The sequence below is a fragment of the Strigops habroptila genome, chromosome 3 (genome assembly GCF_004027225.2).
Source record: "Strigops habroptila isolate Jane chromosome 3, bStrHab1.2.pri, whole genome shotgun sequence".
Classification (NCBI taxonomy): domain Eukaryota; kingdom Metazoa; phylum Chordata; class Aves; order Psittaciformes; family Psittacidae; genus Strigops; species Strigops habroptila.
The window spans coordinates 3978858-4050225 of record NC_044279.2 but is presented as its reverse complement, the minus strand read 5'-3'; the positions used below and the strand labels follow the sequence as shown (position 1 = coordinate 4050225).

Here is a 71368-nt window from a genome sequence, read left to right as displayed (position 1 = left end):
CCTCAGCATCCTCACAGGGAAGAACTTCTTCCTTTTATCTAACCAAAATCTCCCCTGTTTACGTTTGAACCCATCACCCCTAGTGCTATCACTCCAGTCCCTGATGAGGAGTGTCTCTCCAGCATCCTTATAGGCCCCCTGCAGATACTGGAAGTTTCCACTGAGATTTACTTGAAATCACAGCTCTTCTGTAGCTTTAAAGATTTTTATTTATTTATTTATTTTAATTCTCATGGTTTTCAGATTCACTGCCCCAAAATCTCACTTTTTCAGCCAGATTCCAATAGAACCACTTTTACCCTCATCACCTTCTCTTTCCAGGACAAGGTGATCACCTGCCCTTTGCAAGCGCTATCTGGGGCCGTGACGCAGCACCACCGGGAATCATGAGCCCCAGGACCTGCCGTGCCACAGGTAACACACGCTCACACCCACACGGAGGGTGAATTATGAGCTGTCACGAGAACAAGGCACAAGCCCATTGAGAACACAAGCGAAGCAATGCCTCTCCCATCAGTACAGGAACCCAGATTACAGAGCTGCAGAGATTCTTGCAGTGCTACACAGCCCTATGGCAGGAGACTTTTCAGCTGGTTTATCAGCAGGTCATATGAATTCAAGCTAAGTAATTGAGTCTACCTCATCCTTTAAAAAAGACTTCATAACATAAGCAAGATGTTATGAGAAACGCCCAAGTTCTGGTAAGGATATTTGTTTTTTCAGCCTGGATGTCTTTTTTTTTTATCCCTTTCTGGGTGTGTTTTTTAATCTTTTAATAACTCTGTCCAGAGTTATTTCTCTGTGAAAACTGCCACCCTGCTCATAAAAGGTAGAAATATTGCTCTCATGCAAACGCAAAGGGCCATTTTCTTAATATTTAGTTTTCTCTTGTTTTATGAAAGGGAGACTGGGGTTGAGGGATCAAAGCAGGCAGGCCCAAGTGGGGAAATCTTGCCTAGTGTTTGGATGGGAGATACTGGCTGATATTAAGCTTTCAGAGCAGGGAGTTTGCTGGCTTCTCCTCCAGGGCTGGTGCTGCACCAGGCAGATTTATTGACCAGGTCTGGCCATGGGTCAGGAGCACTCACTGTTCCCTCTGTCCCCACTAAGGTGATGCTGCTCTGCTTGCGGATGCAGGATGAAGCTCCTCACCCCAATGCTCACCACATTTCTTGAAGGCAATAAAAGCACCTCTTCAGTGCATGCTAAAAGAAACCTGCCCTCTGTTCTGAGCTCTCTCAGCTCTCCTGATTTATTCTCTCCAGTGCTTAATGTGGATAAAACCCCCTCAACACCAATAGCTTATCATACTGCAGATCCCCATGAATTGCTTTGTCCCTGGCAGTGTTCAAGGCCAGGTTGGACAGGGCTTGGAGCAACCTGCTCTAGTAGAAGGTGTCCCTGCCTGTGGCAGGGGGTTGGAACTGGATGAGCTTTAAGGTCCCTTCCAACACAAACCGGTCTGGGATTCTATGATATTCTGGACCATCACTGCTGGATGGATCAGTGATGATCAATAACAGTCAATGGGGACTGATCCTGCTTTCATGCTCATCATGTTCTTACACATTTGTTTCCCTTAATTTCAGGGATGGCATTGGATTGACCCTGCCTCATCCCACTCTTGTGCTCATCTTGTGCACTGTGGTCTGGAACCAGAGAGTGCAAACACATGCGTTATATTTATTTGTACAAAACAACATAAAAATGACTACACTACAGCCATGTAGCCCAGTATTACAGTTGACAGCAGTGACCTAAGGGAAAATATGACAAGATAAACACACAGCCACATTTTTCCTGAATGCTCTCCCAGTGCATTTCTCCAAATAACTTTCAAAACCCTGAAAGCAGCAAGACTCTGTCCGTGGCATGTTTGGTGATGGAAAATATGTCCCTGGCAATGGAGGATATGCGCAGATACACACAGCTTTGCTTTAAAAAGACTGAGTCAAAGTCTCTGCAGCCCGAGAGCAGCACTCTCCCAGCATAAGGGTGAAGGTTGCAGGGAAACAGGACAGCAACACACAGCACAGGAAACCCTTGGATGTTTAAACTATGCCTTTTCTATGGTCAGATGTGGGTTATCTGGGGATGATGGATGGAACCACTACTGCCAAATAAACAGGGTTTTGCCTGAGCTGCGCTATATGGAGCAACTCTAAAGCCAGCCCTGCATGGAGCAGCATAGGGTGAATCCAGCTGTTTGATGTGCTGGATAAGAAACTCTTTGTGTCCTCAAAAGTAGTCACATTCGTATTTTATGTCCTCAAGGGCAGATGTCGCTTTGCTGCTGGGTGTGTTGGTTATTTTAGTGTTTGGCTGCAGAAGAGAGGCTACAATGTGGCTGTGTCTCTTGGAAAAAGAAGCCTGAGTCTTTAAAGGCAACGGAATCATTTTGGAGTTTAAAGGGTGGAAAAAAGTCTTGAGGGAGGGTGAAAAAGGAACCTGCATAATGTGACATGATCAGTGATCAAATCTCTCTTCTTTAAACCTTAAAAACTACATTAAAATGACTGAAATTGTCAGGGCACTGTCTGAACAGCAATGCCAGGATTTGGTTCAGGTCCCACTGCAAAGGAAATATGAACACTGCTCGTTTGTGTAATGAATGTCTCATTCTCAGCCAAGCTGCTACTTGAACAGAGCCTGCCGTAACACACTAAATCCCCTCACACCACCTCACTGGGATGATCCTGCAAATGAACAATTTTTGCCTACCATGCAGCAGAAAAGCAAAGGATTCAATGGACATAATCAAAGCATCACTTCGAAGATCTTAGTAGGTCTGAAGTGTAGGTCAAGGAATAATCATAGAAGCAAAACTGCCTTGGCAGTGACTTGGTCCCTGGAGACTCATTAGTGTCCCTGAGGGTGCTTCCCTCTCTTTGGAGCCAGCAAAATTAGCTTGTAAATATCAAGAAGAACCTACTTCTTCTCACATTATTCCTGCGTTCGGGAGGTGTTTTTCTCCAGGGGATCAGGGATCAGCATCACCAGTTAGACAGTATTTCTGTTTGGTACCCGCCATCACTGTCACATGGATTTTGGTTCCGATTCAACTCATTCAAGAGCTGTTTTTCCCATATGGGGTCTCTCGTGGTTTTACTCAGCCACCAGCTCAGAGAGCCATTGCTGGTATAAAGAGTCCTACCTTTTCTCTGTAATGAAAACTCCTTATATCTTTATTTCCCCTATTTCTCCTAAGGAAAGCATTCACATCTCAGCTCCAGGCCCACTACCTGATTTGCTTGGTTCGCTGAACAACATCATCAGAGTAGAAGACAACCTCCATCAAGGGCTTTCTCCTAGTTAGGAATAAAACCTGCATGTTTGGGAAGGAGCAAAGATCACAAATGTGGCAAGGATCAGAGGTGTTTGTGGCCTGGAGGCAGGACTCCAAACACTTGTGTGGGTATCTACCTTCAGTTTTACTCCCACCTCTCTCCTTGGAGCTGACTGCCTTGAGCTAAAGGGCTGGTTTGAAACCCTCGTGGCTCACTCGGTTGGACATAGCAGGTGCTGAAGTTGTCTGTGTTTTGTTGTCCACAGTTGAAGTGCCTCAGGGACTCTCACCTATTCTCCATCTAAGGGGAATGGTTCTCCCTGTGGAATATCAGCCAACCCGGTGTGGATGTCCAGGACAACCCTTGCACTTGGTAGTTGTGTTTAGGCAAAAGAATCCCACCCCAACTATCCCCTTCAAGAATTAATCTCTCTGGAGACACCGTTGATTCCATTGGTTAGATCTCATCTGATGGGAACTTAAAGACCCATGTCACATCTAAAAGCTTTCATGTAGGAGTCTTTCTGTGCAAACCAGAGGTAACTACAACCGATTTCTGCCCCTTGCTCCTTTGTAGGCAGCAAAGTGGAAAGGTAAAACTAATGAAAGCAGGACACAGCTAATCTGACTTGGCATAGGATAAGAAGCCTTCAGTGACTATGACCCATTAACCCTAATCTCATAATTACCCTGTTATTGGTCAGGAAGTGAGCGCTGGTTAGCAGAGATTTGAACTGCAGCTCCAACATAATGTATGAATCATAAACCTAATTATCAACTCCTCCTCCCAGGCCTCAATAAGGCTGGAACTGCAGCAGGTACTGTTAATACCTCCCTCTCCTTTTGGATGGAAACAGCACACAATTGAATGAGAAAATGAGCCTTGTCTTTGTCTTGCACCGTGTTCTCCTTGCCGGCTGGTTAAGGGCAACATGGTCACAGAAGGATTTACATGACACAATGGCTTAAATGTCAGCCAAGAAGAGTCCAGCCTTGCTTTTTGGATGACACTAACTGAAAGAGAAGGCTCATGAACTGGTTCTCATTTATGTTGTCTCCTTTTCTTATGCAAAATAACCTATAGCCCTTGGAGAACCTCAGGCAGCCTTGTAGAAATAGAATCATAGAATCATAGAATGGTTTGGGTTGGGAAGGACCTTAAGATCATCCAGTTCCAACCCCCTGCCATGGGCAGGGACACCTCACACTAGACCATGTCACCCAAGGCTCTGTCCAGCCTGGCCTTGAACACTGCCAGGGATGGAGCATTTACCACTTCTTTGGGCAACCTGTGCCAGTGCCTTACCATAAATAACTTAACACCATCAGGCTGCAGGATCCACACTGGATGCACATCCCACGTTTGCTTTCTCCAGTCTTTCCCCTGTTTTGCAGGGCTGGAAGTCCTAATGACCCAGTATGGTTGATCCTTGAAGAGGTCTCCCACTGGAACTGAATTGCTCTAGATGGCAGGTTTGTTCCTCCTCAGGAGGACCATGGGCTTCATCCGTCAATGTGCCCAACTGGTGGGGTTCCTGTGGAGGTCTCAGGAAAGGGGGCCTGAATGGTTTTACAAGGGGAGGATTGCTTTGTTCCCAATGTGTTCTCACCAAGAGAGCTATTGGGAAGGAAAAGCCCCCTTCTGGAGCTCTGCTGGGCCCAAAGGAAAGTCAGGGAGGAACATCTTGATATTGCTGTACAATCACACTGGGGCTTTATCTCTCACAAGTTCACACAAGACTTCTTGTAGCAGACACAAGGTGCACAAGGTCCAGGTAAAGGCATCATCCTTCCATGTGTTGGTTATCTCCAGGGGAGGAGCTCTCTTCCTACCATCTTGAACTTCAGCTCCAGATTTCACAAAGCATGGGGATCTGAACCAACTTCATGGAGGTCAATGTAGATGAGCAGGGAGCTTTGGGCTTTGCAGCCTGTCACTTTTCAGCTCAGGTTGACAGTGCATTCACCAGGGTGGTGCCTGTGCCCAACCAACCTCATTTTCACCTGTAGAATCTTGTTCAGTGCTCAAGGGGAAGAGCCAGAGCAAACAGCCATTTCATCTCACATCACCATTCCTACTGGAGATTAAGCATTTCTAGTCAATGACTCTGATGAGTTGTGTGATTGAGGGTTCAAGAAAGACCTATTGTAAGCAGGGACTGCTTTTCCTCTTTCTGATTCTCCTGAGAATGTCACACTGACCATTTTACCACGGGGCACAGCATTTTGCAGTAACTGCTCACACCAGCACTCCCAGTGCTCTCCACAGTGCTCAACGTGCAGAACTGGTCTGGGGCAGTGACCAGTGCCTGAGTGCACTGGGCGTCACTTAGCAGGTGAATACACATGTGGAAATACCCCACTGCAGCTGCTGGGAAGGACCCTGTGGTGCTCCTCGCCGAAATAAAGTAGCTTTTTCTCTCTGTTATTAATTATTGTTGCAGCCAGAGGAAACTGCAGTGTGGGATTGGAGGAATTCATGGCTAAGGGTATCCCTAAATCAGTACTCCGGTAGTCCTTGATCCCATGCAATGAGCTCTCACATGCAGCCCAGACTGAACCCTTCCTCCTTGACCATAGAATCGTAGAATTATAGAATGGTTTGGGTTGGAAAGGACCTTAAGATCATCTAGTTCCAACCCACTGCCATGTGCAGGGACACCTCACCCTAGACCATGAGTCAGGACTGAGTACATTTTGCTTCTCATTTGTCAAATGGAGTTTTACTCTCTGGTTTTATTTCTGCAAATCTCCAGTGTGGATGGAAAAGTAAAAGGCAAAAATAAATAAATAAAGCCACCAAAAAAACAAGGAAAACCCCCCCAGTATTTTGCTATTAATGCCTCAAAGTGGAGAACAAAGATTTCCAACATTCTAGCAGCCACCCAAGTCAACTTCCACACCTGAATATTAATTCACTGAGAACGGTGTTATTGTGCCTTTTGTCTCTGAGAACTTCTTGAAATGAAATCCCAGTTTTTCCAACCCAAGCTGACAAATTATCTGCTTGCTTTAAAACTCCATTTTCAATTATTTTGAGCAACTTGTGACTGGAAAGGCTGTCCAGGGCGGTACAAAGTCCCCCCTCTAATGGGCAGATCACCCTGCACTGAGGATCAAATTCCACTGCTGCATGTGACATGCAGCTCTCTTTTGCCCTGACCTTGGGATCTTGCTATTTCACATGCCTGAAAGGCAGAATTTAAACTGATAGTAATTATATTCTTACCCTTACAATCTGTCTTTCATCCAAGGATTTTAACATGCCTCCTGGGAGGCATGTTAACTTGGCCTCCTGGCCAAGTTAAACATCACACCTCTCCCTGAGTTGTTTTTATTCACTATTGTTTAAAGCATCACCATGTTAGCATGCTCCAAACATCAGTGAGTGGTGAGAAAAATGGAAATTCCCTATGTTGGATGACTTTGTTCCATGTTTGTGACTCGTTGTTATTCCCTATGATTTCAATGTAATTCCTCACAGTGCTGCAAATGGCCACACCTTTGTAGGATCCATGTGTAAGTAGGGATGAAGAGGCAATCCTGCCTTGACTCATCACTGAAGCCAGGGTGAAAGACACATGGCAAACTTACTCAAAGTCATGTCCTGCAGGCTCTTTTGTTACTTTTATAGTTCTTCCACGCATGCACAAGAACCTGAAAGAAGAAAATAGAAAGGAAAATAAAAAGATAGATGGATGGATAGGTAGATACATAGATGATAGATAGATAGATAGATAGATAGATAGATAGATTGCTAAAGCACCACTGACAGCAAAGGATGAAGAGCGAGTGTAAGAGATGAACCTGTGGTGGATGAGAAGAGATTAAACATGTCCCCTTTCTCAAACAGGGGAAGTTTTAGCTGGTTTTAACTCATTGCTTGGAAATACTTACCTCCATAAGTCTGAAAATAGCAGTGTCTCTGGGAAGGTGGTCAGAAGCTGCAGTCTAACTCAAGCTGTGTTAAAGTAAAAGAGAAGCAACTTCTAAGTGGAGAAATGCCCTGTGGAAACCACCCATGGGTAGAGTCAACATGACAGGCACTCTTAGCTCAGATCAGGAGACTGCATCAGCTGAACTTGATTGCTGTGACTACTCAGTTGTGCAGTAAATTAAAGCTTATCAACATGTGAAGCTTCTAAGATCTCCATCACTGTGTATTTAGAAAAGGGCAAAGTAGCCCAAGCTTTTTTTCACCTAATTTTGGAGCATTTTCTACCAGGGGCATGGATGCCTTCATTCATGTTGGTTGCCATGAGCCAAATAAACATGCTATCACAGGCCCCTCCAGAGCACAGCATGGATGTGAGACCACAAATTGAAGCCACCAAGAGGAAAATTATAAGCAATTTTGCATTCCCTGGCACTCAAGGCTTCTGTAGTCATCTTACAGACAGTGAGGAAACCATCCTTTCTGCAGAGTGCTCAGTATTATTCTGTTTTATATATGGGTAATGTGAGCCACAGAGATGTTTAAGTGTCCTGGACGAGGTCTTAGAGGAGTTACAGTCACAGATTCAGGAACAGAGCTCAGGTATCTCCTTTCCAAATCCTGCTGATTGAGCACTGTAAAACATTTCTTGTCCCATCACCTCAGGTAGATTCCTTTGTGCTAAATCACTGGTAATAAAAAGCATATAATGATTAAGATAATTAACTCCTACATAAGCAAGATGATGCAGTTTACAAAGATCTCCAAGAACTCCTTATCACCATTTTGCACCTAGGTAAGTTGAAGCTCTGGGAAGTTAAAATCATTCAACCCCAGGCCTGTCCTTTTCAGTCATAGGTACATCCAGGATCAGAGACACCCTGTAAAGTTACCATGTACTCCTGAACCACAGCTCTCTGCATGCCAAGATGCAGGACTGTCAAAGGGAGATGTACACCAGGACACCAAAGGTGGGTGAGAACACGTGTTAGGCTTATCACATGCCTACAAGCCATCCCAGGAAGGCTGATTGCAACACGTCATCCCTCAGGAATTCAGCAGGTGATCAAACACTTTGGAGCCTGTCCAAAGAAGGGCAATGTAGCTGGTGAAGTGTCTAAAGAACAAGTTTTATAAGGAACGCCTGAGAGAACTGAGGTAGTTCAGCCTGGAGATAAGGGAGAACCTTATTGCTCTTTACAACTACCTGACAGGAGGATGGAGCCAGGAAGGGGCTGGTCTCTGCTCCCAAGGAACAAGGGATGGGACAAGAGGAAATGGCCTCAAGCTGCACCGGGGGAGGTTTAGGCGGAGCTGAGGAACAATTCCTTCCCCAAAGGGTGCTCAGGCATTGGAACAGGCTGCCCAGGGCAATGGTGCAGTCACCACCTCTGGAGTTATTTAAAAGACATGTAGATGTGGCACTTAAGGACATGGTTAGTCGTAGGCTTGGCAGTACTGGATTAACAATCAGACTTGATGATGTTTAAGGTCTTTTCCAACCTAAATGATTCTATGATTCTATCAGGGTCACATTTTGCATGTTGAATTTCCCAGCTGGAGACCTGGGTGATGCTCAGTAGGAATTTGGGTATGTTTGCACAGATGTTCCCTTCTCTTGCCATCCAGCATGACAGGAGGAAGAACACTCGCATATTAGCTAGAAGAGATGTTGCTAAGCATTTGGTGAAAATCATTGGTTTTAGGAGGTTATCTCTAATCAAGAGAAGTCTGTATTACTTGTGCTCTTTGTAGACATGGTCAATGGGACTGCCCTTCAGTAGAGGAGCAAAGCCAATGTTCTAACTGGAGTCTCATTCCTGCAGAAACCACACTGAGGTTTTTTGTTTGTTTTTCTTGGAAAAAGCATACAGGTTGCTATACACAGGACTCCTAATTTACCCAACCATCTGCAGCAGAAGGCTGGTGATGAATCAACACCAGCTGGAGCTTAGCAGGAGCATTTAGGTTGCAATTATGTAACGCTACTTTCTAAACCTTCCTTAATGGGAACCTCCCAATTGTTTCTAATATCTGCTGCTTTCCTGCTAAATCAGGCTGATCAAACCCTTACCAGAAGAACATGCAAGAGGTCCTGAGGTTGTATTTAATTCCCAGACCACACACACTCTTAGATGATTGTCACTGGCATTAAGCAAACTGGTTTTTAATAAGCTCTATCTCCTGTTTTCACTTTTTCCTCAAAAATCTCCCCTGCTTTTGGGTTTAAAGTTCCTCAAAAGCTGAAGCTTCTGCATAGCCTTTGGCTTCATCTAGAGAAGCAAAGTTGAACAGACTCAATTTTGGGTCTTCATTTTATAAAGTTCAGAGGTTCCTGAACAGGTAGAGAGAAGCATGTGTCTTTTGAAACATTATTACCACCTGAGAGAGAGGGAGGAACATGCCCCATAAAATGCCTTATAATTACACCAGCTCCTAAACAGCTGATGAGATGGTTTTGTGGCTGGCTGTCAAGGCTTTTCTCACATGGGTGAAATCCTGAGACACATTAGAGATGACTTGCTGTCCTGCTCCATAGGTTAGAGCTTTCCTAGGCCTAGAAGAGTTGTTTAACCTTGATGTTCTTCTACCTGGGAAGAGAACAAAGAACCAAGTTTTGCGCTTAATACAGGGGCTGTAGATTCAGTGCAACTTCACTGATTTCAGCTGATTTGCTTCAAGATGATTGAAATTAGAACTTGACATAGAATCACAGAGTCGACCAGGTTGGAAAAGATCTTGAAGATCATCCAGTCCAACCCTTACTCCACCAGTGCCAAGGCCACCACTAACCCATGGCACTGAGGGCCTCCTCCACACGATGTGTGAACACTTGCAGGGACGGTGACTCCAGCACTGCCCTGGGCAGCCTGTTCCAATGCCTGAGCACCCTTTGGGGAAGGAATTGTTCCTCAGCTCCATCTAAACCTGCCCTGGTGCAGCTTGAGGCCATTTCCTCTTGTCCCCTCCCTTGTTCTTTGGGAGCAGAGACCAGCCCCCTCCTGGCTCCATCCTGCTGTCAGGCAGTTGTAGAGAGTGAGAAGGTCCCCCCTGAGCCTTCTCTTCTCCAGGCTAAACCCCCCCAGGTCCCTCAGCCGTTCCTCACCACGCTTGTGCTCCAGGCCCTGCACCAGCTCCGTTGCCCTTCTCTGGACTCACTCCAACATAGAGACACATTGCTTCAGCCACAAGTTTCACCTAACATTCCTTTGATGCTTAACGTGAGAGACGTTTTGTATCTGATCAGGGGCAAGTCAATGAACTCATAATGATAACCACTTTATCTCGCTTCCCTCTGACCTTCACTGAATGGTCTACTTAACCTTCATTTTATAACTTTATGCTGACTGTGGAGAACATAGTATAGGCAGAAGCTGATCAGAAAGAACAGCATTGTAGCTCCCAGTTATTGTCTCTTGCCTGGCTTTTGCTTGTTGCCATATAACAGTCTTTTTCTTGACCTTTGCATGAATTTGTAAGGGAAATAACACCGTTTTCTGTCTCCAGACACTAGCATGACTTTTAACTTGCACTCAGTAACAGCAGGGCAATAGGTACGGCTACTAATTATCTCCATTTTATGAGCCTGAAAGTATCATCTAAACCCATTCCTGCAGCCATGACAAGGGAGCCAAGACTTAGCGTGGCAGTAGATGGCGCTGAAGACCTTGAAGCCTATCAAGGAGCCTTGGTCAACCCCCAACCACCTCGTAGGGCTTCCCAAACAGACGTCCCTCCCTCTGTTCCTCTCCTACAGAGAAACCACCACAGAGGAACACAGAGAGACCTCGTCACTGAAACCTGGGCCACTTTGGGATCAATGCAGAGAAGGAGTTGACTTATGCTAAGTTCAGAGATACTTTCAGCAGAAGTGGGATGGTGGTAAGAGGATCTGAAAGATAGTTAGATGGTCTAACTGAGCAGTAAGCTAAGGACTACAGTTTCTAGATAGCAGCCACATATAATGTCTTCTCAATAGACTTCATTACCAGTCTATTTAGAGGGTTGAGCACAGTCACAAGCAGCTGATGGCCTTCTTTCTCTGATCTCAGTAATCTCTCAAGAGGCAATTACATTTATAGCTTCAGAGGTGTGTCTCCAATTATAGAAGTGCTGCAGGTCAGCTCCAATACGCTGTCTTACACTGTTACCATGAGACCGCTTGGAACTTGTGACAGCCAGTGCCGAGATTTCAGGTCAGGAGCCATCATACCTCCTCTTATCTGGTAGAATACGCAGTATCTTGAATGGAACATGACATACCTGGCTGAAAAACCTACCTTGACCTCCCAGGCTTCCTTGATTGTTCGGATGGTTTCAGGAAAAAGGTGGAGGAAGGTACTCCTTTGGCCTGCTATGTGACTGGTGATGTACATGCGGTATGGCTGGAGGAGCACCATACCCTATGGTGGCTTTGCTCTGGGACTGCAAAGGTTTCTTTGCTGGAATATGCAAATTTATGCGATACAACAAGGGGTGATGGGTTCAAACTGAAACAGGGGAAGTTCAGGTTAGATATAAGGAAGAAGTTCTTTACTGTGAGGGTGGTGAGGCACTGGCACAGGTTGCCCAAAAAAGTGGTAAATGCTCCATCCCTGACAGTGTTCAGGGCCAGGTTGGACAGAGCCTTGGGCAACATGGTCTAGTGTGAGGCATCCTTGCCCAAATCCTGCCCGCGGCACGGGGTTGGAACTTGATGATCTTAAGGTCCTTTCCAACCCAAACCATTCTGTGATTCTATGATTCTGTGTCTATTTCACTGGTGGGTAAGTATGCCTGTGGAAGAAGAGCACATTTACAGGTGCCCACAGCAATAAGTAGTAGAAGGATGACTTCAAGTGAGCCTCAAGTTGTGCCAGGGGAGGTTTAGATTGGCTATTAGAAAAATATCTTCACCAAAAGGGTTGCCAAGCACTGAAACAGGCTGCCTAGGGAAGTGGTTGAGGCATCATCCCTGGAGGGATTTAAAAGACATGTAGATGAGGCCCTTAGGGACATGATTTAGTGGTGGACTTGGCAGTGTTGGGTTAAAGGTTGGACTTGATGACCTTAAAGATCTTTTCCAACCTAAACGATTCTATGGTTCTGTGTAGTATTAAACCACTCTCTGGTGTGACTAAGATGAGTTATGCCTTTTATCTTAAAAACACAGAAAGCAGAGCTGCCTGACCCCAGCTCTCTATGCAGTCAAAGAGTCAACAGCACATGGACACTTTGTCACTGATGTCTAGAGCTCCTGCTTTCTCGGGGAGCTGAGCATCACCTACCTTTCTCTTGCAGTCAAGCTGCAATGTAGACACTGAAACATATTGCAGGCACTGCAGTGAGACATCTCAGTAAAGTCTTGTGTTTACTTAGCAAATTGCTGTCACAAAGACTATAAACGTAGATTGTCACTGATAAGGATAAAATACATCGTTAGTTACCTGTGAGCACAGGGGCAGCCAGACCTGGTCCAGAACAAGAATCTCTGTATTGTTTTAATGCTTCTCCAAGTTACCAGTTCAAATTGTCACCAGGGCAATGGAAATCACCACAAGGATCACTTCTAGATGAAATCCCAGCTCCATAAAGTACTCAGATCAGCTGAGAAATCCCCTCCCTTTTACACTCTTCACGATACTGGAAAAAGCCTTCCCCTAGGGCTTTTTCCCCAACCTTTAGCAGCCCATCCATCCTTATTCATCACATCGCAGGTCATCATGACCATTTTAGGCAGGAAACCAAGCTTCTCGCTAAACACCCTTATCTAATCGCCATGGTCAATATTTCAAACTCACATGCCCTACAGACATTTCCCCTAATGCCCATAAAACTGGGACAGATCAAAGGGTAGTTATCACATGTTGTGTGTGCTCACCATTACCGAAAGTTTTTCTCCCAGGTGACACAGCTCCACATTTTACCTGCAACCTAATTCGGTCTGTCAGTGGGTGAAGCACTTTAGTGGTCATAGGGTCAAGCAGGATCTTTTCCTCTTTAGTCGTACAACGGCATTTCGTTCTCCTTTTGGTAGTTGCATCTAGGTGATCAAGATTGATGTGTGCATTGGATTTATACGGATTCAGCCAAATATATCAGGCATATGACTTTTAATTAAATGGTTCTGATGATATTTTACTCTGACTGTGTGCTAACTTAATTCATCCACATTCCTATGTAAGAACACACTGGGTTTAAGCACACCTGTATACCAGCATGTTCGTAACTAGACAGATGGATAAAAGATGTGTATGTGTGTATGCAAAGACTAAAATGGCATCATGTGCCACGTCTTCACTTCTCCAAACATTAGCCTTATGCATTATTAATGCCAAGGCATCCAGATTATCATTTCCAGCAAACACATATGCTACACACACATATTTATGTAAACATTTGGGAGTGCATGAATATAAATGGGTAGACAAATGTGCGGTACAGAAGAGTGTTTAGTTGGAAGTTCAAACCTAAATATCTTTGTGCATCTAGATATCAAATTGCTAGGAATTCTAGTGTATTTATAAAAAAACAAGCAGGAAGAATCTCTTTCCTCCCCTGCCTTAGCAGACAGAAGTGTGCCCAGATTGTGCTTAGGTGCACTGGGAAGGAAGGCACCTGACAGACAGCATGAATATGAGTGTGTGCCCTTGTGACAAAGAGAAACAAATATTTGGATGCTGAGTGATGAATAAATACTTGCCAGTGTTTATTCCACACCCCAGGGTGGGGCTGGCACTCAGGCTGATCAAGTGAGCCCTCTTTTGTATTTGTTTTGCCAGTGTCTGGGGGTTTTCCCATCCTTTCTCAGCCCACCGGTGGGGTTTGGCCTGGGAGGAAGGTGCTGTTGGACAAAGCTACTGGGTGAACAAGAAAAGCTACAGAGGTGGGGATGGGCTGATCAGGGAGGTTTAATGAGCAGTGTGGGGAAAGGGGAAGCATCTCTCTAAATACAGAGTGAGTCAAACTCACCTCTGGGGAAGGGAGAAGAAAACCTGGAGCAGAGAAGAGGCGTTGATGAGGCACCGACTGTATGTGCTCTCAGTCACATCCTCTGCTGTTTACTCAAGCTAGAAGGATGTGAGCAGAAGTAAAACCTGATTTAGGTCACATATGCCTTTCTCTTTGTGCAGTGCCAGAGTCAAAACATCCCTTGGGCAAGAGAAGGAGGAGACAAGGAGCCAGTGTGTTGTCTGGGAGATCAGATAGGACTTGATGTACAGTCCTAGACTAGTAACCGTGCCCTTTCTCCCAGCTCAGGCACTCCAAACAGAGGGTGGGTTTTGCATCTCTCTAAACCTCTAAACATTTCTTGTTTGTTTGTTTGTTTGTGTGTGGACTTCATGACAGGTTAGTTTGGCTGATCTGAGACTTGATTTTCATAATCAAGCAGCTTTGCATAACTAATGAACACCAGCATCTTCAGTAAAGCAAGCACTAGCTGACAAGGAATTTGCTAGATTAATACACCTCGACAGCGGGCATGGTTTGGTTCCTCATCTCCTCCCATCCCACCCACACTGCTTTCCCAGTGCACAGCCTCTGGGCTCTGCATAAAATGATCTGGATTATTAATTCAGCATGGCAAAGGCCTATCTGCAGCTCCACATCCTTGCAGGGCCATGTGCAATAATGGTTACATCTTGGTCAGCCTCTAGGTATTGCCCTCATGGTTTAATGGGCCTGTAATTTACTGACTTGAGGACCTGAGTTTCCACAGACACTGGTGTCTTTGGAGATGCCGGCAATGTCAGGGTGTTTGGTACCTCTTACCATCCATTTGCTGAGCCAGAAGAAGCTGTGCGGGGAGCCCCGTTGCAAGTAACCCAAAGTATCTCATGCAATATAGATGTGGGGCACTGGTAAGACCAAATCCAGGTCCTCAGACATACAGGGCCAAGAAAGCAGTTCTGTCAGACCATCAGTTTAAGTGAATTAACTGTAAGAAACCATCTCACCAGGAGATCACATGTAGAGACGGATCATAAGATCAGTGCTGCTGATTGCCTCTGTTGGGGCAACAGCAGAGAAGTAAAAGGAGACTTCAAGCCCTGTGACCAAGCAACGGGCGAGCTATCCAACATCTGCCAGGTGGTAAATTTAGCACGAGCTTTGCCTAAGCCGTGCAGCACACACTGGTTACTGAAAATACCTATCTATGATATGTGGTGACATTCTCCTCTTGTTTTCTCTCTTCCCCCATTCTCGCAGTTTGAGGCTGCTTCTCCCCTCCAAGCCAGCATCAGGCAAAGATGCAAATCTCAGTCACTTCTTCCACTCACCACATGTACGAGGACTGCATTTGCTGGCAGAAACTAACTACCCACAGCTTTAAATACCACTGTATTCAAAGCCTCTGTCTGCCCCAAGTTTCTCCTGCAAGGGAGGAGACAAACCTGCATGCTTTCTACAGGCTTTAACAGGAATGGATGGACAAAAGGCACCTGAAGTCAAACAGCCTCACTGCTTAGGACATCAGGCTTCCAACCTGGTGGAAAGTTAGGCAATGCAACAATTAAGCTCCAAACCTTTACCAGCAGCAGCACCTGCCAGTCAAGGCACAGGTTGTAAATCAAAGCATCAGCACTAATAAATTCAATGTTAAGAAGCTAAAGACATGGTAAACATCCAGTCTGGACACCAGTTACATGTTCTCCTGTGTTTTATGACTCCACTGGTCCATTGTCTGCCTCATTAGACGTCACCTCTGCTGCAATCCCCCAACCCCAACAGATCCTAAACTAGAAGGTAGTGACTGGAGTGAGGTGAGAGCACAAGGCTGATGTGCCCTGTGGGAAGGCTGTTTGATCAGGATTGCTTAATGCCAGTTCTCAGGATTGCAGAAAATCCATAACTGAGACCATGGGGGAAAAAGGGAGATGCTGGCATCAGAAAGGATGTGTTTCCACCTTGGCTTTCTTCTGGCAGATGTTTGAACGCAGAATGGGCTTCACATATAAACCTTGGGGTTTGATGTCTTCCTCATACAGGTTCATTGGTCACCCAAACTACTGGAGATCCAGGCAAGTATGTAACTCTTGCTAGAGGGTATAACAGAAATGCATCCCTACAGGGATCAGTGAAGGATGCTTGCGGATCGCACAAGATCAGAAATTAGGTGATTTACCACTTATTTTCCCAGGCCCTTCCTGGCCAAAGAAACCAAAGGCAGGGTTTGGGCTCCAACAGAGCAATACTGAATCCACTGTGAAGCCTGGATCCTTCTCTGACCCAATATACAGAGATGAGCATATGCCACTCCCAGGCACAATAGCAGTAATAGCAGCAAAGACAACACTAATAATAGTAATGATTCATATAATAATACAATTTTTCTATCCATCGAAGGGCAGACCTGCCTTGGGTTGATTTACACACCTACAGGCTCAGAGACAAACATAACAACCAACTTCCAGTGGTCCAATGCACCCCGTTGTGCCTTTTAGCTGGAGGCTGCTTTTGGAGAATGGAGGTTGCACGGCCATGGTGTGCATCACACTTACATGGCCCCCTCTCTGCTCCTTACCCAACTGCTTCCAATCTTATCCAGTTCATCCATCATGGAGGGACATTGGCCTCCTGACTACAAGCTGCTTCCCCCAGCTGTGTTCACAGACCCCTTTAGGTATAAACCACATTATCTTGCAGTCCACAGACTGCATCTGCAGTCAAGGTCTTGCTCAGTGTGCCTCAAATAAGGAGCTAAGTTGAGCACTCTGATGTATTTTAGGAGAGTCTCTTTGGTAAGGAGAACCCCCCCCCATCTGATATACATACCTAAGCTGGGCTGTGGGTATAGTGCAGCTGCACCCAGAGGAAGCCACAGAGATGCTGTGAGGACTGGAGTAGCTCTGCTCTCGAGTCAGGCTGAGAGACCTGGGCTGGGTCAGCCTGGAGAAGAGAAGGCTCCTGAAGGGGAGACCTTAGAGCAGCTCCAGTGCCTAAAGGGGCTCCAGGAAACCTGGAGAGGGGCTTTGGACAAGGGCCTGTAGGGACAAGGGGAATGGCTTTAACCTGCCAGAGGGGAGATTGAGATGAGCTTTTAGGCAGAAGTTCTTCCCTGTGAGGGTGCTGAGGCGCTGGCACAGGGTGCCCAGAGAAGCTGTGGCTGCCCCATCCCTGGCAGTGTTCAAGGCCAGGTTGGACACAGGGGCTTGGAGCAACCTGCTCTAGTGGAAGGTGTCCCTGCCCGTGGCAGGGGGTTGGAACTGGATGAGCTTTAAGGTCCCTTCCAACACAAACCAGTCTGTGATTCCCTGATACTATGACCCAGGAGGCATCCCTGAGCCATTCTGTCCCCATCAACCTCAGGTCCCAGTTAGTCCAGGCCAACACCACACCAAGGAATACACCAAAAATACCACTGACAATCGCAGCCCTGACTCCAGCCCTTGCCCTGACCCTGTTGGTTTGCAAATACAAACATAGCCTGACATGTCTCTGCAGAAAGCTTCAATTTTTGACAAACCAAAGCTTTCCCCTAGAAAAAAAAGCTCACCCACAAGAACCCTGCCTGGCTTTGCCTGTGTTCCCAGCCCTGCTTAAACACAGCTGATTTCTCTCAGTAGCCACAGCCCCCACCATGCTCCATGCCTGGTCAAATAAGCTCTACAGACAGCACAGCTATAAATAATCCCAGCCAGCCTAAGAAACTACTTCCTTGACAGTTTTATTCTCTTGCTAGCATGACCAATCCACAATGATTTAATTTGCTCTTCATGCACATTTGCTTTGGTCTCTTGGTTAATTACTTGAGCGATGATGCCACTGGATTTCCACTCTGGAATAGATCTGTTTTGCAGTTGAATGCTTCAGTGTTGTGCTTTGCCTCATGTGCCACAAGAGGAGGTGATGATAACCCAAAGTGGCGCTGCTGCAGCTAATGGGATCTATCTAAAACATATCTGGTTCAACAGAGAAGACCAGGCCTGATTCTGCAATAGCTATTAGTCCCGTTTCCTTCAGTGGGTTTATTCCTAAGACATTGCAGCAAATGTTTACTCATCCAGAGGTATCTTGACCTCTGGCATTTGTGTGCTGAAGCATGCAATGTGATTGTGAGGCAGCGTGGATCTCCCATGCAACCTGGCTTTGAACATCCTCTTATGAAACTGGACACAGATCACTTCCAGCAATGGGTCCTGCAGCTGCTTATCTCAAATCAGTGCTCCGAAACAATAGAGGGATGTGGCAGCTGCTTAATATTTCATCTGACCTTTGCACAGGGGCAAATGACACCCCTTTTGAAGCAGATGGCCAATTTACTTGTGCTCATTTGCACTCTAAATGCTGACTTCCTGGACAGTATTTATCTATTAGCTATTGCTTATATTTCTCTTTGCAGTGATGATTTAGCTTTAGGTAGTTCTGTGAGGAGCAGAGATTTGGACTCGATGATCCTTATGGGTCCCTTCCAACTTGAGATATTCTATGGTTCTATAATTCTATGACTTTGATCCATAACCTGCAAGAGATGCACAGACATGAGAACTCCTGTTATTCTACATGAATAGCCCACATCCCAATGAATGGCCCAAGTGAAGTCTTGCCTGCTCTTGGCAAACATCATGTTTTGCAACATCCATGTCTGTGCCAAAGACAAGCCATAAAGCCCAGTCCTCTTTCCCAGATGAGCACAAAACCCCACCAGTGCAACCAGAAAGGGAAATACTGTGCCATGCATGGCACTGCCATTGAGAAATACATGGGGGGGTTCAGATTCCCAGGTGGAATAAAAAAACCATTAAAGGCTCCCAAAGAAGCTGCAAAACTCACGTTACAAGGTCAGACATACAACCAAGCTATTGCAATGGCAGCCCATTAGCCTGGCTGCCCAACCATGTGCATGGTGTCACCCAATGGCAGGCATGGGACCACCTATCTTAGCTTAACCCTCACAGCAACGCAGAGAGCCTCTCTGCAGGCAAAGCAGCTTCATGGCCTCAGCAAAAAGCCTTCCTGGGCTGGCTGACATCCTACAGCCCTTAATCAGCACTGATCTCATCCCTCCCAGCCCTCGGAGCACACAGACAGCATCAGCTTTGCTAGGAGCAGCTTTAGAAGGAAACCACAGACATGCTCAGATCAGCTTAGCAGATAGGAAGGTGATTAATACCTGCATTAAAACCATCCAGGGCAGGCAGATGGGCTTTTTGTTTGAGCCTACCCCTCCAACCTTGATCCCTGTCTGGGGCATTGCTGGACATTCAGCTCACGTAGCTTCCAAGACAATGACAAGGAATGACAGCGAGATGCCACAGACACCACGCTGAGTCCTATCTGCATCTCTGAGCTCATAGCTCCTCTCTGCTGGGTTTCCCAGGAGGTACATGGGGGTGACCTGTTGTGTGGATGAGGTGGTTGTCCAGCCCTGTGCAAGACTAAGGCAATGAAGCCCATTTCATCTTTCATGAGTGATGAAGTGCCATCCCCCATTCTCTCATCAGTGATGTTTCTTCCCCCAATGTTACTACAACTCAATCTAGTACAGTGTTCTATAACAAAGGAATGTTTTGTCAAAAAAGGCCAACATTTTTTAAAAAGTCTTCAGCAAAACAGGGAAAATTACATGTCCATTAATGGGGTCAAAAGGAGCTCTGGAAATTTGCAAAAATATTGGTTTTACATCTCATTTGAACAGAAAGATACTTTTATTTTCATTTATGTTTAAAAGAGAAGATCTCTGGTGAACCAAAAGCCTTGGTTTTCAGCCAGCTTTAACCATGCGTCTTGCAAACCCTGTATTACAACTCTTCTGACTTAAACTCACTTGCTTCTCAGTCCCATCTCTTCCTAGGGTTTGCTGACTCTTGAAGTGATTTTATGCACAGGATGCAGATAGACTTCTCTCACCTCCTCAACAGACCCAGATATGGGCAAAACTGTGCCAGAAAAGGCTTGAAATCAATCTCTGTGCAATGGCCACGCTTAGAAATACTCACTATAAGCCTGCATCCTGGTTTAGCAAGGCTGAAAAGGTATCCCAGTCATTATTACAAATTAATTATGGTGAATATTAGTGCTTTATTATTTTATTATGCCATGTTTATACAGCACCCAGTCACCACTGAGTAATTTATAGCCAAATAAGAAAATCACTTCCCTGCCCCAAGTAGCTGCTAAAAGGTGGGCTCATCCACACCAGTGGGGACTGTAACGGTGCAAAAATGTCATGGAGAACGTGCCCAAATAGAGTATATCCTCTCAGGGAAAACTGGGAGAACATATTAAAAAGATACATCAAAGTTGTGGCTGGAAAGATATAGGGATTTTATGGCATAGACTCTGACATGGTAGATAGGTTCATCTCAGGTAGAAAGGGCAACCTCTTCCTCCTCCAGGAACCTGTCCTGGGGATGACTCTCAGGTCTTTTCTCTCACCTTTTGCCAATAGGTTAAAGCCACCAGTGCAGACCCAAAACCCCTGACATCTAACCCTTGTGCTCATACAGCGTAAACTGTGCATGGGGAGATGCTGGTGGTTGTTGAGCAATTACAGACTGGGTTAATGAGCAGGGTGTCTGTAGTCTGTCAAAGGATAAAAGATGGCCTTGGGGTACTGCACAAGGAGGACAAGCTTGGGAGATGCCTACACATAGCATAGAATATACAGGGCAAGAAGCGAAGATGTAGCGCATTCGCAAATGCTTGATGAATGCTGGAGGATGGGGCAATTAGGAAGAGTAAGGTGGATGCATAGCAGGAGAGCACGTCTGCCACTTGTCACAGCTGAAAAAAAGCTGGGCAGAAGGAAGAGTGAGTGAGTCAGGGTGCTTGGTTGGGAGGGTGGTGTCACCCGTTGGAGCAAATGACATTAATACTGCCTGGAAGGGAAAAGAACAAGGTCATAGTCCTTGCAGCATCACCAGTGGGAAAGGCAGGAAGGAAATCAGCCATTAACAGTTGTACCAGCACCTTAAAATCTAGGTCGGTGGGTGTGATTTGCCTGTAGAGACATCTCTGAGGACAGTGTTCTTGCAACAGAGTGGACAAGGCAACCAGGTACCCATATGAGAGCTACAGCTTCCTTCCCCTCCTTTCTTACAAGTACCTCAGTGCCCTGGAGTAATGAGTGGGTTGAGGTGGACCAAGAAACAGAGAAATGCATGGTGTCATTAGCTTCTTCATGCTGCTATATGGTGGGACTCCTGCTCCCAAGGGAGAACATACTCCGTCCCTGGCAGTGTTCAAGGCCAGGTTGGACACAGGGGCTTGGAGCAACCTGCTCTAGTGGAAGGTGTCCCTGCCCATGGCAGGGGGTTGGAGCTGGATGAGCTTTAAGGTCACTTCCAACACAAACCAGCCTGGGATTCTATGATGATCAGTATATTTAGGTACCCCCCACCTCGCCTAAACCAGCACATCCCCCACTAGCCAGTAAGCCTTCTCCTCTCTTCATCATGAAAAGGCAGCTCTGCCCACAGGTTGGCATCCAGCTTTGGAGGAGGCATCCAACATAGGCTAACGCAAGTCTGGTTTGGATGACATTTACCAAAATGCTGGGTTTTCTTTCTGCTGATGATGTGTCAGTTGTTTTGGTGGATAAAGGCAGCAAAAGGCAAGACCGAGCTCTGGAAATACCTCCTCCATTATGACCAAAATCACAGCTTAATTGTGGGGTTTGAGCTGCAGCTAGAAATATCTGGATTTGGGGCTGTGCTCATCCTTGAGCTGCCCTCCACTACGGTAATTATTTGTTAGGTCTTAATTACTGTTTCTCTTCCTAGCTCCAATTGGTCACAACCTCTGCTACCACCCACTTCTCTATGCACCAGGCCACCAACCTGTACAAAGTTTTACCAACATTGATTTCAGTACAAAGAGCACTCAGATGCCTCTTGTAGTAGTAAAGACCAAATAACATTTGCTGGGTGTCTGACTAGGAGCCGATACAAGAGTCTGTACCTTGTACTAGGGGGAGAAGCAATTCACAAAGGCAGTGCTATCCTGAATGTTGTCTCATCACCATGAGATCGTATTAGCTTTGCGTCTGCTTTGATCAGCAAGAACTTATATTCTCACTTTGCCAACAAGCTGGGTGGGCAGATGCATCGGTTGGGTTTTGTCTGGCTTGTCATGAAGCTCGCCAGACTCAGTAACCTTGTCATGGTCTTATCAGGTTGCAAATTAAATTTCCTTTAGGACTGTGGGAGATAATACTCAAGAGGACCTCTCAAGGTATTTAGCCCATCATCAGTTGGGTTTGAATTGCTGGGACCTCAAGTGGCAGTAGGAGATCAAGGAGATCTGAGGCCTGGCAACACTCAGTACGCCATTGACCAATTTCTTTGTGTTCTGTTGCTCAGTCTCATGTTGACACATGTTGGCTGGTGCATCAGATCACAAGGAAAGCATGGAGCAAACCTTACAGTGAAGGTTTCCCAGCACACAGAGCCCAGCCTGGCCCCAGCCGCAGTAAGGACTGGTTCCCCCCATGACCAGGCACAGGTACCGGTGTGTGGCAGACCATGAAGCAGGACAAAACATCAGCAGGATGCACTTTGGGGGAACATGAAACATGAAGCCAACTTTGTGGATGTAGACACTGTACATGAATTTCAGGGGAGTGCCAACCATTTTGGTATTGGCTCATCACTATTCCTCCATCCCCATGATACAATTTCTTCTAGCATTGCTGACAACTAGATTCAGTTTCAATCCACTTTTTCTAACCAGCTCCTTCCCAGAACCACTCCTGTGTGGTCACAGGTCACAGAAGCCAAGTGGCCAAAGCTTTAAGGTCTCCCTTGGGTCCTTCCACTGCTGCAGAGAATAGCAGCTCTGCAAACAGTGGCCAGATCATTCACAGGGAACAGGTCATACCCCAAGAGAAAAGATATAGAAAGGAAAAGCACATGGCTGGCAAAATTACACAATCTGATTTCTCAAGCTGTTGTGTGTGAACAACCCCTCTGTATATATAGCCCGGAAGCTGCAAGGGGCTGTCAGAAGGTATAAGCCACTACCCCAGCTATTTCTAAGCTCAAAGGTAGAAGTGTTTCTGAACAGCTCTGATGGCTGCTCCTCATTGCTGTATAGGGTGGGAGCAGGGCCAAGAGGATGTTGTGCAGACATCAAGAGGGTAACAGTGGGGCTATAAATGGAGGTTTCTCCAGCAGAACCAACTCACAGGGCTCAGGAGCATCTGAGCAGATCCAGCTGCTCAGAATGGCTGCTGCTGATGGCATGGCTACTGTTGTCTCCTTTCTTTCCTTCTAGATTATTATTCTTCTTTCCTTCTCTTTTACATGACTTCTTATAAATTAAGAGAGGTTTCCAAAAACCACGCTAAATCTGTGTGGTTTTGGAAGGAGCAAGACTTCAGCCTGGTGGGTCCTTCCGTCTGCTTCTAGTGGGACATCGCCTGGTGAAAAGCCAAAGCACGCATGCCAGGACTGGTAGAGGCTCTAAGTGCCACGATGGGCAGGTGGGAAGAAGGGGAGCCAACAGCTAGTGGTGACTCCTTTGAGGACAACTCAATATCTCTCATGTAGTGAGGGGCCCAGAACTGAACACAGGATTTGAGGTGCGGCATCAGAGGATGGCACCAGTATTGGACCCTTGAGTACTTGACTAGGGAGGCCAGCAGAGATGCGCAGTGCCAGGGCCAGGGGACCCCTCAATAGGAAGGGGTGAGGTGGGAGGAAAAGTGCTTAGGGTCCACAGCAGCATGGTTTTATTTGGGGCATGAAGTTGCTGGGATAAAGTTTGCACCCCCAAACCAAGCCTGACCACTCATGGGAACAGGCTGCTTAACACCCTGGAGAGGAGAGAGGACACGGATGCTCACATGAGCAAGGCAAATACAAGGCTCGAATATTCATGTCCATGCAGCCTTCCCTTAGCCACAAACAAAGCTCTGAGCACACCCAAGGATGGGAAGGGGATCTGACACTTTGCAGAGTTTAGGTGTGGAGCAGCAAGAGTCTGATTTACACAGGTCTGTGCACAGCTGGGACATGCTTGTTGCAGCAAAAATGCACAAATACATTTAGATACCTGAAGCTGTTGCAAATCACAGAATGGTTTGGGTTGGAAGGGACCTTAAAGCTCATCCAGTTCCAACCCCCTGCCACGGGCAGGGACACCTTCCACTAGAGCAGGTTGCTCCAAGCCCCTGTGTCCAACCTGACCTTGAACACTGCCAGGGATGGGGCGGCCACAACTTCTCTGGGCACCCTATGCCAGCGTCTCAGCACCCTTACAGGGAAGAATTTTATCCTAATAACAATTCCCGTTAGAGCCACAAGCAGCAAGTTTTCTCCCCTTGCAAAGCAACCCCCAAAATATCCATTTCTTTGTATTGTTTATCACAAGTGGAAAACAAATAAAGAGAAACTAAGAACTCCCCTGCAATGCCATGGCATGATGGCAGTCCCTCCCGAGCCGGAGGCAGGTGAGCTGCTCTTCATCCAACATGTTGCATTGAAAAGGTTTGCCCGTGGTTTATTTAATCTCTTGCACTTGCACATATCAGACACATTCCTGAGCTATCAATCAGAGCTGAGTCAGCCAGTGTGACTGCTCTGTCCTTTGCTGTTTTCTAGCAATCACAAGTTCTCTGGTCTGGTTTGCCAGCAGTGAGCTGGGGGTTTATTTATCCTTTTAAAATGAGGATGGAACTTGACTGTGAGCAGGGAAATGTTCCCATTGTCAAGCATAACCTTTAAAGCCACCCTGCCTTAAGGAACATCTCTATGTGATGCTACAAAATGTATCACATGGAAGAAAAGGAAAGGATGCTGCCTGGGATGTCACTAGCCCATGAATCTCCTCCTTTGCATGTGTCTCCTGCATGGATGGCATGATACAAGCCCCATTGTGTCCGCATATGCAAAACCAATCAACTGTGTTGGAAAAGACCTTTAAGGTGATCAAGTCCAACCATTCCCCAGCACTGCCAAGGCCACCACTAACCCATGGCACTGAGGCCTCGGCTACATGGGGTGTGAACACTTGCAGGGACAGTGACTCCAGCACTGCCCTGGGCAGCCTGTTCCAATGCCTGAGCACCCTCTGGGGAAGGAATTGTTCCTCAGCTCCATCTAAACCTGCCCTGGTGCTGCTTGAGGCCGTTTCCTCTTGTCCCATCCCTTGTTCCTTGGTAGCAGAGACCAGCCCCCTCCTGGCTCCATCCTCCTGTCAGGCAGTTGCAGAGAGCGAGAAGGTCCCCCCTGAGCCTTCTCTTCTCCAGGCTAAACCCCCCCAGGTCCCTCAGCCGTTCCTCATTACGCTTGTGCTCCAGGCCCTGCACCAGCTCCATTGCCCTGGAGCCAACAGCTAGTGGTGACTCCTTTGAGGGCACCTCAATGTCTCTCTTGTAGTGAGGGGCCCAGAACGGAACACAGGATTCAAAGAGAAGAAAGGCTTTTTGGAGGGGGTGTTCTTTTTCAAAACAGCCTTGAAAGTGCTGCCTGCAGCCACGCTCTGGGAGGCAAAGCCTTCCCCTGTGCTCCCCTGACAAGGACAAGGTTATCACAGCCTCAGAACAGCCCAGGGAAGGCAATGGAACAGCGTTGCTGTTGTGGCTACATGGAATCTCAGCCCAGTGCGGCTGGTGGTGTTATCAAAGCCTCAGCACCCTTGTGGGATTCTGTGCAAGACAAATGCAAGGCTACACTCCCTGCCCTGAATTAAGACTTGAGTCAAGGAGAGGGACGGGTTGCTGGAGATTAAGAAGAAAAATAATTGAAAAACAAACGAAAAAGAATGATAATCTTGTGGTTTCTGGATTTCCCAGAGAGACTGATCCTCCCTGCCCTCAGGATGCTTGCAGGAATGAGCATCACTCTAAAGTCTTGCCTGTCTACATGTACAACTAGGAAAAAGTTATTGCAGATGGCTCCAGGCTAAAATCGCAGAACCCCCTCTCCCATATGATGGTCCCTGTGGCACGGAGCAATCAGGAGAAGGGAGAAGGCAGACAGCCACTGAGCATCCCAGCTGCACCACAGCAAACCCAAAGCAAGCCTCAGCCTGCTCAGAAAGCCCATGTAAGATCAGAGCAATGGTTGTACATCAGCCAGCAGTGGCTAAGCACAGAGTTGAGCTTCAATACACAGCAGTCCACATCTTTTTGTCCCTTTTATTCCTAATTTACAACTTTGCTTGTAGGAGGCCTCTGTTTTCCTGCCCTCAGGGCAAAGACAGGCATGACCACAGAGGAGACTTCTTGTCCAGCCCTTAGGCTTCATTTAGCATCAAATAACTTTAAGCAGCTATTTGGTTTCAGGAACTGTACTAGGTTTGAATAAATAGCTGGTCTTGCCTAACTTGCTGCCTAGATGTAGGTCTAGGCAGGACCCCACCTTTACACTCAACAGTTCTGTAGTAGTTAGAGCTTGGGGGGTATTCACTAAGTAGGTGTCAATATGTGGTTGGAGGAATAACACCTTCAACTCCATGGATCAGCTCTTCACTCACCATAACAAAAACCTTCAAACTGCTGTAACATGGTCAGAAGGAAAGGATCAAGCAACAGAATGCAGGTGGATCTTCAGGAAACCCACTGTGGGGGCAGGAGGGATTTATGATGCACAGGAATATCTGTGAGGCAAGAGTGGATGGCACATGGTGACCCTTCAGGCCACCAAGCCACGCACAAGATAGGCCTGAGAGCATTAATTCCCAACACAAGCAAGAACCAGGTCAAGTGTGTATTTCAACAAGATATTTTATTGGTCCAGCAACTGCAAAATATACAAATTTCTGAAAGGCATACCCTGTTTTTAAGCTGGCACAGCTTTATATCAGGCAATTATTCCAGACATATATACAGAACAGTTAACATACCACAAATCAAAACAAAAACCCCCAAGGAACTACCCCCTTCTCTCCAAGCTTTGCAGTATACATTAAATAAATAAAGAGCGCTTTGCTATCAAAAAAGAAAAGTTAAAAAAATAAATTCAAGTATCACAAAGGAAAATGAAACCAAGAAACAAAAAATTAGGGGGAGGGAAAGAAATCATTGGTGTGGTTTGACAAGTCCCCTCTCCCCACCTGCCTTGGCTGCAGCATCTCTGCCCGGTCCTTGGCGCTATTAACCAAAAGCAATGGGCAGTGAGTTTCTGGGGGCAGTAGTAACCCCTCCAGTATGAAGGGACCTTTCTGCTGCTCAAAGACCAATTTTCCCCTTGCTGGAAGAAAACACCAGGTTGAAATTTCATCTTTTTGTAGACCTACTAAGACTTTCATTATTCCCAAAGGGAGAAAGTTAAAGGTCAATATTTTTTGCTGTTTGATTTCTTCATATATATATATTTTTATATATATACATACACACACATAAACAAATACACACCAAAACATCTGCAGAATTACATGTGTACAGGATTGATCACGGGGCAGCCAGACGTAATGTTTGCATTTGCCGGCTTATCTTTTCGTAGCAGGAGGGGAAAGATAAAACTCCCCAGGAAGGAGGCTGAAAAAAAGCAATTTGCCTTCCAAAAACATTAATTCTTTTTCTCTCTCTCAAAGGCAGAGAAACCAAAAGGGCAGATGTCAATTGCTCACACAGGGAGATGTCTGCTTTTAATGTGGTTATTAAACTAAAAAGGGCAGAGAGCAGGGGGGAAAAGTGTTCTTTGTTTCATCTGTACAGGAATATAATACACATATGCACAAGCTCACACGGGCAGGGCACTGGAGACCATCTCCTTTGGTGGGATATGGACTGAACATGGTCCCGGTCCCCTCCCGCTGTCGGTGCTGCTCCAAGCATGAGGCTGAAGCACTAGGCACTGTGGTTCGCCTTTTCCCAAAGGAAGAACAGACCAAACCCCCCCAAAAACATACACACACCAAAAAAATACATCATTTCTCCCCAAACCTCTCTGCTCCCAGCTGTAGGGATGTTGTTTCCTGCATAAAAGGTTGAGGAAAGCTATGGGAAGGATGAAACCAAAGGGCTGCCCATCTCCAGCATAGTACTGGCAGGAAGACTTGGCTGCCCTCACCTCCTGCTTCCAGCTCAGCCGTGCAGCCAAAACGCATGACAAGGATGGAGAATATGGTGTATATAGGAGTGAGGAAAACACCAAAACAACCCAAAACCCTAAAGAAAGAGAAATTAATCTTCAAAATCCACAGATTTTGCACAAAGCTATAGTGGTTAATTGCCATTTAACTGCTGTCTCACAGCCTGGGACAGGCTGCCAAGAAAGGGATCTTGCATATCAAACCACTGGGAGTTGGCTGATGGAGTCCAAGTCAAGACCTCACTCTGTCTTACCCCCCAAACACACACACACCTCGAAGGCTGTAACTAGTTTTTTGTAGTCCCAGCTTTCCAGCATGCAAAATAAAGAAGTTGCCTGTATTCAGGCTTGCCCTGTTAAGGGGCACAACTTGATAAAAACTAAAATAGTTATGCTCCTGCCACAAATAAAGTGCAAAAACCAAGCGGTTTCTAGGTGTACACATATACACACACACGTGTGCATGTATATATGTAAAATTAAGAGATAAACACAGACAAAACTGTCCCTTCTCATGGCTTTCTGCAGCCACACAGGGCTTCCTGCATCCTAGCCAGACCTCCGGCCACCTCCACAAGACCTGTGTGTCTGCAAAATGCACCTAGCTCAGCCTGTCCACCTGCAATGACACAGTGATTGATCCCTAAACTGCCCCAAATCTCCGCTTTCCTCTAAGGAAGAACAAAGAGGAGATGAAGTACCAGCACAGCACCTCAACCAGTGCTCAGTTTCCCCCCCAAATTGACACATATGTGAACTCAGACCATCTCTTCGTGCTCCCAAAGATGAAAGCATCACCCAAACTACCAATGGTGTGGCTTCCCCTACACTACTGGCAGCTCACCACCAGTTTTAGAAGCAGATCTACATTCTCTGCAAACCCCTTTAAGGTGTATTGAGTAAAACAAAATATGTTTTGGGATCTCTTTTCCTTGTTAAACTCAGCAGTTCTCACTATGAAGGACTTCACACAATGGCCTTCTTGGTGCTCACAGGCCTGGGTGAGTCAGGCTTGCGTGTGTGACAGGCTGTAGCGTGGGTAAAGGACTTCTTGCAAAGGAATTAATCGTAATTATAATAATAATATTAATAAAAAAATGCAAAACCCCTTCGCTCCCTCCCCTTCCCCCCCATCTCTCTGCTAACCCCGCTCCATCCACATATATACACACCCCACCCAGAGACGGATGGGTACCAATCGTCTCTACAAAAGAAGATCAAAACTGCTTGCAGAAGGAAATTAAACTCCTGTGCGCTAGGAAGCACTTTACAGCTTGCTATGATCTAAGGACACTGGAGAGGAAAGCAAATGCTGCAGCCTAAAGATCTGGTGGTGACCCCAGGATGCTCGGCTCCTCTCCTCTGCTCTCCTGCATCTCTCCCCTCCTTCAGCAGAGCGGTTTGCGGATGAACGGGCATGGGTAGAAACAGCCGAGGGTCAACCTCGCCGCAGACGGAGGAGACCAGTTTATAAGCAAGCTTCAGAAATGGCGATGGGATGGGAAGCTGGTGGCGTCCCAGTGGCATTACCACAGCGCCAACGGAGTCACGACGGCTTCTGCGAGGTGTTCATGTTCTGCAACGAGAGGGAAAGGACCATGGTTGGGGGTTGTGTGTGGGTCAGACCCCATCTTCTATGTGCACATCAACAAGGGGACAAGGGGGAGTAACAGAAAGCCACGGCACGGGTCACTACAAGAGCATCCACCACAGAGGAGAGGACACTGTCTGCCCAAGGAGAGATGGGGAGGATGCACTGACTTGCTACCTACACCCCTCCAGCATCACCTTGCTCTAACTACAGGGTGGGAATTTGACAGAGACATCCCTAAAAACTGAGCTAAAAAACAAGTCACTCTCCCACCCTGCCCAGTCTGCACATTGAAGCTGATCTTTGGTCCATGCAAGGCAAGGCGATGGAGACCACTGGTGTTCATTCAAGGAGCCCAACTAAACATCTCTCTCTTGCTCCCCTTGAGGGTGGGCAGTGTCGATCCCCCTCCGGCCAAGGAGGAGGTCACCATTTGTCCATCCTGCCAAGAAGAGGCAGCTCCCACCAGCCATGCTGAGCATCCGGCGTGGGGGCCAGCCACCACCATGGCAGCAGCACCCAATGACACCCCATGAGCTTTCACAGGCCCTAGAGCTGCTTTGGACACAACCCTGTTGGAGGGTGGCAACAACAGGCACCCACCAGCATGCGGTGAGGACCACAAAACCAAAGACAACCAGGTAAACGCAAGCAGCGCCAGCCCTGAGGGTGGTGACTGGAGGAGAAACCCAGGGGAAGATGGTCACAACAAAGACATTTCCCAATTCACACAACTACATGAAACAGAGCAGGGGAAAAAAGGACTAGGAAACAGCTAGGAAGGTTTCTCAACTTCTTTTGCTTTCACTACCTAAACTGCCTCTTACAAGCACCAGGAATACAGCCAGGAATAGCCAGGCTATAAGGCAGAGCAGGCTGAGCTGTTCTCTGTTATCTAAGGAGACAGGAGGAAGGTTGGGAGAAGCCACATGCACCACAGCCATTTACCTTGGAAATATTAGTAAAGAGAAAACTTTGAGAAAGTGACAAACGGGTCTTCTTTAAGCATAAAAAGTGAAGGGGAGAAGAAGGGAGGGGGATCAGGTCGTTGTCAAAAAGTGCACTTTGGATCACAAACCAAGCAAAAGGAGAAGCAGTCATCATGCCAAGTAGTCCCACAACCCCAAACCAGCTCAATCCCCCAGCCAGGAGGACTCTGAGGTACACAACCATGTCCCCAGCCTCTCTAGGTGCCCTCTGGTCCTCCTGGATGGGGTTCAAGATCCCAACAGTCTGATACAAAGCACCCACTGCCAACCAAGTCCCATGGTTCAAATTGAGACATGGTACAATTCCACCTCCCTTGACCCCATACAGGTTTTGGTGGGACAGTGAGGGATGCACATGTGTACAAGACAACAGATTCCAAGAGGTAACAGCAGTGTGAATGCCACCAAGCCTTTAGCTTAGGGTGTCTCCATGAGTCCCTCAATGGCAGCCTCTAAGTCACACACTAGCAGCTGGAGGCAACCACCTCTGCCTGTTCCAGCAGAGCTCCTGGTATAGCAAACCCTGATGCAGCCATCTCCCAAACTCAGCATCAGAGCATGTTTCCAGTGTCCCAGCCACCACTGAGACATGCACTGCTATTCATTACAATACAGATAGGAAAAAGGTGGGTGGAGGGGTAGACAAGGCAACAAAAATGCTTTCAAAGCAACCCACGACCAGACACCTCTTCACAGGCTTTTGTGCCCATGAGCAGCAAGGGAAGGAGCATAGGCATGCAGGCCATGCTGAGCAACTCAACCTCTACATTTGCCCAGAAGCATGAGTGTGATGATCCTCCCCAACCCATTCACTGACTGCGACCTCCCTAACTTCCCGCTTCTCAAAACTGTTTACTCCGAAAGGGGAAAAACAGGAGGTTCACCAGCCACTATGTGCAAGCAGGGCTGAGTTCTAGCCACATTACAGCAGATCCCTCCTTCTTTAGCCCACAAAATGGCCCAGGACAGGGATGCTCATAGGCTGATTTGTACTGGTCTATAGAGCGCAAAAAGACCCCCTTGGCACTACCCCAGTCTCAGCTCAGTCCCAAAGCCTCCCTGATCTTTGAGAAGAAATTTAAGCACAGCTCAATGACTAATGCTCTCAACCTGATCACACAGAATGAATTAAATCCAGAGGCTTCAAATTTATCCAGAAGCTGTCCTATCCCTATTACACAAAGGCCTAACAGCACTAAGTCAAACTGTCAAAGCCTTAATCATTCCTAATTAGCACATTAAATGCTCAAGGCATCTTGCTTTCTTAATAGAGATAGAGGACAACAATATCCTTGCATCTAATCTGTCCAAGACATCTAGATTTGCTGTTCCCAAAATCCAGGCTTGCGGAACTGCAGATGCCAGGACCCAGAATCAATCCAGCTCCAGAAAACACACTCCTGCCCCCATGCCAGTGATAAAATCCTATTGGGGGTTTAGGTCAGAACCTTCTCAGACATCTCTGTGATACAAGAACTCATAGCCACAACTCAGACCCAGGAGGGTCTGTCCATCCCAAGGACTCTATCACCTACAGTACAACATGCTATCACAGAGGAGAGAACTCCAGGAAAACCCAACAGCATCTCCAATCCTGTGACTATCCAAGGAGGATGCAGGGAATTCAGACATTATCAATAAAGGGCAAGTGATAATTTGCTTTATTTCTCAATAAAGTTGGGATATTTAATCAAACTAAGGTACTTAGGGGTTGGACAAAGCAGCACCCATCATCTCCTCTTTATCTTCCCTAAGATGTATGCAAATCCCACACAGAGAAATATTAACTTCAAGAAGCCCATGCCTTGGCCAGGTTTCACAGCAACAACAAAACAACCGGTGGGATGGCAAGAGACATGGAAAAGGGGGGAAAAAGGGAGAATAAGATGCAAGAAGGTACTTACAGGCATGCCTTCCCTAGTAAAGGCTGCAGAGAGACAGAGAGAACGGAGAGAGAGGTGTCAGTAACTCCCCGCGAGACCAGGCAGAGGACACCAGACGGAGCAAGGGGCACACCAACAGCGAGAGCTTCCAAACCCAAAGCTGGCAAAGGGTTTGGTGCAAGACTCAACCAGCCCAAGCGGAGCCTTAAAACCAAGAGACACATGGAGCTGCCCCACTCAGTGCTTGCTGGGGTGGGAAAGCTCATGCGAAGCAGCCACCAAGCAGAGCATTTGGAGGAACTCAGAAACCTTCCTAACCTGCCCAGGATCTGTCCAAGAGGACACCAGACAACACAGACAATGCAAAGAGGGGCTGGGTGAGACAGCAAGATCCAACAGGCAGCTGGTGGGAAGGGCAGCATGGCAAAGGAGCCATATATATAGATATATATGTATACACATGGCTTCTCTGATATCACCGCAGCTCCTTAATGAGCATAGGGAGGGGGGGATTGTTCCTGGAGAAGTGTGAAGCAAGCGAGGTCTCTCTTTCTACATCCCTTCATAGGTGGGTGAAAGAGGAGAGAACACATGAGCATCGTGATAGCTAGCCATGAGGTTTCACCCAGGGCTGCAGAAGGCAACCAGGTTCACCATGCCAAGAGGCTCCTACTCATTTTTGGTCCATTTTGCCTATCATTCCAGGAAGGAGGAGACCCCTCCAGCCAAAGATGAGTCTTGGCAGCACCTTCTCAAGGGAAGCACAAGAACATCTGCTTTATTGCAATGCCCAGGTCTACAGCAAAGCCAAGTGCATCCAGGGGGAAGGCAACAGCCCCGCTCTAGAGATACAGCTCCTCAGGAGGTTGACACCACAATGTCAGATAGTGAAGGCACCAAATCAATGCCACCCGGAGCTTTGGGGGTGGTTTATGACGCTCTCAAAACCCAAAAGAATCAACAGTGACCAGATGTTCCTGCACCAACGCAAGGCAGGGAGGGACAGCAGCCATGGGGGAAAGATGCATCAGCACAGGTTGCGACAAGTGCAAGCCGGTCCCCAGCTTCAGGAGCGACAGGAGGACAACAAACAACAAAACAACAAGAATAACAACAAAACAAAGCAAACCAAAAGAGTTCAACTAACTTGTCCCGGCAGCTGCGAGGGCACTTCCTGAGGAACACAGCCTGGCAGGGCGGAAGAAACAGCCACATGCTCCTCAAAGCTGTTGATGCGAGGTTTTTTGGTGGGCTCTGGGCTTGCTAGAGGGGTAACACTATTACGTCTCATGAGCGGGTTAGGTCCCTTCTTTCCTTCCTAAATTAAAGTGAGACAAAGAAAATAAAAGTAAATAAAAATAAAATAAAAGGTAAGAAGGCGACAGTTATAAAGGAAAAAAAAAAAGCAGGTTGGTTTTTGTGTTTGTTTAAAGCAGCCTCTGCTTTTCCCCACAGATCACTGTCAATGTACAAAGGATGCAGCGAAAGGCTCTGGACACAAGATCTTCAAGAATGCAGCATGATTGCCCAAGAAAAGAGGGGAAAATAAATAAATGAAAGGCCCTGCACTGAGAAATGAGACAGGTTTTCTCCTCACAAAAAAGTAAATACAGACTGCCGAAAAAAAGCATGACTTTGCACAACAGAGAAGTGCCCATCGGTCTCCTCCTCGAAGCTGGTCCCTCCAACCCAGGGAGAGGTGTGAAAGCAAGAAGAGGCAAGACGAGCCAGCCCGGGCTGATAAGGAAGATTGGGAAGTGAGGGCAGAGCAGCCAGCAATGGTCAGCACCACGCCAAGCTCCAACTCAAGTGAGGTGGGATGGAGGTGCAGCCGAGCATGGGGAGCCAAGCGCTTCACATGTGTCTCACTTCATCCTACCCACACCCCTCCTGCCATCCCCAGTGAAGGTGGTGGAGGAGGTCATCGATGGCCCCCATGACAGGGGAAGGACTGGCTTCCCCACCTATGGTGCTGGCCAACGTTGGGAAGTGAAAGAAAGATATGTGCCAAAAGAGGACGGCTCCAAACACCCAACATCCAATTGGGCTCCACCACCACTAAGAACAAGTTGGAAAGGTCCCAGCAGCTGGGACACAGCAGTGCCAGGGTCCCCATGGTCCCTCTTGGGTGGTTGCCCAGCCCCAACACTGAGCTGGCGTCCTCCTGCTCTGGCCTTCGAGCTCCTGGTAGAGCACGTGGCAGATGGACCTGACCTTACAGGAGTTTTCCTCCATATGAGGGGTCTCCTCCTCACAGCATCCCCAGCTCAGCACCACCCCCCTGTACTCTACAGAATCACAGAGAGCCATGGACATGCCAGTTAAAAAAACTATGAAGGCAGAAGAGATTGGGCAAGGTGTTGAGCCCAAGCTCTGCCAGCCAGCTGGTAGACCTGAGAGAAGTCACCTTCTCCATCCACAGCTCCATTCCCCACTCAGGTGAGCAGATGACTGCACAGGTGAAAGTCAAAGACCAGGGAGGAGCTTTCCCTGGGCCAGCTTTAATCTGAGCAAACACACTGGGAAGCAGGCACATGCAATAGTCATTTTCCCTTGGAAAACCCTCAACTGGCCATGTCTTTGCAGAGCGAGAACCCATCTGATGCTCTGGTCCTAGAGCAGCACTTCTGAACACCCAGCTGAGCAACCTCCCCATGCCCACCCCAGGCATCTGGGCAGATGAAAAGAGGGGACACCAGAAGAAGGCTCTGAGAAAAAGCCACACTCACCTCTGGCCGATCCCTGTGGGTGTTCACAGCTTCTATGTTCAGTGAGATGGATTCCACCCGACAGCCTGCAAAAGGGAGCACAAGGAGACAGAGAGACCATCAGCAAACCCAATAGGATGTTCTGACATGCTCCATCCCAGACCCCTGATCTTCTCCCAGAGACAGCTTGGATTCAGGAGGAGGGACAAGTTGAACCTGTTGGCATGTTTAGTAAAGCCCCACTTACCATAAGCCACTGGGGTCAGCTTCAACACTGTGTGAAGGGGGCATTTCAGGTAGGGCATTTCATCTGCAGAGAAAGCAGAGCAGAAGGGTTATCCCATCCCCTCTCCAAAAGCAGGCTTAGACTTCTTCATCAATAGCTAAGGTCACCCAAAAACCAAAGAGATGCATGTTCCAGGCCCTTACAGACATCTCATCTCCTCAGAGCTCCAACTACCATCCCTCCTCCAGTAGGATCAATCCTCTTCCCAAGGACAGGGAGCTCACCTGCACTCTTATCAAGGAAATATGCCAGGAGACAGCGCATGACAGCCTGGTGACAGATCACAAGGACGTTCTCTTGCCTCTCCAGCTCCATGATGACCGGCTCTAGGCGCTGCACCAGATCTTGGTAGGACTGAGGCAAAAGAAAGGAAGAGAGATATGGCATAGAATCAAGAATCAATGGTCTTTGTCTTTGTACATCTATTGATTTCATGCCTGACTAAACCAACATAATTACTGCTACAACAAGCAAAGTTCCACAAATACTCATCTTCAGGCTACTCTGGAACATGGCTACTTCAGAGGAGAAAGAAGCCATTCACACCTCACTCAAATCTCCAGGACTGTAACTAAGGCAAGCAACAACTGCACAGGGGCTTTGAGCACAGTGTCTTTCTATCATCTTCATAAATTTGATTTTTTACAGGATTTTTAAGTCCTGAAAAGTCTGAAGCAACCTTAAAAAAATACAGAGTTTTGAAGGACTTCATAAAGAACCTGAAAGGCAGCCAGAAGGAACCACAGACACCTAAATATTCTCCTATTAGACACGCTGTCATGAGGGTATCTCAAAAGATCTTTCCCAAATGTCTACGGGCGTGACCCTTAATATGGGGATAAAAAGCCCAATTCACAACCTGAAGTATCATCCAGCCTGCCAATTCCCACCTCATTGTGTCACACCCTGGAAGCAGATTGCCAGGAACAGAGGTATCAACATCAACCCTGAGGGAACGATACTGGGAGCAGAGGTAGAAATTAATTCTTTGGAAAAGAAAGAAAAGGAAACTGGGGCAGTGCAATATTCTGAGTGGATGTAATAATGGAGAAAGTTGGACTTAGAAACCTCCAGAGGCTCCTTCCACTACTAAAGTCAGTGGGACTACTTGTTAAGTGGTACATTTCTCAATGAGATCCTCACATACCATGATTTCACAAGAGCTCAATGCAAAAGATGCCCTGACCTTTCTTAATTCTAGTTTCTTGGAATACTACTCCTCTGCTCTGAATGTAGAAGACAGCATGAAGACAAGAAAGCCACGTTTAAAGATAAGAGTCATATCTCTGAAGGTCTCCTTGCAGACCTACCTCCCCAGAAGGATAACGGTAGTAGTATTTATCCTGATCACGTAAAGCAAATTCCTCTGGATGCTGCTCCCTGATTTCTTCATACGTCATTTCTTCACACACCCCCTGCCAGAACATCCATGAGGTTACTGGGCATGCTCAAGTTAAACATCAGCACACCCAACATGCAAAACCTTCTCCAAAGCAACTGTCTACAACTCTGAGTCGTCAGCTACAGAGCAGTTCCAAGTAAAAACCATTCTAATCTGCTCATTCAAGCCACTCTTGAAGCATCTACGCAAGGTAAAGCCAAATCAGAAGCCAAGTTGTGAGTACTGCAGAAGTACCACCCTTTCCCACAGAAGGAAAATCTCCCCACAAAAACCAAGATTTGGGCGAAAGTGAAAAGGCTGATGTTATCACCCTCTTTGCCAACCAGCATGATCCTACTGCACAGATACTTACAGCATCAATTTCATTGAGCGCCTTCCACTGCTCATAGGGCAGTTGGAGAGCTTCTGCTGTTTGGATTGTCCTCTTTAGTTGACTAGTCCATACTTTGAGATCCTTCAGGTTCTGCTCCTCAACAAACTTGTTCAGTGCCATCGCAAACTGTGGGACATAAAACAAGAGGTTGATTCCTGATCTACAGCTTCCCAATGGGCCACCTTAGATGCCCGGCCACCCTTAACCACAGGTCTGCTTACATATCATAGAGCTAAATTGATATATCTTTATATAGTTACACCTCAAATGACTCCATTTGAGCTTCAAAATGGTCTTGCAAGCCAAAGTAGCTATTAACCCTCCCTGAAGCAGTGCACTTGACCATATCTTTGAAGAACCAAGTAATAAGCAATCTGAAAGCACTCTGAGTTGGCTATCCCTACCAAAGGGTGGCAGCAGTCCTTCTACATCCTGCCTTGCCTGTGCAAGGTCTGAACAAGCTCGATGAAGACACTCATATCCTATTCTCCTAGAGACTTCTGCAGCTTTGTTAACCCCTTAACTACATGCAACATTGATGGCTAGATTGTCTTGTTTTGAGGTCATACCTGAACCTAAATTCAACCAGTCCTATAAATGGATCCTCTGAGCACCCCAGCTGTCATCAAATATACCCAAATATACACAGCATCAACAGACAGCATGGACAGCCAAATCACTCCTAGAAGCCAAAGGAAAATATTCCTTTCTCCCTTACCTTCTTGCCCCTGTTGGAGAGGCCTGAGTCACCCCCAATCTTCCCCTTGAGGTTGAACTCGCTTTCACCATGCCGACAGAGGTAAATGGTGCGGGGCTGGACATGGATGTTCATCAGGTAGTAAACAATTCTGCTCTGGATGTGATCCTGGACTCTGTTGACCAGGAACCGCCGGCCAACATCGATGACTTTGATGAGAGAAAGCTCCCTAGGGAAAGCACAGCAAAGATGAGCAGATGCCAATGGGGAAAATAGAAAGAAAGAAACATCATCTTCAACAAACAGCCTTGTGAGGTATCTCAGTCAACATAATCACCCAGCTAAAAGGATTTCCTGCAGGCTATTTTCAACAGGAAGCCAACAAGTAACAGCCATTCATGGAGAGCTAAGTAACACCGGTATAATCACCATTCCTCCTTGCAGTGGTAAAGAGGATTAAACATGAGCAGCAGGAAGCATGTTCCTCCCCAGAATACAGCTCAGCAGAACTGGGGTAATCCACTCAGGGCACACAGATGCATTCATGAGCAGTGGAAAGGTGCCTGCATGGTCATGCAGGACAGTAAAGGTCCTCCCAGGGCACACAAGTAGGCGGAAACCACAGGGCTTGCTCAACCTTGTGGTTTGAGCCTGCCCAAGCAGTCCTTCCTTTAACGTGGAGAGTGACAAAAGCACCTCAGAAATGCTCAAACCCTTTGCTTTTTCAAACCCTTTGTATTTAGACTGGTCAAACAAGGTTGAAAACAGCATGTTTGAGCCCAGAAGAGCCTGAGAAGGTTTCAATGCCCAACTCCCTGGCACAGGGCTGGGGAAAAACAGCCTTTTCAATGAAGAATCCTGAACTCATAGTGAGGCTTGGCCATTCATTATTCTAGTGCAGTCATGTATTTGAAGACAAAGTGAAATATAGCTCCATACTTCATTACTCCTCTCCTGGGAGAACAAAGGCATTCAAGCCAGTTCAGAAGTCAGCAAAGTCTCTTACCGGTCATAGTCATCAGGGTCGAGTGGCTGGTAGCTGGCCTGGTAACAGTTGATCCTCTTCATGAAGTCCTCCATGGCATCGGTTGAGTTACAGTCACGATAATCAGGGCTGGACAATTTTACTTCCTGCACCAGGGTAAAAACCACACCAAAAGGAGAGGTTAGGAAGCTTTCCAAGTCAGACCATGCTAATCTCCAATTTCAAAGTCCTGCTAAGATCCAGCTATCAGCTGAGCCACTTTATAGTCATTGCTTACCATAGGAGAGAAGAGAAACAAACTAGATGCAGAACTAAGTGCTTGTTGAGAAAATCTCGTATAAACTATTGCATTACCATTGTGGATGTATATCAGTCCACTCATGTTCTCCCAAGAATTGGGGAGAACCACCCAACACAGCAGGAAAATTCAGCTTTCTTATGGCTAAAGAAAAGCAATAGGTTTAAACAATTAACGCTGAGGATGGAAAGTCATGTGCTTAGAAGACAAGATGCTTATCCTGGGTCTTCTGAGTGAATAAAGAGTTAAAGGTCAACCTGGATGTCCACCACCTGAGGCAGCAAGATAACAACACCCAACCCCTTCCTGTGCGTTATTTGCTACAAGCTGCTGGGCTGAAAGATGCTAGAAATTGGCAATGTGAATATGCAGAACTCTCATGGACCAAGTTCTACCTGAACTATTCTAATAGGCTATTCTTCCTGAAGATTTGGGTTTGAGCAGCAGCATTACACATTAGTAACTTCACAAGCAATCCTGAAGCTAACAGGATAACGCAACCGAGTGGCACACAGCCATGAGACCTACATCTCCAAGGCCCACAGCGTATTCTCCACACCAATCTCAGCACTAAGAGCACCACGGGACACAGGCTCCAAGCAAGACCAAAAGCCATGCTCCAGCCCTCACCCAGCACCCTTTGTGGAGCCCATCCCAGGGGCAGGACAAAAACTCTTCTCACCCACTTTCAGTATCTTGCGACGCATTCCCAGACACTATAAAATGGCTCGCAAAGTTCAGATGCACAACTGGAGATAAGGCTGGAGCACAGCCCAGTGGAGGAAAGGATGCTTTCATAAAAGTTAATCATGCCTAGGTAGACCAATTAAAGTCTTCCTGCCCTAGCCAAGCCTAATGGGCACAGAAGTTGTTCTGCTGGTGGGAAATCAAAGATCCAGAAGCCCCCAAAGGAGCCAGGAAGCAATGTTTTACCCTGTAGTCTCCAAGACTTCAGCTAGTGGCAAGAAAACTCTAAGCTGAGCTGCTATTCTTCTCCAAGCAGATTCCAGTAGCTTTTGGGAAACTGCATGTGTCTGAAGACACCAAGTCTGCTCTCTGATGGAATTTAAACACATAAGCATATCAGGGTGCACCAGCATAAGGTTTCCGTTCTGGGCTGTGAGCACACACTGTTGGGTTATATTGAGCTTCTCATCAACCAGTAACGCTCCCAAGTCCTTCTCCTCAGAGCTGCTCTGAATCCAGTCTATGTCCAGCCTTTATCTGTGCTTGGCATTGCCCCTACCCATGTGCAGGACCTTGGCCTTGTTCAACTTCATGAGGTTCATACAGCCCTACTCATACAGCTTGTCCAGGTCCCTCTGGATCTCATCCCTTCCCTCCAGAGCAGCATCAACTGCACCACACAGCTTGGTGCCATCAAACTTGCTGAGGGTGCACTCAATCCCAAGGAGCTCTTTCTTTATCCATACAGGCCTCCTGGCATTTTTGCCCGATTTCCTCTTTTTTGGGATGAATAGCTCTTGAGCTTGGAAGAGGTGATCCTTGAAAGTCTGCTCCTCCTGAAGCCCAGGGTAGTGAGTTTGCTGCATGCCCTTCTAGCCATTCTAAGGATCTTCAACTCCATCATTTCATGATTGCCGCAGCCAAGGCTGCTCTTGAGCATCATATTGCCCACCAGCCAGCCCTTCCTTGTTGGTGAGAACAAGGTCCAGCATAGCACATCCTCTGTCACTTGAGGAAAGACTTTATCATTGGCACATTCCAGGAATCTCCTGGATTTTTTATGCCCCACTGTGTCCCTCCAACAGATATCCGGTAGATGAAGTTCCCCATGAGGACCAGGGCTTGTCAATGTGAGGCTGCTTCTATCTGCCTATAGAGGAAAAGCAAAAGGAAGATACTTCCATACTTACCATAACATTGCTGGCAACTACGGTGGGATCATTGCAGACAGATTCAATGAAGAACACCTGCAAAGCAAAGCAAAGCTCAACTGAAAGCCAACAATAAGGTCTGTAACATTCAAATAGCTTCTTGCTCAACCAAATCTCCTCCCTGCTTGACTGTAGAGCTCACCCTCTGCCCCACTCCCATCCTTTCCTTCTCTAAGGCTCAGTACTGGGAATGAATGAAGAGTTTAACATTTGCAATCAAACCCAGCAGCAAAATCTCCCTTACACAAGAGCATCACGAGTACAACACATTAGTGAAAGAAGATACTCCAACCATACACTAACATGGACTATGCAATACAGGCAGCAGCCCGGTGGTACCAACCTTGAACCCGTTTTCTTTGGCAAAGTTTAGGATCATCCCTCTCCTCTCCCGCGTGGTATTGGTGGCATCAAAAACCTTTAAAAGTAAAAGATTTTTATTAGCACCAAGAGTGCCTCATTTCCCTCTGAGTCCTCCCTCAGGGCACAGCACCTTCAGGACCAGGACTGCTGCCAAACCCCATAGAGCACATCTGAGCTTACCGCAATCTGGCCAGCCTCCTCCGTCAGGTATAGCTTGACATCCCTCAAGGCAGCCAGGGCACATTGCCTGCAATAGAGGAGACACACATTGTCCTGGTGTCCTCAGAGATGCTTGTGGCTGCCAGTGTACAAACTTCCACAAAGGAGGGCAGGCTTTGCAGCTCCTACTCATCACCTTCCCACCCCAAGACACATTTAGGAAAGACATCCTCAGCCTGCCAAAAACCCCACAAGAGCCATGTGTGCTGAGCAGCGTGCTGGTCTTCACATCACAAGCAATGGTAGATGAAGCAGCAAAGGCCAAACCTCATATCCTACATCACTGAGCCTGAAGGTGAATATAAGGTACCACTGATGGAAGATGCACTAGTGACTCTGAAGCTACCAGGCCCATACGGCTTCATTTTGCAGCTCTCGGCATCCACATCAGGCCCTCCTTGGGCAGGCAGGGAATATTCAGGCTAGACCCCAGCTTTTTGGTTCATCACCCCCCAAACAAGCTGGGTAACCACAGACTTTACCACCCATTTACAACCCAAATGCAAGCATGGATGCAGTGCCCACACTTACCTCCTGACTTTCATGGCCTCCTCGTTGTCAGGGCGGAAGAAGTCATAGGAGCTGTAATGCTTCACTGCCTCGCGGCGATATTCCCCCACATTGAAAACTGTGTGGAAAAGGCAAAAGCCATCAAAACCAGGAGCAGGCATCAGCATGGCTTGACTCAGCTGGGCAGATAACACTTCCTAGCAATGGGCCAAGTGACATATTTACAGCAAAAAGCTTAGGAATATCCCTTGGTCTTCAAATTGAAGGAGAACATAGGCTGGGATGCAAGGACATGGATATTTGGTCCATGGGATCTTGGAAAGAACTCCCACTACCTCCCACCCTTCAAGGCACTCAGCTCCTAGAGCAACTCCTGAAGACCAAAGCTCATGCTTTCTGTAGGCAGCCAGTGAAAGCCTCACCTTTTGTTGGGACACCAATCCAGTTGAGGTAGCGAGTCAGCTTCTTGGAGATGTAGGTCTTCCCGCGGGCTGGCAGGCCAACCATCACTATCACGGTGGGGGAATTGGCAAGCTGTGGCCCACAGGCTACAAAGAGGAGAGAAGGAGTAACATAAGCAGCCATTAATCCTCCAGCTCATCTTGTATCAGCTCTACAAGGCATTTGCTCTTGATCCAGCCTTCGCTCAAGTCCTTCAGCAGCTATAGAAAACCCAAAGGCTCTGCTCCCCATGCACCATCATCTCTGCAGTATCTCCTGTGCATCCCTTTCATGTGCCTGGACACCCAAAACCTTAAGTAGGTGAATCCATTGCCTCATTTCTGCAATGGGATCTGCTGAATGAGCATGTGTCAGAACATGCTGGATGGCTCCACAGCTGCCTACCAGTGAGGCACAACTACTCCAACTACCCATGCTGACCCAGGTTCACCCTGGTGCCACACAACCCAAAGGACAGGAATCACATCCTGACAGCCACAGCAAGGAGAACATCCTGATGGCTGCAAAGTGGGAAAGGAACCAGCAGCTGTCCTGAACTCCCTGCAGAACCTCTGTGCCTCCGTTTCCTTATTAGCAAATATAAAGCAAACCTCCCATTCCCATGGTTTGGCCAATTTTGTGAAAAGCTAAAGGATGGCCAAGGACTTTGGTCCAGTTCTTATAGCAGCACACTTCAGACATGGCTGCAGTGAGGAAATGCCAGGAAATACCCAGAGAGCACCTTCCAAAAACTTTTGCTAGCTTTTTAGGCTGATACACATGCAAATGCAATCAACTGTTTTTTCTGAAGACAAGCAGAGCCTGAGGACTACTGAACCACCAGCATTTAAAAGCAAATATCTAATTGATTTATCCCCTTTTCCTCATAAACCTGTTTTAAGCTAAATGGGGTTTTTTGTTCTTGCTGTAAAGAAGGTCCATGTCAAACAGCTGGAAGTAAATCCAGAAGCATCACTTCGTGATGACTTGGCAAGTGAAAAGCAGCTCCTCTCCAATTCACCTGAATGGCATGACCAACATGCAGACACATCAGCTGCCAGGATGCTCAGGTAAACTGCCTCCCTCTCCCTAAATCATTTAGGAAATAATTTCCTGGTTCACTCTGTAGGAAATTGCAGAGGTTACAGGACTGTGAATGCAGTTTGGGAATTTATTTTAGTCCCCCATAGGCAGCTCCTAGCACCATGGGATGGATCTGGACCACACACCCCATGGACCATGCAAACACGTGGCAGCATCCCTGCTCCTCTCCAGGGTTTGCCCTGCAGAATTGCTTCTCACATGGTGCTGCACACAGGAAAGTCCAAGGCACAAAGCCAAGCACTTTAAATAGGGGGAAAGGAAGATCTTAACGATGCCTAATGGAATTTGGATTAGCCAGCTGCCTTTCATGCCCGGTGACACGCCAAGAGCCCTCCCAGCAAAGGCGGGATAGACAAGACCCTCAGGGGATTTCTCAGCCACCCTTCAATCTGCCCGGTGAGCCTGGAGATCTCATGGGAAAGGAATGCAGGGAGCGAGTGGCTGGTGGCAGAGCCATAAAACGCAGCTTAATTATGGTCTGGGCAGAGAGCTCTGCCTGCCTTGTCCCAGCTTCCCGCAGGTGGGACCAGGAGAGAGCAGCAGTGATTTGGGGATGCAAGGGGCTCCTCATGGATGGGGACAGGGTGGTGGTTTGGGGTAGGTTGTTCTCAGTGGAGACCTGGGAAGGGCAAACAAATGAAGAGGTATCCAGAGAGCATGCAAAGCACATGGGATTTCCCTCCCCTTCTAAGAAAAAAAACCAAGAGCTAAAGAAACCAAGTTAAGGTCACAGGTTTGGCACCGGTACCCAGAAGGGCAGAGCAGAGCAAAGCAGACACAGCAGGCAAGAGATGAGAAAGCTATTTAAAAGACATTTTCTTTATTTTTCCCGCTAAATATTCCACATTCCTCAGGCTGGAGCTGCCCTCACACTCGCTCCCTTTGTGCGACCTGCCTCCCCAGTGCCGCATTTCAAAAGCTCAGGCCAGCTCCCACTGCTTCCAGCAGCAAGCACTGATTTCCCTTGGTGCTTGGGGTATCAAGGGATGGATCTAGACCACACACCCCATGGACCATGTAACACGTATCCAGAAAAATACTGTTTTCTCCTCTAACAGCCTCACATCCTCAACCAATCTATGGATACAAGCCTTTATTTGCGCAAAAACCAACCACTTAAAGGGAGGAGGAAGGAATAATACCTGAATACAGACACTCCTCCTTTCCCTACCTGCCCACGGACAAAGGATCAAGGAACAGAGCCAAGAGGATTCGAGGCCATTAAAATAACAGCATTCAAGGACAATGGGGATATTGCCAGGTACTGTTCATGTCCCTTTGACTCCAGACAGCTGTGAACACATGCTGTCTCCAAAGGGTGCTGCAGGAGTTAAACACCTGTATTTGAGGAATCTCCCCCCCCGTTGGGTTTGCTGCCAAAGGAAAGATGCAGGTTCCCCTTGGGCCATGCAACATCATCTGTTTACAGACCTGGGAAGCACCTCCCAAAACACCAGGGCATGGAGCATGCCACTTTTTACCAGGAATCTGAGCCTAAACCCAGTTAAATCACAAAAGCCTCCAGGAAACTTTGCATCAGGGATGAAACAGAAACCAGTGTTTTGCTCCTAGTGCTTCACAAAGACCTAATTCATCATTTCTTTTCACCACTGCTGGAAAGCTATCAGGGATTTCAGTGCACATTCATTACTCGTTATCGACATCTATCCAGGTAAGTCAAGGTCAGGGATGGCTTTTGAAAGGCTCAATGAGGATATTTAGATGTAGTTCAGACACTTGTGCCTTCTATCAGCTAGTAAATCAGCGCTGATGCGCTTCACCGGGTTGGTGGAAAACACAAAAGTGAAGGAAATTCGCTTCTATAAAAGGTTGGATAAAACAGCCACCTCCCTACTCCAGGTATTTTTACTGTCCCCTTCTAAGAAGCACTCACCCGCTCCTCTCGCTCCCACAAGCCCACACCACGTCTTAAATCCTCCTTTTCCAGCTTCTTCCCATTGCAATTCCCGGACACCTCCACGGACGCACCGCGAACACGTTTCTGCTTTCCCATCATAAACACGCGTGTGTAACTAGTACCAGCAAACCTGCGAGCTGTGGGTTTTGCTGATGTATTTTCGCCTACCCCCATGGAGCTGGAGCGATGGGAAGGAAAAAGGCGCAGGGAGCCCCTTTCCTGCTCAGTATCCCCCATGCCGAGCCCCCTCCCCTCGCCTGGCTCTGCCCATCCAGCCGCTTGCGACGACTTGACTTTCCCAGCCCCTACGTGAGAGACGTGCAGCTTGACAGCAATTTAATGGATCGCCGTCAAAAGGCCACATGAAGGCATCCCTTCCCATCTATTCCAGCCTCCCGTTGATGAGGAAGCGGACAATCGGACTAATTATTCCCCACGCAGGGAGCAGTCAAGCGGGAGCTTGCTGAGGATGCTCACAGGGATGTTCCCACTCCTTCCTCCTCCTCCACCCCCCCCGGGCGACCACGCTGACCTCGCATCTCCGTTATACCTCCATTCCCACCCGTCTTTGTAAGGAATTAATAGCACTTCCAGTTTAAAATAGCCACCTCGAGGCCAAAAATAACCACTCTAAAAAAGCCCATTAATGCTCCCATAGAACGTATTGAACAGTGCTCGGCATAGCTTGTTCCCACCCCGAGAAAGTATAATTATAAGCCACATTATAGCATTAATAAACCCCTTGGTGCCTTAATCTCTTAGTTTTCTTCTCTGGCAAGAGGGAATTCTCTCAGAGATCTGAGAAACCAGGAGAATAAAGTGGCAAAACCCCCTCCAATAAGGCTCTGCATACAGAAGGGATTCTTTTTAGAGGTGTCACTCCTCGGGAAAAATCAAATCAACCCGCTCCATCTGCAAAGCATTAAGTCAGGAGACATTTCCCCCCACTAAAAGCAAAGCCCCGTGGCAACCCAGATGCTCAGCCTGTTGCTGAACGCTGTTTCCTCAGCATGTGAAACCATCGCAACCGACCCACAGCCACGGGAATATTTTGATTTAATTACTATTACATCTTAAAAAAAGAGGGGAACTGGGAACTTTCTGGCCAAGGGAAATCAATGGCTGAAGCGGCTTTGTTTCAAACGCCTGCTCAGGAGAAAAAAAAGCATCGGAAAGACTGATTCACCCAACTGCCCGAGCCACTTCCATCCTTCGCCAGGCTGCGAAGTGCCACCTCCTTCGTCCTGGCTCCCGCAGCTCTGCGGATTCCTGCGACGCTTGTTTGGAGTTGCACAACTGGCAGGCTGTCAGTTTGGCTGCTGGGCGAGTTAAAAGAGCTGTCTCCTCAGCTTTAGCATTGGATTATGATTCATGAGTTGGTTTCTAGTAACACCGGGATGCCGAAGCATTTATTATTATTATTTTAAGCGCAAAGGCTGGTTTGAATCACTCCAGGTGCTTCCCGAGCTTTGAAAAGATGGGATATCACTGCACAGGTTCTAGCATTCCTTTTTTAGCCCTTCCCTCCACCTGCCTCCTATTTCGTCCTAAGCCTCCTATCGCAATCCCCCATTGCCATGGCAGGGAGGGTGGAACTAGATGATCTTTAAGGTCCCTTACAACTCTAACAATTCCATGATTCTATGATTCCAAGTCTCCCCATCTCATTCCAAACAGAGCACAGGGTAAAGCAAAGCATGTGGTGGGTTTTTTCTTCCTCTCAATTCATTGACCTAACCCTGCTTTCCCCTCCTTAACTTAATAAATCACATAGCAAGATGCCAAACATTGGGAATCCCAGCAAAGGTGGTACCCGGGTGGTCCATCCTCCCAGGGATAGAAAGGGGAGGGACGGGGGACATGAAGAGGGGTGGAAATTAGGACACGCTTGTCTCAACGCCTCCCGCTCCCGGGAAGCAGTGGCGCGATCCCTGCACCTTCCTCCATCTCCCCGTGCTGGAAGTGAGTCACGGGCTGGCAGCGGGTGGGATGCGGACACGGGGATGATGCTGGAGGAGGCGAAGGGGATATTTTGGGAATAGGCAAAAGGGGGCATTGCTCTGAGGCCTCCCCGGGGTGCTCCCCACATCCCCCCCCCGTATCCCTCCATCCCTCGGTGCCGTACTCACAGCGGCGGGGCAGCGCCGGGCGGTTGTCATTGGGGAGCCAAATCTTCTGGATGCGGCTTTGAGTCAGCTCCATGGGCATGGTTAACACGGAGGCAGCGGGCGCTCCGCGTGGTGCGAGTGCGGGAAGGGTCAAAAACGTGCAAGGATAAGCAAAAACGAAAGGGTTTTTGTTGCGGGGAGGTTTGGACCAGCCGCTGCGGCGCTTTCGGATGCTCCTCGGAGTCGCGTTAAGGCTGCACGGCGGAGGAGGGGAAGAAAGAGGAGGAGGAAGAGGAGGGACGGGGCTTCAGCGCACAAAGCCGGCAGGAACGGTGCGAGCACCGCGGGGGGAGCGAGGGCGAGTCCGGCCGGTGCTCGTGGTCTGGATGCGAAAAAAAGAATAATTAAAAAGGCTAAAAATAAATTAATTCCCCTTTTATTTTGGGAAAAATGAAAAAAAAAATAAATAAGGAGGAAAAAGAAAAATCTCAGCGTGAGCAGCCGGGGGAGGGCTGGGCCTGCCGGCTCCTGGTGCTGCTGCTGCTCCTGCTCCCGCTTCCCGGCTCCTCTCACGATGGGCCAGCAGGGGCGGCGCGGCTCCTATTTGTATCCCGGCAGGCCGGGCCGCCGCTCCCGCCCTCCGGGGCGGAGGGAGGAGGAGGAGGAGGAGGAAGGGAAAGGGGAAGGGGGGGGGGCCTCGGCCGGGCTGGTCCCGTCCCGCGCTGCCGCCTGCCGCCGGCCCCCCGCACTGCAGCGGGGACAAAGGAGGCGCCGGGCGGCCCGGGGAGGCTTTGTGATACGGGGCGGGGGGGGCACGATACACGGACATGGGGAGCGGTGCTGAAAGGGATAGAGATGGGTGAAGGATGGTGGAAATAAAGGGTCGAAGTTAAAATCGGTGTGATGGAGTGATGGGAGTGAAATGAGATGGGAAAGATAGAATTGAATGGGAAAGAAAAAGAAGTGGAAATTAAAAAAAAAAAAAAAGATAAGCAAAAGGAAAAGAAAAAGGGAAAAGTAAAAGGAAAAGATAAAGGAAAGGGAAAAGAAAAAAGGAAAAGATAAAGGAAAGGAAAAAGAAAAAGGATAAGAAAAAACCCAATAAAAACAGAAGGTAAAATAAAATCAATAATAAAAATAAAACAAAAAGACAATAAAAATAAAAAAAGCAAAAGGTAAAATTAAATAATATATGATGAAACAAAAAATAAAAGAATAAATAAAAGAAAGGTTAAAATTAAAGAAGGAAATAAAAAATAATTAAAAATAAATAAGAAAAAAATAAAGAGGTAAAGAAGTAATATATAATAACAATAAAAGAAAAAAGGTAAAATTAAATAATAATGAAACAAAAAATAAAAATAAAGACAAAAGGTAAAATTAAATAAAATAATAACAAATTAAAAATATTAAAAAGGTGAAATAAAATAAATAAAGAATAAGAACAAGATGCCAAAACAGCAAGTGAACCCCAAAGGTCAAACGAGAGCAGGGCGCGGAAGGGAACACAGCGCACACCACCCCCAGCGGCACAGCTGGCTCAGCGGACGCTGCGGAGCCCGCTCGGTCCCGGCGCGCCGGGCACCACCCGCACCCGCTCCCCCCCCCCCCGCGGCCCGGTCTCCCCGCGCCGCACGTCGCTCACGTCGCGGGGGCCGGGAACGCGCCACAGGCCCCGCCCCCTGCTCGCCTGGCCCCGCCCCCCGGGCCCGCCCCCCCCCCCGAGGGGGTCAGTGCGTTGGGTGTATTGATTATTGACCGCGCTGGGATCTCGTTATGCATCTTGTGTTATTGGGTGTATTACTGTCTTAATTACATTGTATTGTTTTATTCTTTTATTATTATCATCATTATCATTACAGCTTGCTATTTTTGCATTTGTTATTTTAATTATTTATTATTTCTATTAAATTATTATTTCGATATTTCTTACTTTCACAATTTTATTACTTGTTTCTTATTATTTTATTATTTTATTATCTACTATTCACAGGACTTCACTGCATCTAATTATTTTGCTATTTAGTACTTTTATTACTTTATTACTTGTCCCTTAATATTGTTATTATTTTACTATTTACCGGTTTTATTATTTAATCACTTATATTTTATTAAATTATTAATTCATCACATTACTTATATTTTATTGTTACGTTATTTGCTATTTTTATTATTTATTATTATTTTAATTCTTTTACCATATTTTACTATTAAATTATTTATTGCTTTTATCACTTTATTACATATAAAGTGATACGTAATAATAGAATACATAATAAATTATTCTGTTATTTACTATTTCTATTATCTTATTACTTATACTTTATTATTATATTATTTGAATCTTATATATATTAATAATAATAATTATTTTATTAAGTTCTTATTCATATTTTATTATTTTGTTTCTTATTCCTTTTATTATTCCCTTGCTTATTTATTACTTTGATTCTTATTTGCATTATTTTAATGATTTTCCTTACTTTATTCATCTAATTATTATTAATCCCATGGCCAGGTTCCCCCCAGTAACGTTCCCCCCTCAAATCAGGCTGTCTCCATAGCCCAGCAGTACCAACACCCGAAGCAGCAATGTTAATAAAGCAAAGTCTGCCTGTAAGTTTAAATCTTTATGAGTAACATCTCAGCGACTAAAAGTCTCCCATTGCCTTTTTTTATTATGTAGGGCTTATATTTTTATACAAGATGCAGAAAGAACATATTTTTGGCCTTCTCCTTACATGGAGCCAAGATGGATGGAGTAAGAAAATGCGCAATCCTTCCTTCTCCTACGCAGGGAAAGAATATTCACAGGCAAAAAGAAGATAATGAATTAACTGCTATGAGGGAGCTGGGAAAGAGACAGGGATTTGGGATGGGGGCAGGAAGATGGGGAGAGCAGCGATGCTCTGGCTGGCAAAGGTGAGAATGGGGGATCACAAAGCAGAGCTGCCTGGACAAATCCATCCTTGGGAATCATAGAATCATAGAATGGTTTGGGCTGGAAGGGACCTTAAAGCTCCTCTAATTCCAACCCCCTTCCATGGGCAGGGACACTTTCCACTAGACCAGGTTCCTCCGAGCCCTGTCCAACCTGCCCTGGGAAAAGACAGGGTTTGTATTTCCAAATCCCATACGTTTTCCCATGGAGGGCAACAAAAATTCAGTTCCAGCTAAAACACTAGCAGAAAAAGGAATAAAATCCACATGATGCTGCAGGGATCAGGCATCCTCCTTCCTCCTGCAGGATTTCACTGTGGAAACCACAACCCCCACAACAATGAAAGGAGCCCGAAAGCAAAACCCCGCCTGAATGAAGATCACCATCACTTCAGATTAGATCCACCTCGTAATTCTTGGCTTAAAAACTCCCAAATAACTGGAGCGGAAAGCTTTGACTCCTAAATAAATGGCCTGGTTTTCAAAGGCATGAACACCCAGCTGCTCCAACGAGGTCAGCTGGAAGAAGCATCATTACTATTTATAAGTAACGATGGAAGGGTGGTGAGTAAGGCAGCACTAGGTAAGACATGGAGTGAGGGTTACCTACTCCATCACAGGAACCTGCAGGGGTTTAATAAATGCAAAGGGAGGGGGGTAGAAATGTAATCATAGAATCATAGAATGGTTTGTGTGTGAAGGGACCTTAAAGCTCATCCAGTTCCAAGCCCCTGCCACGGGCAGGGACACCTTCCACTAGAGCAGGTTGCTCCAAGCCCCTGTGTCCAACCTGGCCTTGAACACTGCCAGGGATGGGGCAGCCACAGCTTCTCTGGGAAAAGTCTGTGCCAGCACCTCAGCACCCTCACAGGGAACAACTTCTGCCTCAGAGCTCATCTCAATCTCCCCTCTGGCAGGTTAAAGCCATTCCCCTTGCCCTGTCCCTACAGGCCCTCGTCCAAAGCCCCTCTCCAAATGCCACCGCTGGAAACCTGAAGGTCCTGTCTACCCTGGTGGTAGACAGGGAAAAAAACTACCTTGAGCATCCAAGGGATGGAGGTATCTGGTCCAGGGAGGCGTAGAGGGGAGGGCAGCACAAAGGAGGGAAGCCTGGGAGAAAAGGGTGAAAAACCCTGCTTCTGTCAGAACAGGACACGTGTCTCTTACAGGGTTTGCAGGTTGTGAACTTCTCCAAAGCACCAAAGCCAAAACCCCTCAATTCCCCTTTTTTTTCTCCTGTTGCTCAAACACCAAACTGATGCAGCAACCCACCCAGAATGGGGGAATTTGGCTCTGGATGCATTCCAAAATCACAATCCCTGACTAAATTCCCCATCCCCTTTGGAAGAACCCACCAAAACCAAGGGGCCAGCTTCCCGCTGCACCCTTCCTTTGGCATCAAAATCCAGACAACAGCAGTGATTCTCTGGCAGCCCCAACTCTGACTAAGCTGTGATTCACTCTCCTTTTTCTTTCTTTTTTTTTTCCCTCTAAAGAAAACTTGGAAGGAAAGGAGAAGTCACGTTCATGTCTATGTTCAGTGCGACACGAACCATCTGCTTAGGATGTGGCATGGAGGGGACAGGATGCGTGATACCCGACGTGATCAGAGTTATGCGGTCCAACCCTGCACCCAGCACAGTTTGGAGACACTGGCTGGGAGCCATGCATACATCAGCATGGAGAATCACAGAATCATTTAGGTTGGAAAAGACCTTTAAGATCATCAAGTCCAACCATTCCCCAGCACTGCCAAGGCCACCACTAATCCATGGCACTGAGGGCCTTGGCTACTCGGGGTGTGAACACTTGCAGGGACAGTGACTCCAGCACTGCCCTGGGCAGCCTGTTCCAATGCCTGAGCACCTTCTGGGGAAGGAATTGTTCTTCATCTCCATCTAAACCTCCGCTAGCACAGCTTGAGGCCATTTCCTCTTCTCCCATCCCTTGTTCCTTGGTAGCAGAGACCAGCCCCCTCCTGGCTCCATCCTCCTGTCAGGCAGTTGCAGAGAGCGAGAAGGTCCCCCCTGAGCCTTCTCTTCTCCAGACTAAACCCCCCCAGGTCCCTCAGCCGTTCCTCATCACACTTGTGCTCCAGGCCCTGCACCAGCTCCGGTGCCCTTCTCTGGCCCCGCTCCAGCACCTCAATGTCTCTCTTGTAGTGAGGGGCCCAGAACTGAACAAAGGATTTGAGGTGCAGCCTCAACTCTCATATAGATGCAGCCATACATGTGGTCCATTGCAGGGCAGCAATTTCCAGCACAGCCTCAGTTTACCAGCCTGGGACATGGACACAAACAGTTCTCCCTTCCCTAGGAGGAAGGTTGCAAAAGTCAGGCAGCAGCTGCCCAAATTCTTGTTAGTGCATTAAAAACACCTTCTTGCAACAGAGAAAATCATTCCTCTGGGCTGACCAGGGGGTATTTATACACTTATTTGAAGAAAAGCAAAAACAACTGGTAAACTTCCAAACAACACATCAGTGGGATGCTGCAGAAGCCAAGAAAATTGGCTGTAATGAATTAGGGGAATTGGGGGCTTTCAAAAAGGTCAGGGAGGAAACCAAGTGGTTGGCCCTCCTCTCACCCACTGGATGCTGAGCTGGTTTTGCTGCTGATGGCACTTTTTTTTGATGGACTCAGAGTTTGTAAAGCTGCTGAGTGTCAGGCTCATGGTGGGGAGGGTTTTGCAAAGGCTGGTACAAGTGTTTGGGTTTGGAGAGGAAGATGGAGATCTTGGTCCTTCATCTCTGCAACTCCCCCTTGGCCGTTACAGGTATTTCAATTACAGGAATAAATAAACAAGGAGTGAAGTGTGACCTGTAACTACATCACTGATGTATCACCACTCCCGCTCCTTATCTCACCCTGTTCTTCTGCGTGCCCCAGCCCTGCTGCTGTTGGGACATGATGAGCTCCTGCATCAGCCCCTGTAACACATTGAGGGGCTTCTGCCATGGGAAAGAGGTTTTACTGTGAGGGTGCTGAGGCGCTGGCACAGGGTGCCCAGAGAAGCTGCGGCTGCCCCATCCCTGGCAGTGTTCAAGGCCAGGTTGGACACAGGGGCTTGGAGCAACCTGCTCTAGTGGAAGGTGTCCCTGCCCGTGGCAGGGGTTGGAACTGGATGAGCTTTAAGGTCCCTTCCAACACAAACCAGTGGTTCTCTTAATCAGATATTTTTCCTTCCTCATTTCTTGCCCCCTACCCTTGCAATCTCATGCTCTTTTTTGCCTTCAACAGCATCAAACCTGCAGCATCGACACCACTGCTGGCCAAAGAGGAACAGAAATCAGTCATTATCATGGTATTATTTCGAGGCAGGGTTTCCCGCAGTGATTATGGGGTGCTGCTCAGCACTTGCAGTCCTCTACCCTGAAACCAGAGGAGAGCTCTGGACTGACACTTCTCATGTTTGAAACTGTGAGCAGAGCAAGGAACATTGTGTGCTTGGGCTTCCCCTGAGCCATCCCTCCCTTCACCCATCGATGCAAACACCCATTCCCCTGGATGGGGACAAGCCGTCCAGTTTTGAGACTATTGCACTCTAACTGTACTTGATGTGCTCATCAAACGTCTTCCTTCCCCAACTGTAAGGAACTAGTCGCTACTAACAGCTGAGCACTGAAATACCATCAGAGCAAGCACTTGGGGCTGCCACTCACATGCCTTTGGCTGCAGCTTTATTTACAAATAGCTGCAAGCAGAGAAGGGGAAAATTCCCAGGGGTTCAGTCTCGGACGTTGAGGAACTGAGCACAAGAGGGGCAAATCCCTGCAGAGGCTCAGCGCCGCTGTATCAGCACCAGTCAAACACCACATGAGGAGCTGATCCTGCCTTTCCTGGCAAGAGAGGCAGGAAAAGCCATGGAGGGGTTGCAGAAATGCACAGGACTGCGGTTCCCAATGCTTCAGCAATAAGCAGCAAAATCAGCTCTTGTGCACAGGAGCTTGCACATTGCACAAGTATTGCAGTGATGAGTACTATCCAGGCAGTAAAAACCACAATCGTTTCACTGTCCACTGGCAAAAAAGGGGCTCTTTATATTCTTTAAGTACTTTTTAAACCAATTCAAGCCTCAGGACTTGTTTGCCACTGCTCTGAGCTCCCCTGTGTGCTGACACCTTTGCCCTCTGTGCAACACATAAACTCTTTCAGGGACAGTAGATTCTGCCTGAAGTCAACCCTTTGCCGTACTATGTCATCATAACTGGTAACAACAATTTGTTTCTTATAAATCCCTTTTCATTTAGTAGGATGAAGGCTCAAACCTTGTTTCTTTTGAGCTGTCAGATTTGTGCACTAACTAGAGTGGTTTGGTCTTAATCGGGTGAGTTTAAGGTAGGTAGGAAATGAAATGGGAGAGTTGCAAATGCATTGCTGGCCATGATGAATACGGGGAAGAAGGAAGGATGAGAGCCTGCATTTAATCTCAATTCATCAAATTAGAAGCCAAATCACTCAAGGAACCCTCCATTAACCCCAGAGAGAGGTGGGTGTCCCCAGCTCTGCACAGGCTTTGGAATGCCCCTTGGAATCACAGAATCAAAGAATCACAGAATGTTTTGGGTTGGAAAGGACCTTAAGATCATCTAGTTCCAACCCCCTGCCACAGGCAGGGAGAAGACTGAAGGCTATAGATGGGAATGTGTAAGATGGGTGTTGAGTAGCCAGGATTGATGGTCCCAGAGGAGCCTCCAAAATCAGTGTTATTTGAAATCACAGGAAAGAAATTTCATCTGTAATTTCTGACAATTAGGTTCTATAAAAGAATAAATTTGAAAATAACGTTCTGAACCCACAACATCCATTGGAGCAGGGACATTTCCCAACTTTGGCAGGTCTGCTCAGAAACAGGTCCAGGTGGATTGAGCAACGTCCTGTGAAAGTTCCTGACCTTACGATAGGAGTGCAAAACAAAACTCACCCCATAAACAGGGTTTATAAACAGGGCTAAATCGTAAACATAATTGACTCCATGGGTTGTGGAGATGGGAGATTGAAATCAGATCTTAGGCAGAAGTTTTTCCCTGTGAGGGTGCTGAGGCGCTGGCACAGGGTGCCCAGAGAAGCTGTGGCTGCCCCATCCCTGGCAGTGTTCAAGGCCAGGTTGGACACAGGGGCTTGGAGCAACCTGCTCTAGTGGAAGGTGTCCCTGCCCGTGGCAGGGGGTTGGAACTGGATGAGCTTTAAGGTCCCTTCCAGCCCAAACCAGGCTGGGATTCTATGAAATATACGGGTTTAAAAGTGGTTAGAGGGTAATTAAATAGCAAGAGGTTGGGATATTCCAGTCTCGGGAATCTGATACTGTTTCTCTTTGAAATAAAATCTGTCTGCCCAATTTCAGGCTTGGTCCCAACAGAAAGGGTCGAAGGGTGAGGTTCAGTCAGAGAGCCACAGTTCAGGTTTTAGCACTGTCAGTGGCTCTGGGAGGACAATATTCACATTAGCCTGACACCGGCCTGTGCCTCCTACTCCCAGGTACTTCTAGTTACGTGCAAGGAACTCTCCATTTGCCCTGTGATTTTAGGGTGTGAAATTCCTCAGTGAACGTCCTGGGTGTAAATCCACTTGATTTTAGATCACCTTGTCCCTAAATAACATGCCACAGCTACCTGCGACAAGGCACTGATCCAGCACAGAAATCCAATGAGTGTGTTTAAAGGGTTACTCTGTCCCAGCTGCCAGATCAGATATTACCTGTCCTGCTGCTGCCGGCAGAAACCTGGCATATGTTACCATAGAGCCTTCTCCAGATAAATCAGCATAAATACACAGCACAAATCCAAAACACAGCCCTATAACAGCTACTATGAAGAAAATTAACTCTAGCTCAGCCCAAGACAGCACAGTGCTGCAAAGCAATGCAGCAAGTTGGAGATCTAGTGGGAAAGAGCTAAAATCACAGCCCTCCTTTAAGCACAGATTGTTACAGGAACCAATTCCATGGAGGTGCACAATGGTTGAAGTTGGTTGTGTTTATTAAGAGCTTAATTCCCAGTCCAGCGATGCATTTGTGATAAGAAGAGTAAGCAGCAGGTCAAGGCAGGGGATCCTGCCCCTCTGCTGCGCTTTGGGGAGATCCCCCCTGCAGTCCTGATCCAGCTCTGGGGCAACAGCACAAGAGGGACGTGGAGCTGCTGGAGCGAGGCCAGAGGAGGCCCCGGAGCTGCTGCGAGGGCTGGAGCAGCTCTGCTCTGGAGCCAGGCTGAGAGAGCTGGGCTGGGGCAGCCTGGAGAAGAGAAGGCTCCTGAAGGGGACACCTTAGAGCAGCTCCAGTGCCTAAAGGGGCTCCAGGAAACCTGGAGAGGGGCTTTGGACAAGGGCCTGGAGGGACAGGCCAAGGGGAATGGCTTTAACCTGCCAGAGGGGAGATGAGCTCTTAGGCAGAAGCTCTTCCCTGTGAGGGGAAGTGTTCAAGGCCAGGTTGGACACAGGGGCTTGGAGCATCCTGCTCTAGTGGAAGGTGTCCCTGCCTGTGGCAGGTGGTTGGAGCTGGGTGAGCTTTAAGGTCCCTTGCAACACAAACCAGTCTGTGATTCTATGATTTGAGATGCAGCTCTCCGGGTCTCCTGCCTGCAGGGCCTCAGTGATGGATATGAAACCCCCTACGGATAAGACTATTCAACCCATTTATAGTTGAAAATGGTCATCATCTGGAAATCGCATCCTGTCATTATCCCATGGACTTTGCTATTGAACTCTTTCCTAACGTCTTATTAACACCCACCTTTCATTAAGAGCCTGGATCGTTATCTCATCGTTGCAGGTTATTAAATCAAACAATGGCAAAGGCTGTGGCCTTTCATTCTGGGGCTGACTCACCTCGTGATGCAACAAGCCCAGGCCAGTGGCAACCTCAGCATCGCCATGGTGACCAAGAGGCTTCTAAAGAGATGTAGGCAATGATGGCATAAAGCCAGATACCCGGGAGATGCTGGGGAATCTCTTCAAAGTAATGCAGAAAGCTACAACACAAAAGCTTTTGGGAAGAAAAGTGGTGGTTTGTATTCCTGCTGGTCGAGGAGGAGGTGCTTGTAGGAGCGGCATGCACTGGATTAATCACAGCCTAGGACAAAGGGTATTTTTTATGCCTGCTCTCAATCCCTACTAATATTGGCTCCTGATACAGGGACCTTTGATCAAGGGGTGATGAAATGCCATCCCAGGAAGCAGCATCCCAGGAGGATATGCGCTGCCTGGAAGGCTCAGATGGAAAAATTCCTTGAGGGATGCTGAGCAGGGAGGAGATGTTCCAGCCCTGAAGGGCTCCTGCTGTGTCTGCCTCCACCCTGATTTATGTCATTTTGGGTGTCTACAAGGAACTGGTCACCTTTTACTGCTTCTCCCATCTGCACAGTGAAATGGGCACTCCCAGAGCAACACACTTGCCCTGCTGTGGATGTTGATTGTAAACCAGGATGTGTCCTGGTGGTGTTTGTAGCCTGCGAGCATGGAGGGAGACCTCAGTGCTGTCTATGTCCAAAGCCACCCAACACACATCTCAGTGTGCTCCAGCACGAGACGACTCAAAACACAATTCCTTGTTCAACCCAGAGTCCCATGTAGGGAGGAAGAGTAAAGCTTTGATGAGAAGATGCATTTCGAAACCGTGTACGTGCTGAGGATACTTCCACCTACACCCTCATAGGCACATCTGCCATATCGACAACATGCTTATCCCTGTTTCCTCACAAGCCTGGGATGATACAGGCAATGGCAGGTGATGGTTGCCCAACAGTGACCTACACACCTCAACTCTGGCCAAGAAGAACCACTCTTGGGACCAACACCACCCATCAGGCTGAGCTGTTCCATGCATCAGACTCCCCAAGGGTTCACCTCTCCATTCAACTGATGGAAAACCACAAGGCATTAAGAGGTGAGGTCTAAATGACTGTTACCACGTGCTTTTAAACCTAAGACCTGCAGGAACTGCTTTTAGGAGGTCTGTGGAAGACAACTAAGAGAGAAAGTGTATGGTCAATAGGTTGAAATTGAGAATACTCCGAGTTTCCACCTCTCTTGCTGGAGCTCTCTATGGTCTAAGCTTCCCCTAGGTAACCTTTCTGGGGGTTATCTGGTTTCCTAGCCAATTTTTGGAGCCAAATCATTGAAATCAGATCATACAGGTTGCTGGAATGCAGAAGTTAAATAACCACATTCCCTTATCTGGGTTTCCTTATTTCTTTTCCTGCTTATAGGGCAAAGATTTTCACTTATCTAAGCCCTAGCAGATGTTTTTAATTCATGCATTTCATTTACTCTTTTTCCATGCCACAGAGACCTGGCTGGGGAAAAATCAAAAAAAAAGGCTAAAATTATCCAAAAATATCTCCAGAATTCCTTCTTTCCCTGATATTTTGCCATCAGACATGAGAAAATATTAACGGGAAATCTCTCTGCAATTTCGGGACAAGCTGAAACAATACGGGGATCTTCCTGCCAACATATTTTCTCCAATGCATTTAGATTTTCCAACCCACAATGACAAGTTGTTAACAGCTCCTTGGAAAAAAAATAGGAAATGAAAAAAATCACCTTAATGTTTAGATTTTTGCCCTGAAGTTTAACATATAATTGCAAACCAGCATTGGATGCAAACTGCATGCCCTGGCAGTTTGATAGGGATCACAAGGGAAGATGCTGGGCTTTACAACACTAGGAAGTGCCCCATTTTCCTCCCAAAACAACTGCTGTTCCTGGAGCTAAGGGCCATGAGGGGATGATACTGGTGGAAGCACGTGTTGGCCATTGACCATGAGTTGTCTCCACTGAATATGATGGAGAAGGGGGAAAACCACTTTCATTGCATCTGCCTCAGTATTTCTGGCACCAGGGAACCCCAGCACAAATTCCATGCCCCAAATAGGGTTCAAGTTTTGCTTCTCACCCCTTAAAAAACAAACAAATGACTCCAGGGGACGTAGGTTCACACCATCTGTTCATCCCCACCATGCCCGTGTGCCCCTCTGCACCACAACAGTGGGTCCGTGCTTTTCTACTTGCACCTCCCGGGTTGATGCCTGTGGCAATGGTAAGGTCAGAGGGAAGGTTCACATTTCCCAGCCTTGCTGTTTACCCAGTGCTCAGGCTGAATTCAAACAACTGCTAGAGACTGGCCTGAGTCAACAAGAGATTTGACAGTCACCCGACTCCCGGGCAGGCTCTCCTGCCAACTTCCCAATAAAGAAAGAGAGCTGGGCTTGGGCTCAGGGCATGACCTTCCTTTGCTTCATGTTGTGTGTTTATCATCCAGGTTCGGATAGTTCCAGGCACTTAAATGAAGGGCATATCACTCCCACTGCTGGGCGAAGGTGCTTATGATGCCTTGTAGGTCAGAGGGATGTCTGGGTCTCCCTACCTGTGCATTGAGCCACCAGGAGCTACAGTCTGCACCCATGAGGGTGCCAAGACCCACAGAGGTTTGCATGGGCAGAGCCCAGAGCATTTCCCAAACCTGCCAGCTATGCACAAGCAAGGTCTTTCTGCTGTTGTGGTTAATGTGGATCTGACCAGGATGGGTTTGGGGTGAAGGCAAGAGTGGCCAGGGAGTCAGTAGCTGCAGTCACCCATATCTGCAGGACATCCTTTGAGCACAGATGCATTGTGGGTCACCTCCTTGTCCTGCCTTAAACAGAGATGCTCATTCCAGAGCTGACTGCTGAAAACCCGTCCCAGACAGGGTCCAATCCAGCCCCCCATGCCTGGACAAGCACAGCTCCCTTGTACACGTGCAGGAGCACACACCACCACCTCGATCCCTGGCAGCCTATGCTGCTGCTGCCTTCGGATGCTACTCAAACATCTGGTCCTTTCGCATTCAGACAGAGCCAGTCATCAATGAAATGGGGTGACTAAGACTCGGTGCTGGCACACGCCAGCCTCATCCCACGTTGCCTTGTCTTGTCTTGTTTGCAGCCGTTAGCCATCAAGGCCACCCAGCCCCATTGCTGTGAGCTGCAAGCACCACATCCAAAGCCAAGCCAGAAAAGGCAAGCTCCATTTGGGCTGGTAAAGCCATACCCAAAAAAGACCTCCTCCCACCTTCATGTTCTCTGCCAAGAGGTTGCCCAAATTGCTGCTGTTGCAACAGCCGTAAAACATCTAATGGTTTATTAAATTGCTCTCCAATCTACGGTGCCAATGTGTTTGACTTGTGCCTGAGCAGCTCAGCTGCAGCCAGAAAGTATGAAAAGAAAGAAAGGAGAGGGGAAAACATGGCAGCAACCAGGGGTGATTTTATGTTTAGGAGAAGCAAAGGCTTTGCTGGCTGCATTCCCACATGTACAGGTTCTCCACGGTTGGTAGGAGGTAGAAATCCATTTGCCTTTGGCAAATCAAGCTTGGAGAAACAAACAAACACAGAAATCACTGCTGGCAGGTGCCTCTTCTGTCTCAACTCTTCCTGCTCAGGTCAGTTCAACAACACAGAGATTTTGGCAGCAAAGCCACTTCCGAGTCCCTCTTCCCACCACAAAGCCTCATCCTCATCTGTGAACAGGATCCAGGTGGGAAAGGGACCCAGGTTGGAAAACAAGCCAACAGTTTCTTTCTTTTTTTTCTTTGTTATTGTATTTGGGTTTTTTTTGCAAAGGGAGTGTTGTTTTGAGAGCATGGATCCATCCCTGGAGCACTGGTGTTGGCACAAAGCAGGGCACCATCCCATGGTGCTGGAAGTGGAGGGGCTTCATTAGGCTGCCCAAGCCCAAATCACAGCCTCAGCTCTGTCCTACTGTCCCTGCTAGAAATCCCTTATTAATAAGGAAGATTTCTAAGAAAATCAGTGAGTGAGAGAAAAAACAAGTCAAACCCTCCAATTTCTGCACCCAGCATGCTAGAGTCTTCCATTGGCACCAAGGTGAGATGTTTTCCTGGGTCACCATCCCTGGCAGTGTTCAAGGCCAGGTTGGACACAGGGGCTTGGAGCAACCTGCTCTAGTGGAAGGTGTCCCTGCCCGTGGCAGGGGGTTGGAACTGGATGAGCTTTAAGGTCCCTTCCAACCCAAACCAGTCTGGGATTCTACAAAGGGACAAGTTTCCTCCAAATAAACTTACATTGTTGACTAAGGACCCTTTACTCTCCACTCATGCAGAGGAACCTGGCAGTGCCCATTCGTATTTTTAGGGACAGACTAATCCAGTCTCCAAGGCACAGAAAATCACCTCTGCCAGTCACTCAGAGCCTTCAAGCCACAAGCAAGACACACGCAGTGCAACCCATCCTCCTGCCTATCCCGGAGCAGCCGGAACATCCTGCCCAAAACAGGCAACTCACATCCTATCTTGGGGCTCGCAGCCAGATCTGTGTGCAAGAGGCAAAACACCCTATTTCTCTCCCAGTCCATCTGGGACACAAACACCTCCTATCCCAGCCTGTTATCCCTGTTGTTTACCCAGCTCAGCTGTTCTCCATGTATCCTGGAAATAGCCGGAAAGCCCAACAGCCCCCCTGGCACTGCTCATGCCCCTTTTGCATGCCTCCGGAGGAGGCTGCAGCTGCTTGGGATGGTTCTGGCTCAGGCACACAGTGCCCGGCAGCGTTTCCTCCCTTGTGTGCATGCGAATGGAGCATGCACAGCCCGTGCAGCTCCCCCGGGCCGGCACGTGCTCCGGCGTCCCCGGCATTCCCGGCGTCCCTGCGTGCCAGCGAGCTGCTGCTGGCCAACAAGTAATAAACACATCAGTAAATAGGTTCAGCTCGCTGCCCTGCGTCAGGCTGAGCAAACAGGCTCCGGAGCTGACCGGCTGGCGTCAAGGAAGGGGCTAAATCAGGTTGTCCGAAGGTTTGTAGCTATTTAATACCAACCCTGCCATATCCTTGCTTGAATGTTGACTGCCAGGCCCATCGGGAGAGCACAAAGTGGGGCTGTGGGTGTGCAAGAACATGGAAGCACCTCCTTTTCCTGGTGGATTTATCATCACTCCTTCTCCAGCTCCAAAGCAGCATCGTTTCTCCCCAACCCATTTCACAGGGAGACATTTGCCTCCCCAGCCTGTCCTCAAATAACCTATTCGAGGGCTGAGCAAAGCTTTGCCTTGTTTACAACCTGATAACCTGCTCCTACCTACATGGGTTGATTTTGAAGCTCCACATTGCATTACAATAAGGTCTGGACCAGTGATGCACACCAAAATGTACCAACATGAGGGACACACACTGCAGGATGCTCTGGCACAGCCAGGGTTGATGCAAAGTGAGCTGGATCTGTGGATAAGAGCAGCTAAAGCCGTAATCACAGTGGCCTCCAGCTTGTTGCTGCACCCTCCTGTGCCTCAGTTTCCTCTGACTCAAGTGATAAAGCAGGAAACCACCCAGTGAAGACTGAAGGACTGAGGTGAGGGGGCAATAAAATGTCTCAGCAGCCAACTATGAACAAACAGCATGATGAACCTGAAATAAAAATAATAATAATGAAAATCCAAAGGGAAAACCCAATTCTAGGCTATTTTAGCAGGAAGGTGGTATAGAAAACGCAGGAGATTGGATTTTCTGGCCTGGATGGTGCTGGTTCCTCAGCACTAGGGAAGAGTACGTCTCACTCCAGGCCCTGTGCTTTTGGGAAAAGGTCTAATCTGTGCTGGGATGGGGTGGGCAGCACCAAGGAGATGTTTCCAGAATGGGATATATGGGAGAGCACAAGAATGATTTTGTGCTCCAGGAATGAGAAAACTGGGGTGGAAAATGTGGGAATAGCTTTCAGAATGAAAAAGAATGATATGAAGGGAATAATAGCTGTGCTTTATAGCAAGGAATATTTAAGGTAGATACAGGAAAACTTGCTCAGGTATTAGGGGATGTCTAGTGTGAGGCATTCCTACCCATGGCAGGGGGTTGGAACTAGATGATCTTGAGGTCCTTTCCAACCCAAACCATTCTACGAGTCTTGGGAATACAAGGATTTTCCAGGGGAAAAACACAGTGGAAATCTAAACCTGCTTGTGTGGGCTGGATCTTGATTCCCATCCAGGGCTTATCCCTCATCCTATGTTTTTGATCAGCCATAAAATGGGGTTATGCAGGGCATAAGAAGCAGGGTGCCCTGCAGAGACGTGTGTAGCTGCATGTGTGCACGCACGCACTGGGCAAACTGGGATCCCGCCTCCCGGCTGCTGGTTTGGAAATCCTCCCACATCCCTCCATGCAGAACCCGTGCTCATCTGATCTAAAGCCTTTGGAGTCGTTTTTATGCCGAGGTGAATTTCTCCATCGCTGAGGGTGTGTTAGGGAAGGGTTCAGCATGCCAGTCAGCACGGCTCCTGATAGCAAAGAGAATGGCAGATGTGGTGGGATGCCACGTGGAGAGTGCCAGTGCACTGGGGTGAAGCCCAAGTCCATGGTGAGCTTCCTATGGAGGGCTTGGACCCTTCTTCATGGGCCAAGTGCAGCCAGATGGGCTTTTCCTATGAAGACAGGCTGCGAACATTGGGGCTGTTCAGCCTGGAGAAGAGAAGCTGCGTGGAGACCTCAGAGCAGCTTCCAGTGTCTGAAGGGGGCTACAAGGATGCTGGAGAGGGACCTTCATCAGGGACTGGAGTGACAGGACAAGGGGTGATGGGTTCAAACTGAAACAGGGGAAGTTCAGGTTAGATATAAGGCAGAAGCTCTTCCCTGTGAGGGTGCTGAGGCGCTGGCACAGGGTGCCCAGAGAAGCTGTGGCTGCCCCATCCCTGGCAGTGTTCAAGGCCAGGTTGGACACGGGGGCTTGGAGCAACCTGCTCTAGTGGGAAGGTGTCCCTGCCCGTGGCAAGGGGCTGGAACTGGAGGAGCTTTAAGGTCCCTTCCACCCAAACCAGTCTGTTATTCTATGACTCTGAGCCTGGTCTTCAGCTGGTGGCATGGACAGAAAGCACCAGGGTCATGCCGATACCTGTTCACTGTGTTAAATACATCAAAGTCCTTCTTCTATACAGGAGGGAGGCAGAACACTGAGAGGAAGGTTTCTTCCAGCATCCCAAGTTGCTTGGTGGGTTGCTGGACCAGGGAAGGCAGGTTACAGCCATGTCTGCCTGCTCTCAGGGCAGGAGATGAGGATATGCTATCAGCAACTGCATCTTGATGTGGTTTCAGCTCCCAGACTCAGGAAGTCTGAGAGGTGGGAACAACCCATCCCTCCACACCAGATGGTTTCTGGGGAGCAATTGGGGTGCAGAATGGGTCCCCAAAACCCTCCACTGGACCTTACAGATCACCTATAGGCAGCTGCACACCCTTTACAACCCTCCTACAGTAGTTTCAAGTTGGGTGATGGTTTCACCTCCAGCTAGTGACAGTGAAGGGTGTCCCCTTCCCACCACAGCCTGGCATGTCCTCCCAACATCATGAGACAAGGTGGGCTTTGCTGCTTGGTGCACAACCCCATAAGCATCAACCACGAGTCGTGATGGTTCCTTAAACTCTTTTAAAGCTGTCCATGAGTAAATGCTAGAGTGCAATGTCAAAGAGGCAGCGGAGGGGTCATGCTCACCAAGTGCTACAGGGACGTGCTGTGTCGGGTGTGATGGGGGGACAGGCACCTGCTCGTTTGGGTCATTTACTTGTGTTGCACTCAAGAAGCCAGTGAGGCAAAAGGGGATGAAATGAAGCCAAAAGCCAGAAGGAAAATACCCTGGCAGGAAACAGCATCCAGGGGTTAAAGCAGGACAACGAGGGGGTTTCCAGCCTTCCAGGAAAGGCGCTAACTGAAAACAAGGCGATGGATTGACTCAGCCGTGAGCTGGTGAGTCAGAAGAGATGAGGCCACACATTTCCTCCTGCCCTTTGAGCAGACAGCTGCAAGAAGACACCTACATCAGTGACGTTTTATACCCACATCAGTGAGCAGACACCTACATCAGTGAGCAGACACCTACCTCTGAGTGTCCTGGGTTCAGCTATATCCTACATCAGTGAGCAGACACCTACATCTGTGAGCAGACACCTATATATATGAGGAGACACCTATATCAGTAAGCAGACACCTGTATCAGTGAGCAGACACCTATATCAGTGAGCAGACACCTACATCTGTGAGCAGACACCTATGGCTGCGAGCTGACACCCGTCACTGGGACATCCCCAATGGGAACCTGCTGCAGGCAGGAGTCCCCCCAAGCATCTCCCAGCTCTCCACTTGGCTTCTCTGCATCATCAGTGCTCATAAACCCTCTGCAGTGCCTTTTATGGGAAGCTCCGGATAAAAAGTTGTCAGAGCTGCCAGGAAAACACATTGAGGAGCGATGGGTGATGTGACAAGCAAACATGGTAGCATGTGGATTTGCAGGGCATTGCCGGCAAGCCAGAAAGCATCCCAAAGTGGCAAAATTATCCCTTTTAATACCAAAGAGCTGCAGAAAGGCAAATCTCTGCCCTTAGCTGTAATCATGCTGCAAAAGCAGATCGTTTCCTATCAGAGGGTGCTACAATCTGGAGTTGTGCAACCAGGAAGCGCTCGATAGGGAAGGGGACGAGCAGCAGGGATAGTAACGCTGGGATGTGGCACTGTCCTGCCCTTTCCCTTCATGCTCATGTGCAAAAGGCACCTCTGCTCCTGCTAACAAGAGCCTCCTTGATCTCAGCAAGCAGAAATGAGACCAGAAAACATCATAACTTCTGCTAACAGAAACCAAAAAGGCTTAATAAAGAGTAGCATTGTTAGAGCAGCCGTGGCAGGGGGTTGGAACTTCATGAGCTTTAAGGTCCCTTCCAACCCAAACCATTCTATGAGTCTATGATTCCATGATAACATATTCATGGTGTCATGCTTTTTCCCAGCTGGGAAGCACCGTGCACCATCGGTCATGCCCTTGCCAACTTGCTAATGGGAACCAGTCGCTCCCAGCTTCCCGCATTCAATCTCTCCTCGCTGGCTTTCAGTCTTATCTCCAGCTCCTTCCCAGACAGCAACATCCACAGGACCTCATTTGTCCTTCAACAAAAGACAGACGTCCTGCTCTCTGGCACTATCCTGCTGCTTATCACCTGCACGCTCCCAGGCTGCCCTGTGTCAGCACAGGAATTAAAGCACATTATTCAGGCAGGGTGAAGGGCATTTTAGGTGAGAACTCCCAACACGTCCTGCCAGCAGAGCTGCAGCCAGGGATGGGGCTTTGCCAGGGTAACAGCATCATTGGGGGATCAGCTCTCCCGGATGATGCAGAGATGCTGTAAGATATTAATTCCTGCCCTAAGCTCATTCCTTATAGCTTGTCCTTGAGCATCCCTGCTAGAAACACCTTTCTTTAGCAGCTGAAACTGCCAAATGCCTTGAGGTCAGCTAAATTACAACTGTTGGACAGACACAAAGTTCAGATCCTGGGGCAAAGCCACTGGCGATGATGCCCTGAGAGAAAGGAGATAGAAGAGAGCCAAACAATGAGGATTTAGCACGGACTCCTCAGGGAGAGCCAGGAAAGTGATGCCAAAGCTGCAAGCGGTGAGGAACTGACAGAGCTAGTGGTGGGGTCTGTATTTTACTCCATGGGACAGCCTGTTTCCTCACACAGAGATGCACAAAGACAGCTTATGGCCTCCAAAATGCACATCTCAAAGTCTCCCTGTGCCTCAAGCTACCTGGGGTTTGCAGAGCAGCAGCCTTTAGGCAGAGCCTCCTCTTTGTACCCTGGATCTGGGGCTCCATGAGTGAGCCCTGGGATGAGATGCTGTTCCCAAAAGGCTCCCAAAGGAAAGGAACAGGGTGCCCAGAGAAGCTGTGGCTGCCCCATCCCTGGCAGTGTTCAAGGCCAGGTTGGACACAGGGGCTTGGAGCAACCTGCTCTAGTGGAAGGTGTCCCTGCCCGTGGCAGGGGTTGGAACTGGAGGAGCTTTAAGGTCCCTTCCAACACAAACTAGTCTGGGATTCTACGGCAAAACCCACCCACTTTGGCCTCTCCACCTCTTCCCAAGCTAGAGCTGCAAGTTGATGTAAGAAGCTGTTGGCAGCTCCTCTGGCATCTCAAGGTTGACCTCTAGAGGAAGTTTGTAGTTGAGCTATGTCTGCAAGCATAACACAACGGTTGCAGTGTGGAATTGCCCATAGCAAGGCTTTAGGTTAGCTGTGTCACAGGTATTTAGTGGTGACAGCAAGCACAGGACCTAACAAATGGGTCCTCCCCATTCAGGTGTGCTGGGCAGGACACTATGGAAATATATCCCCATTACTGCAAACCCACCATGTGTCCCCAAGTGCTGAAGACCTGCCTGTCATTTCTATCACCAGATCCCTGCTGAGGCTGTAATAAGCCACGTGAGCTCTCCTCCAGCATGAAGCTCCCCCCAGCTCCCCACGCTCACCCCTAAGGACTCAGTGCCTTTAAATCCAGACACACTGTTTTCCTCCACCAACCCACCCCCAGCATCTCTCCTTCTGTTCTGTATGAATCCATTTACCACCTAAACTTAAACCAAGACCTGAAGCGTGCTGCGCTGTGGAGATGTGAGGGTGTGAACCACATCATGCTTCACTAAGCCTTAAATCCCACGTACATGTCATGTGTGAGCATGACTGCGGGCAAACCGTCACACACCCAGAGCATCCTCCCCGGAGCAGGGCGAGATGAGAAACAAACCCAGCCCTCCCTGGTTCTCATTCTCTCCCTGCTGCCCTTTCATGCCATGCCAGCCTCGGTGGGTAACATCTCCACAGTGGTACCCTCTGCCCCAGCATGGCACTGATCCCCTTGGGCAAAGCACCTGGGTTAGGTGCTGAGCAGCATCTTCTCCCTGTGCCCTTGTACACCCTGGCTTAACCCTGCTTCCCCTGGCTTCTGTGTCTCCTGGAGAAGACTTTTCCCCTCTGTTTTTCCTCCCAGTAGAGCTGTTAGGACAAGGAGCCACCACGAGCATCCTGCTCTGTTTGCCGCCATGCCCGCACTGTGATACCCCTCTGGGATGAGGAGGAGGTGACATTAAGGGCCTCTGCCTCACAGCAGCCTGGAGAGGAGGGGAAACTCATCCATCCCCACTGCAGGGCAGCACAGGAGGAATATCAGGGCTTTAGCTGGGTCCTTCTTGCCCCATGCTGCCCAGCCAAAGGATGGCAAGGGGGGATTGCTGCCAGCTGATGGGATGGAGTTTTGGAGGGGAAAAGAGATGGTTTGTGGTGCAGATCTGAGAGCTCCACGGTGTGAAAGAGGGTTGTCCAGGTGGGATACCCCCTCAAAAGCCATTTACCCCCCCCAGTTTCTCATTCCAGGTTCCCAATGGCACAGCTCCTCCAGCTGAGCATCCCTCAAGGACCACCACAAATGCCCGCAGGTTGCCAGTTCTCATCCTGCATGTCCAAAACAACCCCCAGCAGCATCCCCCTGCTTGGGAACATCCTTCATCCTCAGCACTAGCATCATTCAGAGCAGCTTATACCCCACAGCAAGGAGAGACAAAAACCCCACAGCCAAGGAAAGGCAGAGGGGAAACCACTGCCCTTCACAGGCTGCATTTCTACACCATCCCCGCCAGCATCACGGGGTGTCCCGCATCCTCCTCCGAAAGCCAACGCTGCAGTAAAGCTCTCGATGCTCCCATCTCCCACCAAGGAGGCAGCACACGGACTCCCACCCCTGCCCTAGACCCCCAAGTCCCTCCCCTGGACTCCCTCCAAGTCTGGGGGAGACCCCGGGATGCTGAACCCCCCAATCCTACCTTTGCGGAACGGCATGGGGTGGCGGGAGGCAGGGTTCTGCAGTGGCAATGACTTGCTCTTCTATATAGATCGATCTGTTTCTTCTTGATTTCTATCTATCTTCTTTCTTCCTCTTTCTTCTGCTTTTAGGAGGAAACGGACATATTTGGGCAAAGCCCAGCAGAAACCAGCGTCATTCGGAGGCAGGCACTGCAGAGAGGAGGAAGTGTTCTTGCTATTTCAGAGCTCTTAACCCTTCGCTTCCCAGAGGCAGCAGGGCTGGGAGAGAGGTGACAGGGACAGGACAAGGAGCTGATGGTGTTAGAAAGGGGTGGAAGGCACTAAGAACAGGGGTTTGGGTTTGTCTGTGGTGGTTTTACTCTTCCTGGTAGGACCAATAGAGAACTGAGTGTAATGGATGTGTGTGGGATAATGGGGTTTTGGCCTCCTGCATCCCCTCTGCCAATCTGAGCTCAGCAGAGCACTGATCCTGTCCTCTCTATGGTGGCACTGGGCAAAGCGGGAAAACTCAAACACTTCCAACAGGAAGGCAGAAACTCAGAGGCCCCAGCTTAGCATCTCCCATTTGCCCTTGCACAGGCTGGACCATCCAAGGCCAAGGCAACTGGATGTGGCAATAGGATGTGGAGCTGCTGGAGCGAGGCCAGAGGAGGCCCCGGAGCTGCTGCGAGGGCTGGAGCAGCTCTGCTCTGGAGCCAGGCTGAGAGAGCTGGGCTGGGGCAGCCTGGAGAAGAGAAGGCTCCTGAAGGGGACACCTTAGAGCAGCTCCAGGGCCTAAAGGGGCTGCAGGAAACCTGGAGAGGGGCTTTGGACAAGGGCCTGGAGGGACAGGCCAAGGGGAATGGCTTTAACCTGCCAGAGGGGAGATTGAGATGAGCTCTGAGGCAGAAGCTCTTCCCTGTGAGGGTGCTGAGGCGCTGGCACAGGGTGCCCAGAGAAGCTGTGGCTGCCCCATCCCTGGCAGTGTTCAAGGCCAGGTTGGACACAGGGGCTTGGAGCAACCTGCTCTAGTGGAAGGTGTCCCTGCCTGTGGCAGGGGATTGGAGCTGGAGGAGCTTTAACGTCCCTTCCAACCCAAACCACTCTGGGATTCTGGGATTCTACGAACTGGAGGTTCAGATCCTGCTGTGCTATCCCCCATGCTGAGGATGTGCAAACCCCCTGCCCCTGGGATCCCATCAGGACTGAGATTTGGGATAAGTTGTGAGCTGAGCCTGGAGTTTTGGAACAGAGCCAGATCTGTGTGTCCTGATCTCTACCATTCAACATGCAGCTCAGGTTGCAGCAGGAGGTGAAGGTGGAGCATTATCACCTGAGAGAGTTGTTTATTTTTACTGTGGTTCCTTTACTGCCCTTCCTGGATGTAGAATGAGGCATTGGCTTGGAGCTAGCTCAAGAGAAACTCCAGCTACGCAGGTCTGGATCCCATCTTGGTGGTTAACAGCCATATCATGAGCTCCCTGCTGTGTCCCTGCTCCCTGCAGGTTTCTCCCTCCTGGAGTCACCAACACCTTCCTCAAACCATCCCTGTGCCAGTGGCCATGGTGGTATAAAGCCTCCCTGCCCATCTACTGCAGGTTCTAGCCCCATCCAAACCACAATGGTGCTCAAAGTGAGCACTCTCCATCTTCTCCAGTGGACAGATTTGGCTCAATCTCCCCCTTGAGAAACCTGTTTGAGCCAGTGGGTGAGGAGCACTCCAAAAAATGCCCCCCAGGCTCTGTATGAGAGCTGGAACTCCAGCAGGGACATCAATGTCTTACATGGCATTGCTGCCTTTGCCCTGCTCTGGGACTGATCGCTGCAGCATCCTCACACACTGCTGCATCCTCAGCACTGTGTGACAGACAAAAGCATAT

The 71368-nt window shown here is 48.1% G+C and overlaps 1 protein-coding gene across 7 annotated transcripts; it reads right to left on the bottom strand.

Annotated features, from left to right (window-relative positions):
• Positions 1 to 26853: 26853 nt before the first annotated feature.
• On the bottom strand, positions 26854 to 69635 carry PFKFB3 (6-phosphofructo-2-kinase/fructose-2,6-biphosphatase 3). Of its 7 annotated transcripts, XM_032919800.1 has the most exons (18): positions 69509 to 69635; positions 47975 to 48335; positions 42805 to 42930; positions 42404 to 42500; positions 41834 to 41900; positions 41634 to 41708; positions 41270 to 41326; positions 39116 to 39240; positions 38131 to 38338; positions 37392 to 37538; positions 36948 to 37052; positions 35862 to 35991; positions 35599 to 35661; positions 35373 to 35437; positions 33791 to 33961; positions 32665 to 32687; positions 30720 to 30770; positions 26854 to 29756 (listed from the first exon to the last, which is right to left on the bottom strand). In XM_032919800.1, exons 2-18 carry the CDS (start codon positions 48051 to 48053, stop codon positions 29750 to 29752), a joined length of 1596 nt encoding a protein of 531 aa, XP_032775691.1. In that variant the 5' UTR covers positions 48054 to 48335; positions 69509 to 69635; the 3' UTR covers positions 26854 to 29749. The 7 variants fall into 7 exon arrangements, with proteins under 7 accessions (XP_032775691.1, XP_030334869.1, XP_030334871.1 ...); XM_030479009.2 differs by lacking the exon at positions 69509 to 69635 and having other exon boundaries at positions 30720 to 30767; positions 47975 to 48529; XM_030479013.1 differs by lacking the exon at positions 47975 to 48335 and having other exon boundaries at positions 29614 to 29756; positions 69509 to 69634.
• Positions 69636 to 71368: the final 1733 nt, after the last annotated feature.

Coding starts and splice junctions, on each gene's coding strand:
- PFKFB3 (XM_032919800.1), bottom strand. CDS start 48,053: ATGCCCATGGAGCTGACTCAAAGCCGCATCCAGAAGATTTGGCTCCCC. Junction 41,327..41,633: donor CCAAAGAAAACGGGTTCAAG/GTTGGTACCACC, acceptor TTTGCTTTGCAG/GTGTTCTTCATTGAATCTGT. Junction 38,339..39,115: donor GACCCTGATGACTATGACCG/GTAAGAGACTTT, acceptor TGCTTTCCCTAG/GGAGCTTTCTCTCATCAAAG.